The sequence below is a fragment of the Prionailurus bengalensis genome, chromosome E3 (assembly GCF_016509475.1).
Source record: "Prionailurus bengalensis isolate Pbe53 chromosome E3, Fcat_Pben_1.1_paternal_pri, whole genome shotgun sequence".
Lineage (NCBI taxonomy): Eukaryota > Metazoa > Chordata > Mammalia > Carnivora > Felidae > Prionailurus > Prionailurus bengalensis.
This window is the reverse complement of record NC_057357.1, coordinates 19206007-19277642: the sequence shown is the minus strand read 5'-3', so window position 1 is coordinate 19277642 and position 71636 is coordinate 19206007. Positions and strand designations below refer to the sequence as shown.

Below are 71636 nucleotides of genomic sequence, written 5' to 3'. Positions count from 1 at the left end.
TTCAGTCAGCTTACCAAGTAAACTGTTAGGACCACTTCCATCTGCATGAGTCGACACATCTCCAGACTCTCTAGTAAGTGCACCCACATCAAAGAATTTGACCCAACCTAGTGCTCTATTTTGCTCAACTTGGCCCAATATCCTTAGGATCCCCTTCCATACATATTCTCCAGGTGTTTGCTGATATGTCTTGGTCAAGTCTTGTCCTTTTACTGTGTAAGTTATTTCCTCCTAAGCTATAGTGTGCACCTAAATCCTCTGGACTCACTGAAATCTGACCCTTATTATGGGTCTAATGGCATCAAGAAGGGGTTGTGATGGTTTAAAAAAATTTTTTTTTAAGTTTAGTTTAAAAAAAAACTAAACTTATTTTGAGAGACACAGAGACAGCACAAGGTGGGAGAGGGAGAGAGAGAGAGAATCCCAGCAGGCTCCATGCTGCCAGTGCACAGCCTGACGTGGGGCTCGAACCCATGAAACCATGAGATCATGACCTGAGCCGAAGTCGGAGGCTCAACCAACTGAGCCACCCAGGCGCCCCGGGAAATAATCTTTGATAACATTTTTTTTCTTACATTTCTATGATTTTTTTTAATTTTATTTTTTAAAATTTACATCCAAATTAGCATAGAGTGCAACAATGATTTCAGGAGTAGACTCCTTAGTGCCCCTTCCCCGTTCAGCCCATCCCCCCCCCCACACCCCCTCCAGTAACCCTCTGTTTGTTCCCCATATTTAAGAGTCTCTTGGGGCGCCTGGGTGGCTCAGTCGGTTAAGCGGCCGACTTCGGCTCAGGTCATGATCTCGCGGTCCGTGAGTTCAAGCCCCGCGCCGGGCTCTGTGCTTACAGCTCAGAGCCTGGAGCCTGTTTCAGATTCTGTGTCTCCCTCTCTCTGACCCTCCCCCGTTCATGCTCTGTCTCTCTCTGTCTCAAAAATAAATAAACGTTAACAAAAATTAAAAAAAAAGAGTCTCTTATGTTTTGCCCCCCTCCCTGTTTTTATATGATTTTTGTTTCCCTTCCCTTGTGTTCATCTGTTCTGTGTCTTAAAGTCCTTATATGAGTGAAGTCATATGATATTTGTCTTTCTCTGACTAATTTCTCAAATTTTTTTTTTCAACGTTTATTTATTTTTGGGACAGAGAGAGACAGAGCATGAACGGGGGAGGGGCAGAGAGAGAGGGAGACACAGAATCGGAAACAGGCTCCAGGCTCTGAGCCATCAGCCCAGAGCCCGACGCGGGGCTCAAACTCACGGACCGCGAGATCGTGACCTGGCTGAAGTCGGACGCTTAACCGACTGTGCCACCCAGGCGCCCCTTTCTCTGACTAATTTCGCCCAGCATAATGCCCTCCAGTTCCATCCACGTAGTTGCAAATCGTGTGACTGTTTTAAGGATGAACATCTTCTTCCAAGGAATCTGTCCCAGGTGAGGTTATCATGGAGTTTTCAATAATCTCCCCAGATATTGGAAGGCAAGATACCTCTACTGGCAAGCACTCAGAAAACTGATTTTCAGCTTCATCATGGTTCAATAAGACGTTCCTATTCCAGGTTTCAGGATCCCATTTTTTAAATTTTTTTATTTTTATTAAAAATTTTTTAAATGTTTATTTTTGAGAGAGAGACAGAGCATAAGCAGGGGAGGGGAAGAGAGAGGGAGACATAGATCCGAAGTAGGCTCCAGGTTCTGAGCTGTCAGCAGAGTCCAACGTGGGGCTTGAACCCACAAACCGTGAGATCATGACCTGAGCAGAAGTCAGATGCTTAACCGACTGAGCCACCCAGGTACCCTAGGATCACATTCTTTCACAATCAGTGTCCAGAATTTCACATAAGAAACTTGTAAGACTGGGAATTTAACTGTTATTGTAATTCATTAAGTCACAGAATGCGTTTTAAAAAAAATTTTTTTAGGGGCGCCTGGGTGGCGCAGTCGGTTAAGCGTCCGACTTCAGCCAGGTCACGATCTCGCGGTCCGTGAGTTCGAGCCCCGCGTCAGGCTCTGGGCTGATGGCTCAGAGCCTGGAGCCTGTTTCTGATTCTGTGTCTCCCTCTCTCTCTCTGCCCCTCCCCCATTCATGCTCTGTCTCTCTCTGTCCCCAAAAAAAATAAACGTTGAAAAAAAAATTAAAAAAAATTTTTTTTTAATGTTTATTTACTTATTTTTGAGAGAGAGAGAGGGAGAGAGAGAGAAAATAAAATGAGCCCACAGATGGGGGAGGGGCAGAGAGAGAGAGACACATAGGCAGAATCCAAAGCAGGCTCCAGGCTCTGAGCTGTCAGCACAGAGCCTGACGCAGGGCTCAAACCCACGAACTGCAAGATCATGATCTGAGCCGAAGTCGGATGCGCAACCAACTGAGCCACCCAGCCACCCCACAGAATTCATTTTAAAGCCAGCTTAATTAATCCATAAGTAAAATACAACATATTGAACACATACCAAGTGAAAATTTTGATATATTTTGACATATTCATATACCTGTGAGACCATCACCACAGCAGAAATAGTGAACACATTCATTACTCCAAAAGTTTCCTCGTGACCCTTTGTAATCTCTCCCACCTGCCCCTCTCCACAACCCCCCATCCCCAAGAAACCACTGATCTGCTTTCTGTCACTACAGATTATTTGCGTTTTCTAGAATAGGAGTCGGCAAACATTTTCTGTAAAGGGCCAGTAGTAAATATTTTAGATGTGGACAACAGGCAAAAATGAAGATATTATATAGGTACTTGTATAGCAAGAGAGAAAAAAATTTTATTTGTGAGATTAAGAGAACAATAATTGAGTCCAACTTTTGTAATACAAATCTACTAATGAAAAGAAGTTTCTATAACATTTTATTTAATTGATGTTCAGACTTAGTGTTCCCTCTCATCAAAATCTATCACAAACATTTATCTGTTAAATCTGATTTGTAACACAATGTTAAAAAATGTCTTCCACACTGGGGCCCCTGGGTGGCTCCATTGGTTAAATGTCTGACTCTTGATCTTGGCTCAGGTCTTGATCTCAGGGTCGTGAGTTCAAGCCCTGGACTGGGCCGCATGATGGACGTGGAGATTAGATGTTGCCAAATACAGATGTCAATTCATAAGTATATGATTATACTTCATCATATTCATCATTTGAAAAACAATTATAGAATCCTATTAGAGTGTTCATCGGCTATTTGCTGTTTAGCATTTCACCACACTGGAGTTTGATCACTTCCAACTGAAGGTTAAGTGGAATTGCCTCAATCACACAAGTGGATTTTGAAATCTGGAAACTTGCTTTGTACTTGTTTTGAAGTCCTAAAAATGCTGCTGGAATTGTAGTTTGAGTTTGGAAAATAAAGCTACTACAAATGTATGTGGGCATGGAGATCTTTTTTACTTTTTACTTTTTACATCATGTGTATAAAGCAGCTTGACATTAGTTGTAATTCAAACAATATTATCAAAATTACTTCACAGCAATATAAGTTATGTATATAGGTGCTATTTTGCCTTATAATTTTAGGTCGAGTTCATTAAGAAACCTTGTCAAGTCTGCAACAAAAGCTAGTTACCAAGGCCATTCAGTGTTTGACAGTAATGGCTGGGAGTGGGTCTTCTCATTCAGAAACATTTCAATCTAAACCTTGAGTTCAGGGGCGCCTGGGTGGCTAAGTCAGTTAAGCACTAGATTTCGGCTCAGGTCAAGATCTCACAGTTCGTGGGTTTGAACCCTGTGTTGGAGTCTGTGAACTCCAGAACCTGGAGCCTGCTTGAGAGTCTGTGTCTCCCTCTCTCTCTGCCCCTCCCTGACTCGCACTCTGTCTCTCTGTCTCAAAAATAAATAAACATTACAAATAAGTTTTTTTAAACCCTGAGCTCAAAACACCCCAGTAGAACTTTGGTACTAAGACATCAAATTGCTATGTGGTAGGGTAAGTCAGAACATTCAGCTTCTACTTCTAACAAAAATTTATAATGGTTAAGTCCACAAGAACAAATGAAATTCATGTAGTAGATTCAAATAATTTCTGCAAAGTATCTACTGATGAATAATACAATTAATAATTACAGGCTTTAAACACCCTTCATTATCACAAGGTTTGTAAATTTGTTTGACGAAGACCTTTTCAACTCCACGTGTATTTTTATCAGCATTCGTGGTAACACATCTTAGCAGGTTCCACTTCAGTTTGTAATGAATTAGCGTTTCCTCAATTTCTTTAAAAATATGTTTACCTGTTATTCCACCCAGATTATTCATAGAAGCTAATCCTTGAATCACTTCCAACTCACCACTGATTCCTCAACTAAACAACACCAACTAAGTAGTATTGGTAACATCTACTAAGTCATTAAACGTCTGGAAGAACCACTTGAAATCGTTTGTCTTGTTGGTTTTTTTTTTAAACATTTTTAATGTTTATTTATTTTTGAGAGAGAGAGGCAGAGCCTGAGTGGGGAAGGGGCAGAGAGAGAGGGAGACACAGAATCCAAAGCAGTCTCCAGGCTCCGAGCTGTCGGCACAGAGCCCGATGTGGGACTCGAACTCATGGATCTGAGCTGAAGTCAGACACTTAACCGACCAAGCCACCCAGGAGCCCCTGTCTTGTTTTTTAATTGTTATTATGTTGCCTTCGATTTTCTAACTCTTTGAGCAACTCTTCTCACTTAATGGCTAATAGTCTCAAAACAAGTTTATTTTCTCTGGCTATTTTTCTTTGGCTATTTTTGTCATCAAATATGATTTAATGAATAAACTACTTGGAAACTGTGGTTGTAGTCTTCTGTATTTTTTATTTTTTATTTTTTATTTTAAATTCTGCTAAAAGCTACTTTAAGTTTTCTTTTGTTCCTCCTAACTATTGCTTCTCTGTGAGTTAGGAATATTATGACGAGTATGATGAGTACCTGATCTGAGAAGTCAATGTGCATTGTTCTTTTGGTTTGTTTTTTTTGTTTATTGTTTTTGTTTTGTTTTTGAGAGAGCGAGTGAGAGAGAGGAAGCACGCGTTTGCATGTAAGCAGGGGAAGAGCAGAGAGAGGGAATCTGAAGCAGGCTCCAAGCCCAGTGTGGAGCCCAAGGGAACGTGGGGCTCTATCTCACGACCGTCAGATCCTTGACCGAAGCTGAAATCGACAGTCAGCCACTTAACCGCCTGAGCCATCCCGGCATCCCAAGGTCAATGTGAATTGTGTTCTAGCACCCCTGCAGAGTCACTAAACCATAAACACAATGCGTTGCCACCTAATTCAGGAACAAAATAATCTATACTTGAGTGCCACCTTTTTTCTTATTTTGACTTGAACTGGTAATTTTTTGAAGAAAAATCACAGTATGGCACTGGAAACCCTTGTCACATTAAACTGTGCCACTGTGACTTGCAGCACCTCTAGGAGCAGCTGGAAGTGACAAGAGTGCCAGAACACTCTAGTCTCTTTCCCAATTATTTAATTAAACTATCGTAGCTCAACAGGAGCAATAGACAATAAATAAACTAATGTGTGTGTGTGTGTGTGTGTGTGTGTGTGTATTCTTATAAACTTGATAGACCCTGACATTTGAATTTCACGATTTTCACATGTCATTCTTATTTTGCTTTTTTCCAACCAGTTAAAACTGCACAAATCATTCTTAGTTCACAACCATACAAAAGCAGGCAGGAAGCTAGATTTGGCTTACAGTCTGTAGTTTGCCAACCCCTGATCTAAACACAAATGAATCGGGGCGCCTGGGTGGCTCAGTCGGCTGAGCGTCCGACTTCGGCTCAGGTCACAATCTCGCAGTTCGTGGGTTCGAGCCCCGTGTCGGGCTCTGTGCTGACAGCTCGGAGCCTGGAGCCTGCTTCCGATTCTGTGTCTCCCTCTCTCCCTGCCCCTCCCCTGCTTGCTCTCTGGCTCTCAAAAAGAAATAAACACTAAGAAAAAATAAGCAGTAACGAATCACAAATGTATATCTCAAGCTATAATCTGTACCTTGAACTTCATGCTTACATAGTCAAGTGTCCGCTTACATCCTCAGTATATCGTATATCTCAAAAAGAAGCCATTCAAACCCACCGTCCTAGTCATTCCCCCCCCCAAAAATTCATCATGAAAAATTCCAAAAATACAAAATGACCGAAAGGAATTTATAGCGAACATCTGAATACCCACAAACAAGGTTCTCTCATTAACATTTTACTATACTTGTGTTGGTATAAGACCCTAGTATAAGATACATACCTAAAATCAGAATGGCTGGGTCACACGGGATGTGTATGTTCACTTTGTAAGAAACTGCCAAACCGTATCTACTCACAGCTCCAGTTGTTCCACATTCTTGTTGATGCTTGATATGATCGGCCTTTAAATTTTAGTTATTCGAGGGGCGCCTGGGTGGCTCACTCGGTTACGTGTCCGACTTCACCTCAAGTCATGATCCTGCTGGTCCCCAGTTTGAGCCCCGCGTCGGGCTCTGTGCTGACGACTCAGAGCCTGGAGCCTGCTTCGGATTCTGTGTCTCTCTCTCTCTCTCTCTGCCCCTCCCCTGCTTGTGCTCTGCTCTCTCTGTCTCAAAAATAAATAAAACATAAAAAAAATAAAAAAAATTTTTTCAACATTTATTTATTTTTGGGACAGAGAGAGACAGAGCATGAACGGGGGAGGGGCAGAGAGAGAGAGAGTGAGACACAGAATCGGAAACAGGCTCCAGGCTCTGAGCCGTCAGCCCAGAGCCTGACGCGGGGCTCAAACTCCCGGACCGCGAAATCGTGACCTGGCTGAAGTCGGACGCTTAACTGACTGCGTCACCCAGGCGCCCCCCCCAAAAAATTTTTTTAATAAAATAAATTTGGGGTGCCTGGGTGGCTCAGTCAGCTAAGCGTCCAACTTTGGTGCAGGTCATGATCTCTTGGTCTGTGAGTTCGAGCCCCGCATTGGGCTCTGTGCTGACAGCTCAGAGCCTGGCGCCCGCTTTGGATTCTGTGTCTCCCTCTCTCTCTGCCCCTCCCCCGCTAGCCTCTGTCTTTCTCTCTTTCATAAAAATAAACATTAAACAAATTTTTTTTAAAGAATGTCTTTATAATTTTTTTCTTTCATGGATTGTCCTTTTGATGTTGAATCTAAGAAGTCTTTGCCTTAATTGAAAGTCACAAGGATTTTTTTCCTGTTTTTTTTTTTCCTTGGAAGTTTTATAGTTTTAGATTTTACATTAAAATCTATGATTTTGAGTTTTTATCTTATTATGTTTAAAAATTTTTTTTTAATTTCTTTTTTTAACGTTTATTTATTTTTGAGACAGAGAGAGACACAGCATGAATGGGGGAGGGGCAGAGAGAGAGGGAGACAGAATCAGAAGCAGGCTCCAGGCTCCGAGCCATCAGCCCAGAGCCTGACGCGGGGCTGGAACTCATGGACCGCGAGATCGTGACCCGGGCTGAAGTCGGACGCTTAACCGACTGAGCCACCCAGGCGCCCCAGTTTACAATTTTTTTAATGTTTATTTATTTTTGAGAGAGACAGAGACAGAATGCAAGTTGGTTAGGGGCAGAGAGGGAGACACAGAATCGGAAGCAGGCTCCAGGCTCTGACCTGTCAGCACAGAGCCCAATGTGGGGCTTGAACTCACCAGCCGTGAGATCATGACCCCAGCCGAAGTCGGTCGCGCAACCGACTGAGCCACCCAGGTGCCCCTTATCTTTTTTTTTTTTTAATGTTTATTTATTGTTGAGAGAGAAACAGAGTGTGAGCAGGGGAGGGACAGAGATAGATGGGGACACAGAAGCCGAATTGAGGTACTTTTTGTATATGGAATGAGATATGGATCAAAGTATTGGGGGGGGATACGGATAAATAATTAATCTAGCACCACTTGTTGAAAAGATACTCTTTCTCCATTGTATTACTTTAGTGCCTTTGTCAAAAGTCAGTTGTCCATATATGTGCGTGTTTATGTCTGCATTTCCTATGCTGTTTCACTGATCAATTTGTCTTTATGAGACTACACTGGTTTTGATTACTGTAGCTTTATAATAAGACTTGCGATTGTTATAGTGGTAGCCCTCTACTTTGTTCTTTTTTCAGAGTTGTTTTGACTATTCTCTAGGTCCTTTGCGTTTCCATATACATTTTAGAAATAGCTTGTTAATTTCTACCCCCCCCCCCCCCGCCAAAAAAAGTCTGTTGGGATTTAGTTTGAGATTGCATAGACCAGTTCCAGAAGAATTGTTGTCTTAACAATATTGAGTCTTCCAGTCAATGAACAAAGGAGGGCTCTCTCTTTGTCGAGATGGTTTATCTGTCATTTCTCTCAGACATACTTTGTAGTTTTCAGTGTTACACACCTTTCACATCTTTTGTTAAGTTTAGCCCTAAGCATTTCATTTTTGGTACTTTTGAAAATGTTTTTTTAAAAATGTCAACTGTTTGTTGCTACAATATAGACGTACAAGACGTACAAGCCACCTGGGTGGCTCGGTCGGTTAAGCATCCGACGTCGGCTCAGGTCACGATCTCATGGTTTGCAAGTTCGAGCCCCACATCAGGCTCTGTGCTGACAGCTCGGAGCCTGGAGCCTGCTTCGGATTCTGTGTCTCCCTCTCTCTGCCCTCCCTCCCTTGCTCACGCTCTCTCTCTCTCTCTCAAAAAGAAATAAACATTAAAAATTAAAAAAAAAGAAATACCACAGATTGTTTTACGTTGGTCTTGTGGTCTACAACCTTGCTACACTCACTTATTGGTTCTTGTAGCACTTTATGCAGATTTCATTGGCCCCTATACATAGATGATTGGGTCCTCTTTGAAAAAAAGAATTTAATTTCTTTCTGAGAGGGTAACTCTGGTCCTTGCTACTTCATCTTCGTTGGAAGCAGAAATCCTCCAGGCAATTTTTATTTTGGATTTTAAGCAAAATCAGCCCCGGGGCTAGAAGAACTATAGTCATTTTAGGGCCGTATGGAAGCTCTCTGGTTGCGAGACCGTGGCAGGGATCTGAGCGTGAAAGGACCTGAATTTGTCATTTTCCCTCCGTAAGCGGACAGTGCACTTTGAAGAACCCACTGCGCACTACATATCTCATAGTTATCATTACTGATGTGACCGTCCAGTCCAACAGCCACGTGGGCTCCCAAAATACATGCCTGAGTCACTCATCAAAGAAGCCACAGGTGACAGTTTGATTAATTGTGACACCACTGTACGCCATGGATTACTAATATCCTATCTCCCGTTTTATTTTTTTATTTTTTTAATTTATTTTTTTAACATTTATTTATTTTTGAGACAGAGAGAGACAGAGCATGAACGGGGAAGGGGCAGAGAGAGAGGGAGACACAGAATCGGAAGCAGGCTCCAGGCTCTGAGCCATCAGCCCAGAGCCTGACGCGGGACTCGAACTCCCGGACCGCAAGATCGTGACCTGAGCTGAAGTCGGACGCTCAACCGACTGAGCCCCCCAGGCGCCCCTCTCTTGGTACTAATTCTGTATCGGTCAGGATTCAGTCAGGAGGCAGAAACAGTAATTTGAACAGGGAAGTTTTAACACAACGGATGATGAGCTATTTACATGGCATTGCTGCTAAGTACAAATAAAAGAGAACTCTAAAAAGTTAGCATAGGGAGAGTACCCAAGAAAGTAACAAACTTAAAAAGGGGCTGCCCGGCGCAAAGCTGGGATGCAGACCTTATTGGAGAGATCTGACTGCAGGACGATGGTTGGTGAGGAGAAGTTTGCGGGTCCGTAGCCAGTCAGTGGAGGCTGGTGGCCGGGGAACTGTAAACAGGAAACCCATGCACCCAAGTGCCGGTGTGCTGAGGCTGTCAGGCAGGGAACCACCAAGTGGGATTGGCAAGCTGGAAGCTGAATGTCACCGGGTGTCCAGTGCGGCGCTGCCTGCCACGGTCAGCAGAGAAAAACAAACCAAAAAGACCAAACAAAACCCGTAGAAGAAACACGAAAAGCCCCTTCTTCCCACAGTGTTCCTCTACCGCCCTCTACTGGCAAGCCGAAATGTTTACCAGTTCCAATTCCAGAAGCAAGCAAAGCAACTAAGAGGCAATAAACTGGTAACTGGCATACTGTGCTTGATAGTCGTTGTACTTTTCACCAGTACGGACGTAGAGTTAAAAAAAAAAAAAAAAAAAAAAAGGACAGGGGCACCTGGGGGGCTCGTTCCGCTAAACATCAGACTTCCGCTCCGGTCACGATCTCACTGTTCGTGAGTTCGAGTCCCACGTCGGGCTCTGTGCTGACAGCTCAGAGCCTGGAGCCTGGATTCTGTGTCTCCCTCTCTCTCTCTCCCTCCCCAGCTGGCACTCTGTCTCTTTCTCTCTCAAAAATAAATAAACATTTAAAAAATGAAAAAAAGAAAGACCGTTTCACTTAAGAATGCTATTGGAGCAGCAAAAACTATCGATTTTATTAAATCTCCACCCTTGAATTTATATCTTTTTAATATTCTGCATGTCAAAATGAGGAGTTCAGATAAAGTACTTATGATGCGGAACAAACAATGGTTATCTCAAGGAAAGACACTTGTGAGATGGGGTTGTGAGTTGTGCTAGTCATTTTTTATGGAGTACTATGTTCACTCATTAGAATGAAGAACAAATTATTTTTATTCAGATTTGGGTATTGGCAGGTTTTATTTTATTTTATTTTATTTTATTTTATTTTATTTTATTTTATTCCAGTATAGTTAACATACAACGTTGTATTAGTTTCAGGTGCAAAATGTAGTGATTCAGCAGTTCTATATGTTACTCAGTGCTTATCACAGTAAGTGTGCTCTTAATCCCCTTTGCTTATTTCCTTCAAGCCCCAATCCACCTCCACTCTGGTAACCACCAGGTTGTTTCCTGTGTTTAAGAGTCTGCTTTTTGGTTCTCTCTTTTTTTTCTTCGTTCATTTGTTTTGTTTCTTAAATTCCACATATGAGTGAAATGATATGGTATTTATCTTTCTCTGACTGACTTATTTCACTTAGCATTATACTCTCTAGATCCATTCATGTTGTTACAAAAGATTTCGTTCTTTTTGTTTTTTTTTAAGATTTCATTCTTTTTTATGGCTGAGTAATATTCCGTTATATATGTATATGTATACACACACACACACATACATACACATACTGCATCTTCTTTATCCATTCATCTATTGATGGACACTTGGCTTGCTTCCATAATTTGGCTATTGTAAATAATGCTGCAATAAACACAGGGGTGCATATATCTTTTCGAATTAGTGTTTTTGTATTCTTTGGGTAAATGGCCAGTAGTGCAATTACTGGATCATAGGGTCATTTAATTTTTTAATTTTTTGAGGAAGGTCCTTAATGTTTTTCACAGTGGCTGCAACAGTTTGTATTCCCAGCCAATAGTGCAGGAGGGTTCCCTTTTTTTTCCCCCCACATCCTTGACAACATTTGTTGTTTCTTGCGTTTTTCATTTTAGCTGGTCTGACAGGTGTGAAGTGATATCTCATTGTGGTTTTAATTTGCATTTCCCTGATGATGAGTGATGTTGAGCATCTTTTCATGTGTCTGGTGGTCATCAGGATGTCTTTGGAGAAATGTCTGTTCATGTCTTCTGCCCATTTCTTAACTGGATTTTTTGCTTCTGGGGTGTTGAGTTCTACAGTTGTTATATATTTTGGATGTTAACCCCTTATCAGAGATATCACTGCAAATATCTTCTCCCACTCGGTAGGTTGTCTTTTTGTTTTGTTGATTGTTTCCTTTGCTGTGCAGAAGCTTTTTATTTTAATGAAGTCCCAACAGTTTATTTTGCTTTTATTTCCCTTGCCTGAGGAGACACGTTTGGAAAAATGTTGCTATGGCCGATGTCAGACAAATTATTGCCTGTGCTCTCTTCTAGGATTTTTATGGTTTCAGGTCTCACATTTATGTCTTCAATCCATTTTGAGTTTATTTTTCTGCATGCTGTAAGAAAGTGGTCCAGTTTTATTCTTTTGCATGTAGCTGTTCAGTTTTCCCAACACCACTAATTGAAGAGAACATCTCATTGCGTATTCTTGCCTCTTTGGCCATAGATTTATTGATCATGTAATCATGAGTTTATTTCTGGACTCTCTATCCTGTTTCATTGATCTATGTGTCTATTTTTTGCGCCAGTACCATGCTGTTTTGATTACTACAGCTTTGTAGGGCGTCTCAAAATCTGGGATTGGGGAACCTCCAGATTTGTTCTTTTTCGAGATTGTTTTTGCTATTCGGGGTATTTTGTGGTTCCGTACATATTTTAGGATTTGTTCTAGTTCTGTGAAAAATGCTGTTGGCAATGCGTTGCATTAAATCTGTAGATTGATTTGGGTAGTATGGACATTTTAACAATATCCGTTCTTCCGATCACTGAGCAAGGAATATCTTCCCATTTGTTTGTATTATCTTCAATTTGTTTCATCAGTGTTTCAGAGCTTTCAGAATACAGGTATTTCACTTCCTTGTTTATCCCTAGGTATCTTATTATTTTTGGTGCAATTGTGAATGGGATTGTTTTATTAATCTCTCTTTCCGGTACTTCATCATTAGTGTATAGAGATGTAATAGGTTTCTGTATATTGATTTTGTATCTTGTGTTACTGAGTTCATTGATCAGTTTTAGTAGTTTTTTAGTGGAGATTTTAGTGTTTTTTATATATAGTGTTATGTCATCTCTAGCAGACGTTTTACAAAAATGAATTAAGTAAGCCGGTCACGCCAAGAGAAAAAACTGACAATGTTTGTTGCCAGTGATAAAATTCTACCTTTTAAATGAAAATATATAATTTTTGAAAACTTACGCCTGTAATCAAGATCCTGACAGCTTCTCAATACATTAAGATTTTTTTCCCAATGAGATGGGTGGTAAAGACAGACCACTGGAATTTCATATAACAGAGTAGGATATATTCATTGATATGATTTCACATTCCACATTTAAAAAAATTTTTTTTCAACGTTTATTTATTTTTGGGACAGAGCATGAACGGGGAAGGGACAGAGAGAGAGGGAGACACAGAATCAGAAACAGGCTCCAGGCTCCGAGCCATCAGCCCAGAGCCCAACGCGAGGCTCGAACTCACGGACCGCGAGATCGTGACCTGGCTGAAGTCGGACGCTTAACCGACTGCGCCCCCCAGGCGCCCCCCACATTCCACATTTTTAACGAATCTTAAAACAACCCAACTCTGTCAACTTTTGGTGTAGTATCAAAAAAGTATATCCATAAGTATCTGAAAAATAGTCTTCCTTTTTCCAGCTATATATTTGCATGAGGCTGGATTTCTTTGTATATTTCAACCAAAACAATGCATCAAGCCACACTGAATGCAGAAGCAGTTATGAGAAGCCAACTTTCTTCCGGTCAGGTCAGACATGAAAGAGATTTACAAAAATGTAGAACAAACTTTCCTTCTCTGTAAATTTGGTTTTTTTCTTTTGGAAAACATTGTCTTTTCATTTAAGGCCACGGTATTTATGTTAATGTAGTTTGTTATTGGCATTTTTAAATGAGAGACTAACATTTAAATCTTCATTTTAATCTCCAGCGGGATGAACATCATGGCTACATGATAAACTACATAACCTGAAGTTTGTTCGGGTTCCTTAATAAGAGTATAAAGGTATCCTTGGAGCACTTGGCTGGCTCAGTCAGTAGAGCATCCAAGTCTTGATTTCAGGGTCGTGAGTTCAAGCCCCATGTTGAGCATGAAGCCTATATATATATATATATATATATATATATATATATATATATTTGTCCTGACACACACAAAAATTTGAGAACCACTGCTACAAGGAAAGTGTCTGGTGATCATTAAGTGTTCAATGAGTGGTGTATTCTCTGTACATTTGGCAATAAAGCAAAGGAAGGAAATGATGGAAGCTAGAGCTGGCATCAGAGCTGAAAGGATACTTGACAGTTTACAATCTTGACCGCTCATGTTTACAGACCACCGGAGAATGAGAAATTGTAAGTAAAGAAGTTATCGTGCAAACATCTCACCCAGACCGTCTTCTGTCTCCCTCCTTTCCATGTTCTTTATCTTCTGTGACCTCTTCGTTGGCCTTTTCATATCTTCTTTGACCTCTCTGCCATTTCACTGAACTGCTTTGCACTTTCTCTGAACTTTAACCATAGTAGCTGCTGCCGGGATGTCCTATGGCTGGGTGGACCACGTGACAGGTAAAAAGTCAGGCCCTTGATCTTAGGGCTGTAGAATCAGGCTTAGAGCAGCTCCAGGTCAAAGGTGTTTTCCAGGTCTGTGTGGGGAATCCAGTGCTGATCACCCTTGGCTGTTCCTTCCTACCCCACAGCCACCAGGCCTGAAGGCCCCCTACTGCATAGAAATCTTCAAAGTGTCAGAGAAGAGTGGTATTCTCCCTTGAAGATAGCTGGATTGGGAGGAGAGAGATGGTGGGGGTGGTGGGGAGATGGGGGCACAGCCAGAGGAATATGAAAAGGAAAGATGGATTATTATTACAAACATTCCCATCCATTTGTCTGGAACATCTTTCATCTCAGATGCAGACAACTCAGGAAGAGATAGGGTTATGTGGAAGTTGAGGGCAATGAAGAGAAAGACCTAAAAGCTTACTGCATTCTGAGTATCAATAGGGAAGTGTTGCCTTGAAAATAGAACCTGGGGGGACGCCTCATTACTACTGTTCTCCTCCTTCTCCAGAAATTAGGCCATAATGTGTAGGCCATATGGGACATGACAGTGTATCTGGAGTAACCAGACCAATGATGTTCCTTCTACTGAAGGGACACATATGCAGCACAGAGAGGCCCCCAAGGACTCATGAATGTAGCTTTGTAAGCTACAAAGCTGAATGGGAAGCTACAAAGCTGAATGGGAAGGAGGAAATAATGAGTCAGGAGAAAGAAGGAAAAAGAGACAGGTTGAAGAGGTGTGAAGAGCGAGAAAGGCTGAAAAATGAAAAGTAGAGAGTAAGAGATAGGGAGAAGAGACAGAATTGTGAAGAAGAGGGAGAAGGAGCCAGCACCAGTTACAATCAGTTCAGTATTCCGATTTCAAACCCTTCAGAGTAAAGAGAATATGCTATGAACAACCGCATGCCAACACGTGGGATAAGCTAGATGACATGGACAAATTCTTAGGAACACACAATCTACCAAAAATGAAGGAAGAGCAAATCTGAATGGACCTGCAGACAATGAGATTGAATCAGTAAGCAAAAACCTCCCAGCAAAGAAAAGCCCTGGGCCAGATGGCCTCGGTGGTGAATTCTGCCAAACATTTATAGAAGAACTAACACCAATCCTTCTCAAACTCACCTACTTGTCCTGGCTAGAAACTCGAGTTTTAATAGAAGGGGTAAGAGGAGATATCCGTGTTTTATCTAGGAGTTTACGGTTAATTTTCTGGGATTTTCTATGTAGACAATCATGTCGTCTGCAACCAAGATAGTTTGTTTCCTCCTTACCAATCTGCGCACCTTTCTTGTCTTGTCTTACTGCACTAGGAGTAAGAATGTTGAATACTAGTGGTGAGAAGGGACATCCTTGCCTTATTCCAAGTCTTAAAAAGGAAATCACCTACTTTATCACCATTGAGTATGCTGTTAGTTATAGATTTTGTTCTCCTGTATCCCTGATCTGCTGAGAATTTTTTTTTTAATCATGCGTAGGTGTTGGATTTTGTGGAATGCTTTTCCTGTAGCTATTGATAGAATCTTGTGATTTCTTCTTTATCCTGTTGATGTGATGGATTACATTAATTAATTTTTGAATGTTGACTCTGGCTTGAATCTCTGGAATAAATCCTCCTTGGTCATTATGTGTAAATTCTTTGTAAACACTGATGGATTCAATGTGCTAATATTTGGATGAGGATATCTGCATCCATGTTCATGGAGATATTAACCTACAGTTTTCCTTTCTCGTATTGTCTTTATCTGGTTTTGGTATTAGGATCTCCCTAGAGTTTGCGTATACAGTTGCAACTAATCTAGGTTCATTTAAAAAAAATGTTCATTTATTTTTGAGAGAGAGAAAGAGCGCAAGTGGAGGTGGGGCAGAGAAGAGAGAATCCCAAGCAGGCTCTAAGCTGTCAGCACAGAGCCAGATGAGGGGCTCGAACCCATGAACCGTGGGATCATGACCTGAGCTGAAGTCAGACACTTAACTGGCTGAGCCATCCAGGCGCCCCATCGGCTCATTTTTAAATATATTCCTTCATGGACAGTCAAATATCTTACAGTATTCCTCCCTTCCATCCCTTGTAACATGCAATTTCTGTAGCTGTCATCATCCAACACCTGATTGCTATTACCATTTAGAGCAAAAAGTTACTTATTAGATAAATTAAAAATAAGAAATATAAAGGTTTTATTTTACCTTCATGCATTGTTTCTCTAACACTCTTTTTTTTTTTTTAATGTAGATCTGAGTTTCTGACCTATATCATTTCCTTTTCTTTAAAACACTTCTTTTAACCTTTCTTGCAAACAGGTCTACTGGTTACAAAATTGTCTCAGTTTTTGTTTGAGGAAAATCTTTGTTTCCCCCTCATTTTTGAAGGATAATTTTACTGGATATAGAATTGTAGAGGTTTTATTTCTTTTGGTGCTTTAAATATTTTACTCCCCTCTCTTCTTGCTTACATGTTTGTGAAAAAAAAAAGGTCTCATGTAATATTTATTCTCGTTCCTCTATATGCAAGGTGTTTTATTTCCTCTGGCTTTCTGCAAGATTTTCTCTTTGTCTTTAGTTTTCTGCAGTTTGAATATGATACGTCTAGGTGTAGAATTTTTGAGACTTATCCTGGTGGTTGTGTTCTGAGCTTCCTGGATCTGTGGTTTGGTGTTTCATTAATTTTGGAAACTTCTCAGCCATTAATCAAATATTTCTTCTGCTCCTTTCTTTCTTCTCCTTCCGGTATTCCCATTATATGTATGTTACACCTTTTGGGATTGTCCCAGAGTTCTTGGATAGCCTATTTCTTTCTTTTTTTTTTTTTCCATTATTTTTTATGTTCACATTTGTTTGGGAGGCTTCTACTAACATATTGCTAATTTCACTGATTCTTTCCTCAGTTGTGTCCCGTTTACCAATGAGTCCATCAAAGACATTCTTCATTGCTGTTAAGTATTTTTGCTTTCTAGTATTTTGTCTTGATTCTTCCTTAGAATTTTAATCTTTCTGCTTATGTTACTGATCTTGGATGTTGTCTACCTTTCCCATTAGAGCTCCTAGCGTATTATAGTTATTTTAAAAACCTGGTCTAGGATCACCTGGGTGGCTCAGTCAGTTAAGCTTCTGACTTCAGTTCAGGTCATGATCTCACTGTTCATGAGTTCGAGCCCCACGTCTGGCTCTCTGCTTACAGCTCAGACCCTGGAGCCTGCTTCGGATTCTGTGTCTCCCTCTCTCTCTGCTCCTCCCTCACTTGAACTCTCTCTCTCTCAAAAATAAATAAACATTAAAAATTTTTTTAAATATAAATAAATGTTATTCAAGAATTTAAAATAATGTTTATTTTTGAGAGAAAGAGAGAGAGAGAGAGAGAGAGAGAGAGAGAGAGAGTGCTCGAGCGGGGGAGGAGCAGAGAGGGAGACACAGAATTCGAAGGAGGCTCCAGGCTCTGAGTTGTCAGCACAGAGCCTGACGTGGGGCTCAAACCCACAAACTGCGAGATCATGACCTGAGCTGAAGTCAGACGGTTAACCCACTGAGCCCCCCAGACTCCCTGAAACTCCGTCTTTGATAGAGTCTAGCCCGTATAGTTCTTTCAACTATAATCCTCTGTTATTGTATGGGAATCTTCTTGATGTGGTGGCAAGGAATGGGGGGGGGGAGGGGAAAGCAATCTATAATCCTGTGATTTGTAAATACCACAGTATTTTAGTGGATCTGTGCCCCTGGAATGTGATATTTACAAATGCTTCCCAGCTTTTTCCCCTTCTTAAATGAGACAGCATAGCTAGAGAGGGCTGGGGGTGGATGTGCCCCTTCCCCATACAGGTTAGGCTCTGATAAAGTAGCTTCCCTTGAGGACAGATAGAGAACAGAATGCCCTGGAACTAGTTATTTTTTCCCCTCCACGAGGATATTTTTCTCCAATCTTCATTATGAGAAAGTGGTGGGCTCCTGGAGGTAAAAGTCAATAGTGTGAGGGTCCCCTAAGACTGAGTCCCTGGGAGTTTTTAACCCTCATACTAGTCCCTCTTCATCCTCTACAGGCTCACAGATTGCAGCGTGTTTTCCTACCGGTTCCTGGTTCCAATTCCTTCTGCACCTGGTAAACAGGGATTCTCTGTATTGCCTGTCTTTTCAGTTTTCAGACTGTTGCTTTGCCTTGCGACTTCCATTCTCTGATGCATCTAAAAATGGTTCTTCGTTTTTTGTTTGTTCAACTTTCTTTTCTTTCTTTCTTTCTTTTTTTTTTTAGAGTAAGAGAGAGCCCAAGTGAGTGACAGGCAGAGAAAGAGAATCCCGAGAGAGAGAGAGAGAGAGAGAGAGAGAGAGAGAGAGAAGTGGGGCTCACCCAAAATGGGGCTTGTGTCTTACCCGAAGCTGGACTCGAACTCACGAACTGTGAGATCATGACTTCAGCCGAAGTCAGATGCTTAACGACTGAGCCACCCAGGTGCCCTGTTCAGCTTTTTTTGTTGTTCTTGTGAGATTGAAGTGATAATTCCAAGCTTTTTACATGTTGGAGTAGAATATAATCCTTTTTAAGTGCTGCTGGATTCTGTTTGCTAATATTTTTTGAGGATTTTTGCATCTATATCAATAAGGATATTGGTGTGTAGTTTTCTCGTGATTGTCTGTGTCTAGTTTTGGTATCAGGGTAATACTGGTCTCAGCATAAGTGAGAAAGTGTATTTCCCTTTTTAAACCATCTTAATCGTTTTTAATCAGTGTGCAGTTGGGGCACCTGGGTGGCTCAGTCAGTTAAGCGTCCGACTTTGGCTCAGGTCATGATCTCACGGTTGGTGGGTTCGAGCCCCACATCGGGCTCTGTGCTGACAGCTTAGAGCCTGGAGCCTGTTTCAGATTCTGTGTCTCCCTCTCTCCCTGCCCCTCCCCACTCGCGCTCTGTTTCCCTCTGTCTCAAAAATAAATAAACATTAAAAAAATTAATCAGGGGCGCCTGGGTGGCGCAGTCGGTTAAGCGTCCGACTTCAGCCAGGTCACGATCTCGCGGTTCGGGAGTTCGAGCCCCGCGTCAGGCTCTGGGCTGATGGCTCGGAGCCTGGAGCCTGTTTCCGATTCTGCGTCTCCCTCTGTCTCTGCCCCTCCCCTGTTCATGCTCTGTCTCTCTCTGTCCCAAAAATAAATAAACGTTGAAAAAAAAAAATTAATCGGTGTGCAACTATCACCACCATCCTCTCTAGAACTCTTTTCATGCTGCAAACTGAAACTCTGTACCCATTAAGCAATCAGTTCCCATTCTCCCCTTCCCTCCAGCCCCTGGCCACCACCTGTCTCTATGAATTTGAACATTCTAATACCTAATATAAGTGGAATCATATAGTGTATGTCTTTTTATGACTGCCTTATTTCACTTACTATAATAACCTCAAGGTTCAATTCATGTTGTAGCATCTGTCAGAATTTGCTTCCTTCTTCTGGCTGGATAATATTTCATTGAATATACAATATACATTGCTTATCTACTCATGCACCTCTAGGCACCTGGGTTGTTTACATTTTGCCTAATGTGAATAATGCTGCTATGAACATGGATGTACAAAGGTCTCGTTGAGAGCCTGCATTTCTGGGGGCATATACGTAGAAATGGAATTGCTAGATCATAAAGTAACTATGTCTAATTTTCTAAGGAACTGCCATACTGTTGTCCACAGTGGTGGAACCATGGTACATTCCCACTAGCAATGCCTGAGTGTTCCAATTTCTCCACATCCTTTCCAACACATTATTTTCTGGTTTTGTTTTATTTTTTACTATGTTTAAATGAGTTTTTTCTTTCTTTTTTAAAAAAGTGTTTATTTATTTATTTTGAGAGAGAGAGAGAGAGAGAGAGAGAACAGGGGTGGGGGGCAGAGAGAAAGGGAGAGACAGAATCCCAAGCAGCCTCTGTACTGTCAGTGCAGAACCCAACGCGGGGCTCATTCTCACGAACCGTGAGATCATGGCCTGAGCGAAAACCAAGAGTTGGATGCTCCACCAGACTGAGCCACCCAGGCAACCCGAGGAAATTGTTTTCTTAATTTCTTTTCTGAATTGTTCATTGTTAGTGTCTAGAGACACAACTGATTTTTTTTAATTAAAATTTTTAAATGTTTATTTATTTTTGAAGGAGAGAGAGGTAGAGTGTGAGCGGGGGTGGGGCAGAGAGAGAGGAAGACACAGAACCCAAAGCAGGCTCCAGGCTCTAAGCTTTCAGGACAGAGCCTGACGTGGGTCTTGAACTCACACGCTGTGAGATCATGACCTGAGCCAAAGTCAGACGCTTAACAGACTGAGCCACTCAGGAGCCCTGAGACACAACTGATTTTTGTGTGTTGAGTTTGTATCCTCCAACTTTGCTGAATTGGTTTATTATCTGTGTTTATTAGCTTAAACTCGTGTGTGTGTGTGTGTGTGTGTGTGTGTGTGTGATCTTTAGGGTTTTCCACATATAAGATCATGTCATCTGCAAATAGAGATAATTTTACTTCTTCAGTTTAGATACCTTTATTTTTCTTGACTAATTGCTCTGGCTAGAATTTTTTTTTTAATGTTTACTTATTATTATTTTTTTTAATTTTTTTTTCAACGTTTATTTATTTTTGGGACAGAGAGAGACAGAGCATGAACGGGGGAGGGGCAGAGAGAGAGGGAGACACAGAATCGGAAACAGGCTCCAGGCTCCGAGCCATCAGCCCAGAGCCCGACGCGGGGCTCGAACTCCCGGACCGCGAGATCGTGACCTGGCTGAAGTCGGACGCTCAACCGACTGAGCCACCCAGGCGCCCCAATGTTTACTTATTTTTGAGAGAGAAAGAGAAACAGCATGAGCTCTGTTCTCAATTGATGCACAGAAAGCATCTGAAAAAATTCAACACTCTTCCATGATAAAAATAGTTCCCAAACTAGGAATAAAAGGAAACTACTTTAATATAATAAAAGCCATATATGAAAAACCCACAGAGAACAACACAGTCAAGGGTGAAAGATGGAAAGCTTTTCTTCTACAGTCAGGGATAAAGCAAGGATGCCTGCTTATGCCACTTCTTTTTTTTTTTTTTTTTCAACGTTTATTTATTTTTGGGACAGAGAGAGACAGAGCATGAACGGGGAAGGGGCAGAGAGAGAGAGGGAGACACAGAATCGGAAACAGACTCCAGGCTCCGAGCCATCAGCCCAGAGCCTGACGCGGGGCTCGAACTCACGGACCGCGAGATCGTGACCTGGCTGAAGTCGGACGCTTAACCGACTGCGCCACCCAGGCACCCCAGTCTTGTGTTCTTTTAAAATTTAAAGACTATTTAGTCTGGTGTTTGTCAAGTTTTCATCCATTATTTCTTCAAATCATCTCTGTGCCTCTTTCCCTGGTCTGCTTATGAGGCTCTGACAACACATATGTTGGTCTGCTTGATCATGGCTGACCCACAGAACCCTGAGACTCTGTTCACTTCAATCTTTTTTCTTTCTGTCCCTTAGACTGGACAATTTCAAGTGTCCTGTCTTCAAGTTTGATGATTATGTTTCTGTTCAAATCTATGCTTGAATCCCTCTAGCGAATTTTTCATTTTAGGTATGTAATTTTCAGCTCCAGAATTTCTTTTTAGTTTCGTTTTAAACCTATCTTTTTATTGACATTTACATTTTGTTCGTACCTTTTTTTTTTTTTAACTTTCCCATGTCTCTCTTTGATTCTCTGAGCATCTTTAAGAAGCTGTTTTAAAGTCTTTGTCTAGTAGGTCTTCTATCTGGTCTTTCTCAGGGACAGTTTCTATTGGTTTCTTTTCCCCTATGAATGGGCCATACTTTTATTACTTTTTTTTAAACGTTTGTTTGTTTGTTTTTCAATGCTTATTTATCTTTGAGAGGGGGTGACAGAGAGACAGAGAGTGAGTGGTGGAGGGGCAGAGAGAGAGAGGAGGCACAGAATCCGATGCAGGCTCCAGGCTCCAAGCTGTCAACTACAAATCAGACTCTTCTTTCCTAGAGTTTGCTATTTTTGCTTTTTGCATCCCATAGGCTGTCTCTGCGCTGAAAATTAGACTGAATTGTAAACCTAAGGTCTCTTCAGGTCTTTTCTGAGTCTACACCTTTCTCTGGGCATGTGTGATGACTCTCTAATTTCCCTGTATATATGGTTGGTTTTGGATATCCTAGTCTTTAATGTCTGGCTCCCAAAAGAAGAAGAAGACAAAAATAAAAGGGAAGAAAGGGTACCTTTGCTTTGAAAGGTACCCCTACAACTCACTTCAGCCAGAGGGAGAGGGACTGGCAACAGTGATTGTGTGTGTGTGTGTGTGTGTGTGTACACGCATCAAAGGCTGCCTGCCTCTGGGTGTGCACCTCTATGATTAGAAGCAGCAATCAGTGACGAGAACACAGATACCCCTTTATTTGAAGGACAGGACTGCCCAACCTGGCTTCCACAAGCTGCGTGTGAGTTGTTCCAAGAACATGTGCACCATTGCCTGCAACAGGATTGGGGGTTGGGCAGCTGCTATCAAGGTAGGAGCTGAAATGGATTGAAATTAAATACTACCCAACACTTCCCCCTGGAATTGCAAGCCTTCGATAGACTCCAGTTCTAAAATAGTCACATCAGACAGACTCTGCCAGTACAACTGCTGTCTAGTGGGAAGACAGATTCCTGGTGTTTGCTATTCTGTTGTCTTCCTCCCTCTTTCAATTTTTGAAGAGCATGTGAAGGATTCATGTTAATTCTTTAATTTTTTTAAATGTTTATTTATTTTTGAGACAGAGAGAGACAGAGCATGAGCAGGGAAGGGGCAGAGAGAGAGGGAGACACAGAATCTGAAGCAGGCTCCAGGCTCTGAGCTGTCAGCACAGAGCCGGATGTAGGGTTCAAACCTGTCAACTGCGAGATCATGACCTGAGCCGAAGTCAGACACCCAAACGACTGGGCCACCCAGGCGCCCCTCATGTTAATTCTTTAAATGTTTGGTGGAATTCATAATGAAGTCATGTGGCCTGGGCTTTTCCTTGTGTTAAGTTTTTTAAAATTACTAATTCAATGTCTTTACTTGTTATAGATCTATTCAGATTTTGTATTTCTTCTTGACTTAGTTTCAGTAGTTTGTGTTCTAGGAATTTGTTCCTTTCATCTAGGTTACCTGATTTGTTGGTATACAGCTGTTTATAGTAGTCCCTTATAATCTTTTTATTTCTGTTCTTCTGGTAGTGATGTCTCTTCTTTTGTACTTGCTTTATAATTTGAGCCCTCTCTTTTTTTCTTGGTCAATCCATCTAAAGGTTTGTCAACTTTGTGGAATTTTCAAAGGATCAACGTTCAGTTTCACTCATTTTCTCTATTCTTGGTTTCATTTACTTCCGCTCGTCTTTCTTATTTTCTTCCTCTGCTTGCCTTCGGTCTATTTTTCTAGTTCTTTAAGGTAGAAGTTTAGATTATAGATGCAAGATCTTTCTTCTCTTTTAAAAAATATAGATGTTTACCACTATAAATTTCCCTCTAAAGACTGAGTAAGATGATTTCCCTAAGTTTTGGCATGTTGTATTTTTGCTTTCATTCACTTCAAAGTACTTTCCAATTTTCTTTGTGATTTTAAATTTGACCCATTGATAGTTTTAGGAGTGTATTGTTTAATTTCTACATACTTGTGAATTTCTCAAAATTCCTTCTGTTCTTAATCTCTGATCTAATTCCATTATAGTTGGAGAACATACTTTGTGTGATTTCAATCTTCTTAAATTTATTGAGATTTCTTTCATGGCTTACTCTATGTTCTTACATGGAGAATGATCTAAGAGTACTTAAGAAGGTTTATTCTGCTATTGTTGGATGGAGTGTTCTACAAATGCTTAGGTTCAGTTGGTTTATAGTGTTGTTCAAGTCCTCTATCTCCATGTTAATCTTCTCCCTAGTTATCACATACGTTGTTGAAAGTAGGGTATTGAAGTCTTCAACTATTATTGTTGAGCTGCCCATATCTCTCTTCAGTTCTATTAATTTTTGCTTCATGTATTTGACGGCTCTAACATTAGGTGCTTGTATGTTTTTTAACTGTTAGGTCTTCCTAATGGATGACCCTCTTATCATTATAAAAACACCCTTGTCTGTAGTAACAATTTTCCTTTTTTTTTTTTTGAATTTTTAATGTTTATTTGTTCTTGAGAGAGAGAGAGAGAGAGAGAGAGTGGGGGAGGGGCAAAAAGAGACGGAGACACAGAATCTGAAGCAGGCTCCAGGCTCTGAACTGTCAATACAGAGCCTGACATGGGGCTCGAACTCATGAACTGTGAGATCATGACCTAAGCCACAGTCGGATGCTTAAACGACTGAGGCACCCAGTCGCCTCCCAATTTTTTTCTTAAAGTGTATTTTGCCTGACGTTAGTAGAGTCAGTCACTCCAGCTTTGTTCTGCATTGCATATCTTCTTTTACTTTCAACCTGTTTGTGTCTTTGAATCTAAGTAGATCTCTCAAAAACAGGATACAGTTGGATCATCAGTATGTTTTCATTTTATTATTTGAATTTATTTTTTAATATATTTTGACTTATTTTCTTCCTTCCCTCCCTCCTTTTCTTTCATATATATATGTATATATGTGTGTGTGTGTAAATATACATATATATATATACACCTGTGTGTGTGTGTGTATATATATATATATATATATATATATATATTCATTTACATCCAAGTTAGTTAGCATATAGTGCAATAATGACTTCAGCAGTAGATTCCAGTGATTCATCCCCTATGGATAACACCCAGTGCTCCTCCCAACAAGTGTCTTCCTTAATGCTCCTTACCCATTTAGCCCATCTCCCCACCCACAGCCCCTCCAGCAACTCAGTTTATTCTCTGTATAAGTCTCTTATGTTTTGTCCCCCTCCTTGTTTTTATATTATTTCTGCTTCCCTTCCCTTATGTTCATCTTTTTTTGTATCTTAAAGTCCTCATATGAGTGAAGTCATATGATATTTGTCTTTCTCTGACTAATTTTGCTTAGCATAATACCCTCTAGTTCCATCCATGTAGTTGCAAATGGCAAGATTTCATTCTTTTTGATTGCTGAGTAATGCTCCATTGTATATATACCACATCTTCTTTATCCATTCATCCATTGATGGACATTTGGGCTCTTTCCATACTTTGGCTATTGTTGATAGCGCTGCTATAAACATCGGGATGCATGTGCCCCTTCGAAACAGCACACCTCTATCCCTTGGATAAATACCTAATAGTGCAATGGCTGGGTCATAGGGTAGTTCTAGTTTTAATTTTTTGAGGAACCTCCATACTGTTTCCCAGAGTGGCTGCACCAGCTTGCATTCCCACCAACAATGCAAAAGAGATCCTCTTTCTCCACATCCTCGCCAACATCTGTTGTTGCCTGAGTTGTTATTGTTAGCCATTCTGACAGGTGTGAGGTGGTATCTCATTGTGGTTTTGGTTTGTATTTCCCTGATGATGAGTGATGTTGAGCATTTTTTCATGTGTCTGTTAGCCATCTGGATGTCTTTGGAAAAGTGTCTATTCATGTCTTTTGCCCATTTCTTCAATAGATTGTTTCTTGGGTGTTGAGTTTCATAAGTTCTTTATAGATTTTGTATACTAACCCTTTATCTGATATGTCATTTGCAAATATATTCTCCCATTCTGTTGGTTGTCTTTTAGTTTTGCTGATTTGTTTCCTTCACTGTGCAGAAGCTCTTTATCTTGATGAGGTCCCAATAGTTCATTGTTGCTTTTGTTTCCCTTGCCTCTGGAGACACTTTGAATAAGAAGATGCTGAAGCCAAAGTCAAAGAGGTTTTTTGCCTGCTTCTCCTCTAGGATTTTGGTGGCTTCCTGTCTTACATTTAGGTCTTTCATCCATTTTGAGTTTATTTTTGTGTATAGTGTAAGAAAGTGGTCCAGGTTCATTTTTCTGCATGTCACTGTTCAGTTTTCCCAGCACCATTTGCTGAAGAGACTGTCTTTATTCCACTGGATATTCTCTCCTGCTTGGTCAAAGATTAGTTGGCCATACATTTGTGGGTCCATTTCTGGGTTCTCTATTCTGTTCCATTGACCCGAGTGTCTGTTTTTTTGCCTTCTTTCTTCCTCTTTTTTTTTTTTTCTTTTTCTTTCCTTTTTCTTTTTCTTTCATAGGCTCCATGCCCAACGTGGGGCTTGAACTAACGGCCCTGAGATCAAGAGTCACACACTCTACTGGCTGGCCTGGCTAGGCACCCCTACCAGTATGTTGTTAAAGCTTCTCAGGGGATTCTGTTTTTAGAGTGTGGAGAATGTGAGGCCTTGCTGGTGGGGAAGACTGAGAAGGGCTGTGAGGGAAGAATGGATTGGTTAAAGCAGAAGCTGCTGTCATATGGCCTTTTGCTGCTTTTAGAAGAGTGGGCCTTGGACTCTGTGAGAGAATACCACCTCCTGGAAAAATAAAGATGGCCTGCAGGATGAAAACAGAAACTAGCTCAAGGATTTCTCAAAGGCAACAAAATATGCCCTTTTATGCCCTCAAACTTGAGGGGAATTGGCGCCTGGTGGTTGGATCTGAAGGCATCCAGAGTCCCAAAGAGGGGATCATCTGGATTGTCCTGGAAATCCGTTTCTCACATATTGACTGCAGGTATGTTCTCTAGAGCACAGAGGTGGCCCTTGCTTCCCCTGGTCTCTTGAGCATAAAGTCCTTGTTCATATGTGTCCAGAGGGCCCAGATCAGGGACTAACACAGAGACAGTGCACAGTCCATATTTAAATGAATTACATTCACTGAATTTCTCCCCAGTGCCTTCCTTCCACAAAGACCTACATGAAAGCCTCGATAAATTGTGGTTGAATGCTTGACAGTAACTACATGATGGCAGCAGAATTCACAAACCAAGAGCCCCAGAACCAAACTAGCCAACGAATGTTTTGTTTGTCCTACAAAATTTATTCATCAGCAAAATGCTTTATAAAAATCCAACATATTGCGATCAGAAGATGTCACAATAAAATCTAGATTTCTGCTTCCCTTGAAAAAACCAGCTCTGGCAACACCAGACCTATGTTGAGGGGCTGACTCCCGAGACAGGGCATACACTCTCCAGTTTGTCACATTCTCCGTCAACACATCAGTTGCCCTTTCTCATTTATCTTGTTCTGTTGCATTACTTCCTCATGAATGGTCCCAGTGGGCACTGAGTTGTGATCCCTAGACCAGGATAAAGGAATGTCTCTCCCCTGACTCCACTAAGGCACTGATTGGGAAGTGAAACACCAATCCCAAAGGTGGTTACCTCAGGTCTCAAGGAAACAAGGTTTCTTATATGTGACTCAGAGCAGAAATTCCAGTAGCCAGGTCAGAACTCTCCCTAGAAAGACCCAGTGACTCCTCTCTAGAGGTCAACAAGACTCATGTGTGTACCTCTTGCTGATCCACGCCACCTGCTGGCCTGGGGACCTGGAGTACGGGGGCTCAGCAGACCTGGAGGGAGGGGTTCTATCTCTCCCTCAAAGGGAGTGTAGTTCAGATGCCACACACTCCAGAAAACCTTCCTTGGTCAAATGTCTCTCATTACCCAGGCCACACTTTCATCGGTTCATCAAAAACTCAGACCTTGCCATGACATGATAATGAAGTGCAGAGGCCAGTCCTGGGTCTCAGCCCATCTGGCTCCCTCTCTAGGTCCCTGGGGAACCCTGGGCAAGTCACGTGACTTTGAGCCTTGGTTTCCCCTTTAAAAAATGGCTTTTGGGGTGCCTGAGTGGCTCAGTGGGTTGAGCATCTGACTTTGGCTCAGGTCATGATCTCGTGGTTCATGAGTTCAAGCCCCCATTGGGCTCGTTGCTGTCAGCGCAGAGCCTGTTTCAGATCCTCTGTCCCCCTCTCTCTCGGCCCCTGCCCCATTCACTCTCTCTCTCAACAATAAACATTAAAAAAATGGGTTTTGGTGAGGATAAAAAGAGATAATGCTAAAAATTAGATAATATAAGGTGGAAACAGCCCAAATGTTTATCAGTGAATAAATGGATAAATGAGTTCTGGAATATTTGTAATAAATGGAATATTATTCAGCCACAAAAAGGAATGCAGTTCTGGCACACGCAATGTGGATGAACCTCCAAAATATGTGAAGCAAAAGAAGCCAGTCACAAAGGGATATGAAGGATCCAGAAGAGATAAATCCATAAAGACAGAATAAGGACAGACTGCAGGGTTGGGGGGGGAGGGTAGGAAATATGGTGAGAAACTGCTTAACGGATAAGGGACTTTACTTTGGTGCGATGGCAGCATTTAAAAACTAGATACAGATTCACATTGTGAATATACTAAACGCCACTGAATTCCTTGCTTTAAATGGCTACTTGATGTTTTTCATCTCAATTTCTTGTAAAGTAAAAAAAAAAAAAAAAAAAAAAAAATTGATCAGTTTAATGGAACATTTTGAACACGAAGTTTTTGTTCCTGCATGTTGAAAAGTATTCTCTTCATCTGAGAGATGAGGAAAGTGAGATCTGAGAAGGGCAGGTTGGTTCCCGCCTCTGCGACAAGGTCTCTGCCTTCTCCCCGCTTACTTAGGCTGTGAACCCATGGCACAGAGCCACCTGGTCACTGTTGGGTTACACTGCGCCTCTGGCTGAGACTTTGCACCTGTAGGGGCTCTACAAGCGTTTATGAATGTGAATGGCCAGTTGCAATAGCCACGTAATTGCCTCCTTCCCATGAGGGCCTCTATCTCAGCACTGGATGCTCCTGAAGGTGTGAAATACCACTGTCCCTGCCAACGCTTCACTCTTAGACTGGACTCACGCAAGGTATGCCATCTCATTTATATTACACAGCGATCCCAATAGACAGGTATGATTCTTGTACAGATGAAGAAGCTGAGGCTTAAGAGGGGAAGTGATTTGGGGTGCCTGGATGGCTCAGTCGGTTGAGTTTCGGCTCAGGTCATGGATCTTACGGTTCATGGGATCAAGCCCCGCACTGGGCTCTGCGCTGACAGTACAGAGCCTGCTTGAGATTCTCTCTCTCCCTCTCTCTCCGCCCCTCCCCTGCTCTTTCTCTTTCTCAAAATAAACTTAAAAAAAAAGAGAGAAAGTGATTTGCCCAAGGGCAGTATCTTATAAGGGAAGGAGTTGGAATTTGAACCCAGATGACTTAAGTCCTGTCCTTTGGCTACTATGCCCTCTTACCTCCCCAAACAGAGGATTAGTTAGAATTTTAAAAAATAGGGGGGGGGGCACCTGGGTGGCTCAGTTGGTTGAGCGTCTGACCTTGGCTCAGGTCATGATCTCGTGGTTTGTGAGTTTGAGCCCCACATCTGGCTCACTGCTGTCAGGGCAGAGCCCACTTCCGATCCTGTCCCCCTCTCTGCCCCTCCCCCACTCGCTTGTGCTCTCTCTCAAAAAAAAGTTCATATTATGTCCACGAAGAACAAAACACTAAAGCAATACAAAGTGAACACACACACACACACACACACACACACACTCACTCTCTATATTCTATATATATGGAAAGAGAATTATTCCAATTTGGTAATAAACTAATACACACACCAGAAAAAAGACACCAAAATGTTAACGGTGCTTATAACCTCTGGGTAGTAGAATATGTATGCAAGTTACAAGCGATTTGTCTCCATACTTTCTAGTATTTTCCATGTTTCCTACAATAAGCAAGAGTGACTTGAAGGTCAGGGGAAAAAATGTTTTCCACTCAACTATCACTCAGGATGCATGTGTAGGTTAGTGGGGGGTCTTCCATACCTGCAGACTGCATGCCCTTCCTAAACACCCTCCATACCTCTGGCAGCCCCAGAGCCTGGACTGAACTCCAGCAGGGGTGTGACATTTGTCCTCCAAACTCTTAGCTTTTAACTGGCCACAGCCTTTTCCCTCTGCCTGACCTAGTCTTTGGAGCAAAGGTTTGGACTTCCTATTCCAAATATGGTGGCCATTTTTTCTCAGGCTCCAGAATTCGTTTCTGAGGCTAAGATGTGGCAAGGCCAGGCCTAGGAAACTTCGTGTTTGTTTTCTGGGGGTTGGCAACCCATGTTCAGGAATTGTGGCAGTGTCCAGGAGAGGCATCCAGAACGGGCAACATGAAGAGAGCTTCTTGGGACTGAGTTTCTTTCCTACACTAAAGAGGAGAGGTCATGGAGAGAACACTGGTGGGAGTCAGGGAGGCAAAATACCTCGGGAAAATCACTTTCTCTTGCTGTGTTTTCGTGTCCTCATCTGGCAGATGTGGGAAGACGACCACAACATCCTGAAAGTCCCTTCAATTTCTAACATCATGTTTCTTTTGCATTAGCTGTGTGACCTCAAGCAGTTAAAACTTCCTGATGTTCATGACAACGTAACATAACATTTCATACTTAAATGGCTTTTTATAAACCGTACTATCACAGCTCTTGTTAATTTTTTTTAATATTTATTTTTGAGAGGTTGGGGAGGGGCAGAGAGAAGGAAACAGAATCCTAAGCAGGCTCCACAACGTCAGCGAAAAGCGCAACCTGGGGCTCGAACCCACGAACCGCGAGATCATGACCTGAGCCCAAGTCCAATACTCAACCGACTGAGCCACCCTGGTGCTCTGTTATCATAGTTCTTGTTAAATCTTACAGTGTGCCGGTGATGTTGCCGTGGTACTGAAGAAAGTGAAGCTCAGAGAGGTTGGGAGAAATCTGCCCCAGATCACACGTGCAGAAGTGGTAGAAGGGGAACCCAAGCCAGGATCTGGCCCTGCCACACCTCTGCCCTTCCCATCCACAGGGTTGTCACAAGTCCAGGAAAGGCAAACAAGGCATGGAGAGTATTACACATGGGTGTCTTCAATGTTTTAAATCTCTTGAGACCTCTGTCCATAGGGTAGCTATATGTTTAGCTTTGTAAGAAAGTGTCAGACTGCTTTCCAGACTGGCTACGCCATTTTACATTCCTGCCAACAACATATGAGAGTTCCAGTTCCTCCACATCCTTTCCAGCGCTTAGGATATCAATCTGTTTAATTTCAGACATTCTAATAGGTGTGTAGTGTGGCATCTTGTGGTTTTTTCATTTCCCTAAAACTAATGATACTGAGTCTCCTTCTAATGTGCTTATTGGCGATTAATATAGTATCGTCTTTGGTGGTCTGTTCAAATCTTTTACCCATTTTTTTCTTTCTATAATTTATTTTTTAAAATTTACATCCAAGTTAGTTAGCACATGGCGCAACAATGATTTCAGGAGTAGATTCCTTAATCCCCTTACCCATTTATCCCATCCCCCCCTCCTACACCGCCTCCAGCAATCCTGTTTGTTCTCTATATTAAGAGTCTCTTATGTTTTGTCCCTCTGTTTTTATATTACTTTTGCTTCCCTACCCATTTATTTTTAAGTTGGCTTCACGAACAGCGCGGAGTCCAACACAGTGCTTGAACTCATGACCCTGAGATCAAGACCTGAACCAAGACTGCGGCGCCTAGGTGGCTCAGTCAGTTGAGCGTCGACTTCAGCTTGGGTCATGATCTCACGGCTCATGGGTTCGAGCCCCGCTCTCAGGCTCTGTGCCAACAGCTCAGACCCTGGAGCCTGCTTTGGATTCTGTGTCTCCCTCTCTGCCCCTCCCCTGCTCACACTCTTCTCCCTCAAAAACAAATAAAGATTAAAAAAAAAAAAAGACCTGAACTGAGATCAAGAGTTAGATCTTTAACTGACTGAGGTACCCAGGCACCCCTCTCTTTTATCCATTTTAAAATTGGGCTGTTTTCTTATAGAGTTTTTAAACTCTATATATTCTGGATACAAGTCTTTTTTCAGACATGTGATTTGCAAATGTCTCCCAGTCTGTAGCTTGTCTTCTCATTCTCTCTTAACGGTGACTTTTAAAGAACAGAATTTCTCAATTTTGATCAGATCCAATTTACCTTTTTTTTCGCTCTTTTATGAATTATGCTTTTGGTGTTATATCTAATAAATATTTGCTTAATTAACTCATGGCCACAAAGATTTCCTTCAGGATTCTAATAGTTTTATTTTTAAAAATTTTGTTTTTTAAAATATTTATTTTGGGGAGAGCACAAGCGGGGGAGGGGCCGAAAGGAGGGGACAGAGGACCTGAAGTGGGCTCTGAGCTGATAGGCTGACAGCAGCAAGTCTGATGTGGGCTCAAATTCACGAACTGTGAGATCATGACGTGAACTGAAGTTGGATGCTCAATCGACTGAGACATCCACGTGCCCCTCTTCCATAGTTTTATAAGTTTTTTTTTTATAGTTAGGTCTCTGTTCATTTTCTATTTTACTGTGGTATAATACACATAAGACGAAATTTACCATTAAAAAATACTTTTTTTAAAGTTCACAGCAAAGTTGTGCAGAAAAAAGGGATATCCCATATATCCCCCTTGTTCCCACTTACATACGGCCTCCCTCATTATCAATGTCTCCCACCAGAATGGTGTATTTGTTATACCTGATGAACCTACATTGATACATCATCACCCAAGGTCCACAATTTACACTGGGGTTCACTCTAGTTATACATTCTATGGGTTTGGACAAAAATTTAATGGCATGTATCCATTATAGTATCATGTAGTAATTTCACTGCCCTAAAAATACCTTTGTGCACCACCTGTGCATCCCTCCTCCCTAATCCTTGGCAACCACGGATTTTTTCACCGTCTCCATAGTTTTGCCTTTTACAAAATGTCAAACAGTTGGGATCAAACAACATGCAGCCTTTTCAGACTGGCCTCTTCCACTTAGGAAAATGCATTTAAGTTTCCTCCAGGTCTTTTCTTAATTTTATTTTAGAGAAAGAGGGAGAGAAAGTGGGGGAGAGGGGGAAGAGAGAGATAGAGAGACAGAGAGGGAGAGACAGAGAGACACAGAACCCTAATCAGGCTTCACACCCAGTGCAGAGCCCAAAAAGGGGCTTGATTCCACGACTCTGGGGTCATGACCCGAGCCGAAGAAATTAAGAGTCAGACACTCAATGGACTGAGCCACCCAGGGCACCCCTCGTCCATGTCTTTCCATGGCTTGGTGATTTTAGCACTGAATACTACTCCAGGGTCTGGATATACCAGTCTATTTATCCATTCACCTTACAAAGGACATGGTGGTTTCCAAGTTTTGGCAGTTACAAATAAAGTTACTATAAACATCCAAGTTTATAGTTTTTGTGTAGATGTAAATTTGTGCAAGTTTTTGTGTAGATGTAAATTTTCAACTCTTTCAGGTAAATACCAAGGAGTATGACTGCTGGCTGGCATGGTAAGAGTATGTTTAGTTTTGTGAGAAACCGCCCAAGTGTCTCTCAAAGTGGTTGTACTATTTTGCATTCCCACCATCAATGAGTAAGATTTCCTGTTGGTCTACACCCTTGCCAGCATTTGGTGGTGTCTGTTCCGGGTTTTGGTAATTCAAACCGGTGCATAGTGGTAATTTTTAACCATTTTTACATGCACAACTCAGTGGTATTTAAGTACGCCCACAATGTTGCAGAACCATTACAATCTACTTCCCAAACTTCTTTACCTAAAACTGAAACTGTGTAACCACGAGAAATGACTTTCCATTTCCCTGTGCCCCAGCCTCTGGTAATCTCCATTCCACTTTCTGCCTCTGTGAACTTGCCCACTCCAGATGCCTCACAGAAGTAGAATCATTCAATGTATACGCTTCCTTTGTCTGGCTCATTTACCGTGTTCTATCCATGTTGTAGAATGTATTAGAACCTTATTCCTTTTTAAGGCTGACCAGTATTGCATTTCATGTATACATCAGTTTGTCTATCCAGTTCTCTGCTGATGGACACTTGGGTTGCTTCCATCTTTTGGCTCTTGTGAACAAGGCTGCAATGAACACTGGTGTACAGGTTATCAGCTTAAGTCCCTATTTTCTTTCTATTATTGAAGTGTAGTTGACATACAATGCTATGTTAGTTTCAGATGTACAACACAGTGATTCCACAACTCAACAGTTATGCTGTACTCACACGCGTAGCTACATCTGTCACCATACAACACTCTTACAACACCACTGACTACATTCTCCACGTGGTACCTTCTGTCCTGTGTTAAGTTCCTGTTTTCAGTTCTTCTGGGCATGTAACAGATGGAACCGATGGGTAACATGCTAATTCTGTTTAGCTTTTGGGGGAACCACCAAGTTATCCACAGCAGCCACACCATTTTACACTCCTACCAGCAATGTACAAGGATTTCAATCTCCCCACATCCTCATCAACATTTATTTTCTATTTCATAATAGCTGTGCCAATGGGTGTTAAGTGGTACCTCACTGTGGTTTCGATGTGCACTACCTTAATGGTTAATGTTTCGTGTGCCTGTTGGTCATTTGGATATCTTTGGGAAAATATCTTCAAGTTCCTTTGACCATTTTAAAATCAAGTTTTGTTGTTGGGTTTTAGTTCTTCATAAATTCTAGGTATTAACTCTTAACCAAGCAGAATTTGCAAATATTTTCTCCCACTCTGTGGACTGCCTTTCATCCTGATAGTGTCCGATGATGCATGAACAATTTGTACTACGTAATTTGGCTGAATGTCTGTTCTAGTAGCTCTCGTATGGAGTCTTTGGGTTTTTCTATATACAGGATCATGTCTGTGAATAGAGATTTTATTTCTTTCTGCCTTTCAAGACTGGATGCTTTTTATTTCTTTTTCTTGTCCAACTACTTTGGCTCAAACTTTTAGTACTATGTTGAAAGAGAACTTCCTTGTCTTTTTCCTGATCTTGGGGGGGGGGGTACTTTGTTTTTCATCACTAAGCACATTAGCCGTCAGGTTTTCACAAATGCTCTTATCAATATCAAGTAAGTTCCTTTTGTTCCTACTTTTCCAGTATTTTATCATGAGAGGGCACTTGGTTTTGTCAAATGCCTTTTCTGCATCAATTGAGCTGACAAATTTTTCCTTTGTTCTATTAATGTGGTATATTACACGTTTTTTAAAACTTAATGTTTATTTTTGAGAGAGAGAGAGAGAGAGAGAGAGCATGCGTGCGCTCACACGAGTGGGGGAAGGGCAGAAAGCGGGAGACACAGAATCCTAAGCAGGCCCAGGCTCTGAGTTGTCAGCACAGAGCCTGATGCGGGGCCTCAAACCCACAAACCGTGAGATCATAACCTGAGCCGAAGTTGTACGCTCAATAGACTGAGCCACCCAGGCCCCTCTACACAGATTTCCTTATGTTCAATCACCCTTCTTGCATTTCTGCAATAAATGCATTTGGTCATGGTGCAGAATCCTTGTAATAAGCTGTTGGATTTCATTTGCTTGTATTTTACCGATGATATATGAAGATCTACCTTTTCGTTCACTGAAAGTTTGTTTCATGCAATAATGTTACAGTAGGTGCTTTACAGGTTTTGTTATCGGTTGGCATCTGTCAATAGCCTTTTCCCTTGAAAACTGGTCATATGATGAATAATTCTAGATTGCATCCAGAACATTTTTTATTATGTTGTGAGACTAGATTCTGTTAAAATCCCCTCATGAATTTTTAGCAGGCAATTGAATCTCAGTCAGAAAGGCAGGGTTCTTTCGCAGTTTTAACTGCTGGTGCCACTACTACAGATGACAGGGGCACCTTTAGGCCAAAACAGGAAGAGAAGAATAAAACGGGGGTACCTGGGTGGCTCAGTCGGTTAAGCATCTTACTTCAGCTCAGGTCATGATCTCGCGATTTGTGAGTTTGAGCCCCTCATCAGGTTCTGTGCTGACAGCTCAGAGCCTGGAGCCTCCTTCGAATTCTGTGTCTCCCTCTCTCTCTGCCCCTCTGCCGTTCACACTCTCTCCCTCTCTCTCAAAAATGAATAAACGTTAAAAAAAAACAAAAAAGAAGAAGAAGAAAATGGGACCACTGTCCCCTTTTCCTGGGTCCTCTACCTTAGAAGTTTTAGCTACCAGAGCCAAACTGCTACAGCCTTGCAACTTTTATTTGTGCTTGTGGGAAGGCCAGAGGAAGGAAAAAAGAAAAAAGAAATGGGATTTTATGTTTTCTAGTCACAGGTTGCCTTTTCCTGGTTCTGTGGCCACAGCTAAGATGGGTCCCTTTGGGGTTTCTGTAGCCTGAGCTCAGAGGCAAAAGCCACGAAAAAGGGAAAACACCAGGAAATTCACCTCTGTATGCACTACTTAAGTTTTGACTCTCCTCCCCGATCCGTCTGCTTTTATCTTTTAGAGTCCTTAAGTAACTCTTTTTGTATTTTTTCCCCATTTTTAGTTGTAATCAGTGGGAGATTGGGTCTAGCGGGTTTAGCTCTTGACTAGCATCAGAAGCTGGGAAGCAAACTTTGGAGAACTCAGGAGCCTGTGCTTTCACACAATTTCACAAGTCTATACTGTTGTTTTCCATCTAACTCTGCTCAAATTGATGTTGGGGGGAACAGTGGAGAATGCATGAATTTCATCTCACTTTTACCACGACAGCAATCTCCAGCTCCATGTGCTTAAGTTCATATACAAAGTTAGTTTTGTGAATCTATGAAACTGGGTTTAATATTCAAAAATGGCTTCATTTTTACTCTATCCAGATTTGAACATGTTTTTGAGATGATTTTTTCAAGTTTAACACAGAAATTTTCTATCCTCTAAATCTGTTCAAACTCCTTGGAAGTTAGTTTTGAAAACTCCTGAATCTGATCTTGTTTTCCTAAAAGACTATTGTTAATGGCGTGATTTGTACAATTAAGTGACCTTGAGAGATCAATTTTGTGAACTTTTGAATCTGAGCTCATTTATACAATAATTACTAGACTTCAGATATTAATTACTGGTCAAACTCCTGTTGGGAAGTTACTTCAGAGTCTGTTTTCCAAACACTATCTTTTTTCAATTAAATGTATTTAAACATGGCTGGGAAGATACTTTCAAGATTTTGTGCCTCTGAGGCTTTTTTTTTTTTTTTTTTTTTACAAAAACTGCTGTATTTCATCTGAAGTGCTCAAATTCAATTAGGTTTCTTTTGAAAATTATTTATAAATCTTGGAGGCCTGGGTGGCTCAGTTGGTTGAGCGTCTGACTTGGGTTCAGGTCATGATCTCACGGTCCGTGGGTTCAAGCCCCACACTGGGCTCTGTGCTGACACCTCAGAGCCTGGAGCCTGCTTCGGATTCTGTGTCTCCGTCTCTCTGCCCCTCCCCCACTCACGATCCCATGATCTCTCTCTCTCTCTCTCTCTCAAAAATAAACATTGAAAATAATTTTTTTTGGAAATTCTTTGTAAATATGAAATGTTCTGTTTTGCTTACAAAAAGCTACTGTTTCAGGTATTTTTAAAAAAACACTTTGAAAATTTTCTTTTGAGAAAAACTTGTGGATTTGAGTTTTTCACAGAAACTGAAGGGTGTGCTTTGGGAGAGGTCATTTCTTTTTCTTCTCTCCAAATGCCAGAGCTGAGGTAAAACAATGCGCAACATTTTATAGGCCTCAGTCAGTCATGCTCTGTCATACAATTCTAGGGGGCACCAATCACTTTGTATCTAGGGCAGTGATTGGGGCAAACGCAGTCTGTGGATTCTTTTTGTACAACCAGCCAAGGATGGATTTTAAATTCTAAAGAGTTGCTAAAAAGCAGCAAGGCTGTATGTGACTGGTCATATGTGGCTTGCAAAGCTGAAATCATCAAGCCCTGGATAGAAAAGGCTTTGACAACAACGTTTGATGGTTACCACTCATAGACTAGAAGATGAAAGGTACCCCTTGGAACCAAGCATGTAATGAATGGCTCCTCCACCTTTTGCTAAGGAATGCTAAAGCGACCACATTCAGCACAAGGCAGCATAGCCCAGAGATGCATAGGCTCTTCAGCCTTTCCGTTGCCTCTCCTCCCTGGTTCCACCTCTGGGGCCACTCCTCTCTCTGGCTTCCCTTTCATCTATCACTCCTATCCTGATAGTTCAGTCTTTAGCCCTACCCTCTATGCTGCGCATTCCAGAAACATAATTAGCACTAAGTACAATGGTTAAAAGCCAGGCTCACGCAATCAGGTTACCTTGTGGTGCATCTGTTTCCCTCACTTCCTAGTTATGGGATCTCACTTAACCTGTTTTGGCCCTGTTTCCCCCTCTATAAAATGGAAAGAACAGAATTATTCTAAAAGGACTAAACGAAATGAGGCACGTAAAACACCAGCACAGAAGCAGTCAATAATGTTGTCTCTGACAAATGTTACCCACGGCCCACACTTCTGATAAGCATTTACAAAGCACTCACTTCCGTATCTCTTCTCCTTCTGCAATAGACTGATAATTATCCCCCAGTGTCCACTTTCTCCTTTTAGTAATAGAACCCCTCTCCCCAAGTAATAGAACCCTCCCAGGTTGGAATGAGCCCACAACCATTCAGCCATAGGGATTTTAGTTTTCCACACAGGGACAGAATAAGAATGTGAGACTTAAGTTCTAGCCAAAGGGATGAGTGCAATATCCAGGCCCACTACTCCGTCTTCTCCCCTCTGCTGGTTTGAACAAAGATGTGGGGCTGGCGTTGCAATATGACAGTGGGACTCTGGGTCCCTAGATAATCTTGTGGAACACAGCTGCTTAACCCTCTGTGCATGGGAAGTAAACTACTCTGTTTGAATCACTGTTTTGGAATCCCTTTGTTACAGCAGCTTAGCTCACAGTCTAATTAATATGCAATCCAACCTCTTAATATCCAACTGCTTTATGTTCCAAATGTGTCTCAAACACAACATTTTAACATCTAACCACATTCAGTCCACTTTACATACCCTGCTGTTTGTATACCCCTGAACACAAAGAATTCCCTAAGTACTTCTTGTTAATGGCCTTTTTAGATCTATTTATTCCCAGCCAGGAGGACCTTTCATTCCTGACCCCTACGACTCCCACTCTCAGCAGGTCACAGAAACCCCAGCTTGTTCCGTACTTCCCTCCTCGGCCCCTCCCTCAGCTCAGATCCCAAACACTCTGGCTACAGACGCTTTTTACTTTTTGATTGGCTCTCTGGTCTCCAATTCCAGTCTATAATGCTGCTCCATTACCTTCTTAAGAGCGGGTCCATTCATGTATTTTGTTTCCAAAAGTCCAAAGCATTCAGTCCCCACCAGGTGGAGTCCCATCCTATCTCCTGCACATATCCATGCACGCTTTATGCCAACCACACTGTTCCTGTGCTCCTCCCAATTCTTTGCACTTGCTCCTTCTCCTTTCCCTCCATCAGTGCTTCTCAAATGTGGGGGTGGAGCACTAAACAGAATTTTCAGATTTCCTGTGGACCGATACTTTTGAAAACCCAACACAAATAAATTAGAAAAACCATCACCTATTAAGATGTCACAGAGGTGGCATGTTTCTCCGTGCGGACTCTTAATTACGATCCCTGTCTCATCGCAGACAGGTTAACTGCGGACCCACACTGGTCCCAAGACCATACTTCATACAGGTCTACACTAACTCTCCCTTTTCCCTGCCTGGGGAACCACCACCCAACCCCCACCAAGGTCCAACCATCACTACATCCTATTCGGCACACCCACTGCCTTTCATACCCCCGTTAGAACTTATCACATGGGCACCTGGGTGGCTCGGTTGGTTAAGCCTCTGACTTCGGCTCAGGTCATGGTCTCGCGGTTCGTGGGTTCAAGCCCCGTGTTGGGCTCTGTGCTGACAGCTCAGAGCCTGGAGCCTGCTTCCGATTCTGTGTCTCCCTCTCTCTGCCCCTCCTGCTCGTGCTCTGTCTCTCTCGCTCTCAAAAATAAACAAACGTTAAAAAAAAAAAGGAACTTTTCACACGTTATTACCACTTTCTGTCAAACGTCAAAGAGCAGCAAGCTCTGAAGTCAGCGACATGCACAAGTCACCTCTGCGTCCTGAGCCTCGTGCCTATTATGTGGCGGAAGGCGCAGAAATACAATTAGCAAATGAACATGTCCAACCCACCTCTGTGGCGACATGCAGACAACAGGAACCGTAACAACTCGAAACAGAACTTTAATAAGTCAGAGTGTGGTCGAGGACTTCGGGGTTGAATGGGTGAGGCCACAGGAACAGAGGAAGTGATCAGTAGGCTGTCTGAGACTGCTGCTGGCGGTAGCCACCCCGGCGCATGTAGCCCTCGTTTTTGCGGTAGCCGTCCTTCTGGTCTGCAGGACGGGGGAGGAGGTGAATGACAGTGAAGAGGCAGGAAGGGGGCCAGCACCCTGGGAGAGCAGAGAAACAGAACCACTTACCTCGGAAGTAGCCACCGTAGGTCCCCTGCTTGTGGTCAAACACCCGCTCATTATTTTCCACCAGGCTGCCCAGCTTCTCGGCCAGCTGCAGAGCCAGGTTCTGTTGGGCGGTGGGCTCGGTGCGGTGCATCACCACGGTCTGCGTCGGCTGGTCCAGGGAGGCCTGATGGGAGGGAGAGAGAGAACGGACACGACACAGGTCTCCAAGCTGACTGGAGATCTCCACTCCGAACTCCCCATGACTCCACCTGCCTGCCCATTTATCACCCTGGCCCTTACCATCAACTCCTCGTTAATGATCATCTTGCTGATGATGGAGTGCACGGTGGGCAGGTCCAGTTCAAACATGTCAGACAGGGTCTCCATGCTGTAGAGAAGCAAGGCAGGAAGCAGGGAGCAATTAGGAGCTTTGACAACGAAGCTGGGCCCCCTGTACCTCCTCGGGGCCCATCCTACCTGATGGAGTCATAGACACTGCTGTAGGTGAAGAGGTAGGTCCGCAGTGACTCTTCCTGGATCTTCCTGTGGGGAGAAGGGAGAAAGGGGGACCATCTCCACTGAAGGGAGACCAACCAGTCTTGTCTTCCCCACCCACCATGGCCTTCCTTTCCGCTCACCTAACCAGCATGGTTCGGACTTTGTCAGCCTCGGGGAAAAGGTCCCACACTTTGCCATTCATCTTTTCATTGATGATGAAACTGTGGCAGGTCTTCCAGTCGCCCATCTTCATAGCTTTGGAGGCAGCCACCACATGTTCCCTCATTGACTCAGGGGGACCTGAAAGGTTGGGAATGAGGCAGGGCTTAGGGAAGCTTGGCAACATAGCTCCCGCCTTGGGCACTATTCGAGGAGGAACACTGGACAAGAGAGCAAACAACCAGACTGGGACTCTCCCAGCTCCCCATTAAATAGCCGTGTGATGGCAGAAATCACTTAACATCAGAATACGTTTATTTGGACTAAATCAGTTTATGACAGCGTCAGGACTGGTGAGCGCCTTGAAAATGTTGGCAAATTGTTGCGCCTATCCTCATGTACATCCTCCCAGGGAAAGGTCCCCAGCTTTCATCAGGTTCTTAGGAGGTTTCTTGACCTAAAACAATTTCTAATATCTCAGCTGGAAAAACAGTTACCAAACTTCATTCCTTCTTATACTACCCTCATGATTTTGAACAGATCTGTATATCACACCGTTCAGCTAATTTTTCCTTAAAGACAAGCCAGGAAGAGAAAACGTGGCAAACAAGAGTCACAGGAATTTCGAGTTGACAGGCAAGTGCAAAAACTCTTAAGACTGGAAATGGATGGTAAGTATGAAGAAACATGAACATGGCAGAACCTGGGACAGACAGCAAGCTCAAAGGTAAAACAGATCAGCCCCAAAGAGAAATGTATGAATAAGGCTAAGAGAACACACTTCTGGTCAGCTTCTACTCTGTGACTTTTAAAAGAGGCAAAGTTAGAGGTTCAAAGAGTATTTCTCTACAAAACGAACAGTAGTGCAGAGCGGAGACAGAAACCGCCTTTTGGTTTTAGACAGTAATAGAGAGGCAGGGACTGTAGTGAACCAGAGAGCCGTAAGTGATGCTGGAAACAGACTTTCACTATAAATTTTCCAATTAAAAGAAAACAAAGTTTCACTACACAAGGCAGACAAAATTTGTAAAAGGGGCACCAGCAGTTAACACAACCAGTAGAGGACAGAACTGAGGGGCTGTGGCTGTGGACAGTAAGCTTGGTCCCTCACCAAGTCTTCAGGCACCAACCCCACCAGAAGGGCACCATTCCTTTCCCAGTGAAATCACAACCCATTCAACCCCTGGACTGATCGATCAGACCTTCAAGTGATCAAAGGAGCCAATGTTAGATTTTCAAATGCCAAAGGTCTAGTTGGTTGGTAGAAAATAACATGCACAAAAGGAAAAATGGGAAAAAAAGATAGATCAGAGAGACACATATCAGCTGTGTTAACCTTGGGTAAGTGACTTAACCCCCGTGCCTCAAGAAAAAACAAGTTAATAATGGTACCCATATCACACGATTATTACTAACGACAATTAAATGTATTACTTATAAAACAGTATCGTTATTTGGAAAATACTTAAAACAGTGCCAGGCAGAAAAAAGGTACTATGTAAGTTTGTGTTAAATAAAAAATATCATTGGAGTCAGGTCATGGAGAGTTTAACTTAGTTAAGGAGGCTGGACTTTATTCCATAGACAATGAAGAACTCTGGAAGGTACTGGGGGTGTATAACATCATAAATTTGGTAAAAAGATAATGCTGAGGGGGTGCTTGGGTGGCTCAGGTGGTTAAGAGTCCAACTCTTGACCTCAGCTCAGGTCTTGATCTGAGGGTCATGAATTCAAGCCCCACACTGGCCCCACGCTGGGCGTGGAGCCTACTTAAAAAAAAAAAAAAAAAAAAGATAATGCTGGGAAACATCAACTAAAGAGAAGAATGACAGGAAATAAGGAGCTTAATCTGTAAGCTAAGACACCATATCCCACAGCAAGAGACTGCAGAGACTATTGAGTAAAAGGAACACTTCTAGGTTACACGTGAAGAGATCATTCCATCAGACAGAATCATCTCGGGTGAAAGTTATTCCCTTTAGCTTCTCGTAATCCTCTGAATAAAGGGGAAGCGAGGGCCCGATGAGGGCAGTCTGCGGCAATGCAGAGCCCCACACTCACCCAGCAAGGGCTGCCGCTCGCCCACGCGCAGCTGGTGATGGAACTGCTTGCTGATCATGCGCCGGCGAGCATCACTCTCGTGGGCAGCCATGTAAGGGATCTCCAGGAGCATGGCAGACACCAGATACACGCACTCCAGCAGCTCCAGGTTGATGTGCAGGTGGAAGGGCACCTGCCGGCGCCGCTCCACCTTCTCCTGCTCCTGGTTGCGCTCCTGCAGGCTGCGCAGCAGCAGACCCTGGCCCAGAAGCTCCTTGGCCCGGCCGCTTGACTGAATGTCCAGCAGGGCGTTGTGAGCGTCCTTGGTCAGGCCTTGGCGGAAAGCACATATGCCCAGCTGCACCATGGTGCGGTTGTACAGGATCTGGGGACAAAGGGCAATGCACTCAGAAGCGACAACCATGAGGCAAGCTGTTCATCTGTTCAAGAGATCTACATTGAGCACCCACTGGTGCCGGGCACCGGGCTGTGGGCCGGGACAGGGAGCAAAACACGCGAGTCGCTATCCTTCCACGGAGCTTATGTTCTAGGGATAAGGGTATGGAGGACAAAATAACCACAGGATGCAGACAGTGACTCATGCCAAGGAGAAAAATTAAACAGAAGAGAGAGTTAAGAAGGGAGTCTGGGTGGTGGCAGTGCTGGTAGGAACTCACAATTTTTCCATAGGATAACCAGGGAAGGCCTCATTTTGAAGGTAAAGTTTAAATAGAAACCTGATAGAAAAAGTCATGCAGATATCTAGGAGAAGAGTATTCTAGAAAAAAAGGAAAAGTCAATGCAAAGGCTTTATGGAAGAACTGTGCCAGGTGCACTCAAGGAACAAGGAGTGTGATTCAGCCCGAGCCAGTAAAGATGTGAGCATAAATTGGATAGGCGAGCACAACGCCTATGGCCCTGGAAGCCACGTTAAGGATGTTGAGATCGGAAACCATGGGAAGGTTCTGAGAAAACAAGTGGTATAATCTGACTTAACGAGGTTAACCCTGGCTGCTGTAGGGAAGGGAAGTAAGAGCAGAAGCAGACACCAGGAAGATGACAGTGGCTCAGGCCAGAGGGGAGCGATGGAAGTAAGGAGTGGTCAGGTATGGACTCTGAACAGGAACGGCTGGGGAATGAGACGTGGCACATGAGAGAAAAATAAGAATTAGCGACTCCGAGGCTTCTGGCCTAGGCAACTGAAAATATGGACTTGCCACTAATTAAGACGGGAAGATTTCAGGTGGTGCAGATTTTTGGGGGTGGGGGCAGATAAACTCTTTATTATAACAACAGAAATATACAGGTCAGTATCAGTCATGAACACAGATACAAAGAGCCTGAAAAAATATTAGCAAACAAAATGCAGCAATAGATGAATGACATAATATATCATGATCAATGGGGATGTATCTCTGGAATGAAAAGCTGATACAAAAATCTAAAACCATGGTTACTCACCCTATGAACACAATAAAGGAGAAATCATTGCATCATTTCAGCAGATGCAGAAAAAGCTCTGGACAAAATTCAACATCTATTTAGGACAAAAATTCTTGGGTCAGCTAGAATCAGAAAAGAACTTCCTCAATCTGAGAAAATGTACCTACAAAAATGCTACTGCTAACATCACACTCAGTGGTAAAATGCTGACTGCTCCCCTAAGGCTGGGGGCAAGACAAGGTGCTTGCTCTCAGTACTTCTACTCAGCACTAAGTACTGGAAATTTGAGTTACCACACCATGGCAAGAAATAAAAAAGGAAAGTCCTAAAGACTGACATAGTAATAAAACTGTCTACATGTACATGACATGAGTGCTTTAGCAGAAAATCTTAAGGATGATCTATTGAATGCTAAACCAAGTAAGTGAATTTAGCCCAACAGATGCATTCAAGGCCAAAATACAAAAATGAATCGTTTTTTTTATATACAAGTAGTTAATTAGCAATTAGAAACTGAGATAAAAAAACAAGTCCATTTACACAGCACTGAAACTCGTAACATTCAGGAATAGTTTCTTAGAAGATGTGTAATGCATCGACAGTGAAATCCACAGAACACTGCAGAAACAAATAAAACAAAAAGATAAAGTGTTTAGATCCAAAGGTTCAATGTTGTTAAGATGTCAGTCCTCTCAAAATTCATTTACAGATTCCATAAAATTCCAGCAGGCATTTTTGTGGAAATTGACAAGAGAATTTGAAGATTTATGTAGAAATGCAAAGGTCACAGAATCCTCAAAGCATCTTAAAAAAGAACAAAGTGGGAAGACTCCTACTACCTGACTTGGGAGACTTACTCTACGGGCAGAGGAATCAAGACAGTGTGGGACTGGCCTAAGGACAGAGATGAATGAAGGAAACAAAACAAAAATATATTAACTAACTTCATACCATATATCAAAATCATAGATCTAAACGTGAAAGCTAAGACTTTTAAGAACTTTAAAAAAAAAAAAAAAAAGTATCTTCATGAACTGCAAAGATTTCATTAGATAGGATCCCGAAAGTAGTAAGCATTAAAAAAACGCTGATAAATTAGACTACACCACAAGACATGGTGTTAAAAATGAACAGGCAGACCACAGACAGGAACAAAATATTTGGAAAACATTTATATGACAAAGGACTGGTATCCAATAATAAAAAAATGGAACAATCCAATCTTCAAAATGGAGGATAGGGGAGGGGTGACCAGACATTTCACAAAAGAAGAGACATAAAGAGGGGCACCAGGGTGGCTCAGTCGGTTAAGCGTCCGACTTTGGCTCAGGTCATGATCTCATGGTTTGAACGGACTCCTGCTTTGGGTTCTGTGCTGTCAGAGCAGAGCCTACTTTGGATCCTCTGTCTCCCTCTCTCTCTGTCCCCAACCCCTTCTTGCATGCGCACGTGCACACTCTCTCTCAAACATAAACAAAAGTTAAAAAAAAAAAAAAAGACAAAGAACCAATAAACATGAAAAAGTACTCAACTTCAGGTTATGAGGGAGATACAATTCAGTGCCATAATGAGATACTACCACATAACGACCAACGTGGCTTATATTAAGACTGAAAATGCCAAATATCGTCAAGGACTATAATATTCACACATTACGGCAGGAGTGTAAAGTGGCGTCGGCACTTTTGGGTTTCTAATGACTGGACACACATCTAAACTAGAACCCAGCAATTCTACTCTTAACCATTTACCCAGGAGAAAACATACAACCACACAAAGGCTTCTAAATGCTCATAACAGCTTCTTTATAATAGCCCCATACTGGAAACAGACAAGGCATCTACCGAGAAGAAAACACATCAAGAACTTGTGATAAATTCATACGCTGGAATAAAAGAGAACAAATGGCGCTGTTTAAAAACCGCCACCCCTCGGGTTCACCATGGATTCACCACGTCAATACTGCTTCACTGTTTCAAATACGCACTTACAGGATCTGCACCTAGATGAAACCGCACTCCTGTGTGAAAACGTCCCCCACTCCTGCCACACGCGTAGAGATCCTAACACATCACCCTGCACCTGGGTCCCGTCTTTCCTCAGTTTAACAACTCGCTACCGTTCTCCTCCTATTAAAATAAGAGCTCTCCTAATGCTCTGAACCAGACACGCAGTAGGGATGAAAAATGTTAGCTGAACCCAAAGCTCCACCCCAGAGGACTCCAGTGGTGTCAGAACAGGAAACAATATGCTAATGTGCAGGGGGATCAGAGAATGCTGGCATCTGGGAAGGACCAAGCGCCCGCTCACGTCTTCACCAGCCAGAGAGGTGACTAACCTGGCCGAGCCATTCTGCCTCCAGACGGGGGCCTGGCCTGGTCTTCCCTTTGCCACCGGGGCCAGAACGCCTCTTTCCCATCCTACCTGTACTGGCGGGTCCGCATGCTGAATGTTGTCCTGCAGGTGGCTCATGAGCATGAGGTCGCGGGCCTGGTACCAGCGGGAGTGCAGAGCGTGGTGGTAGATATGGCAGAGGATGGCGCACGTGCGGATACGGTCTGTGCGGTCCTTGGCATAGATGTACTTGCACAGCCTCTCCATCAGCACAGCGGAGTCCTCGCCCTCGTTTTCTGCCTGGTCTTGCTCAGACTGGGGGGAGGGGTGGGATGTCGTTGAAAGAAAAGTACCGTAGAGACAATGGCTCAGGCCTCCGCGATCAAAGGTGAGACGCCGTGCAGCCTCCGTCTAGTCCCTCCAAGTCTCCCTCCCTGCTCCACCCCAGAGAATTCCCAGGGAACAGATCTGCCAGGAAGTCCTGACAGGCACTTCCCTCCCGCTGTGACTTGGCTGCTAAGACTCACCTTCGAGGAGCCCTCAGGGGGGGTAAGCTGCCGCTGATGGGCCTTGTAGTCAAACTTGTAGTAGGTGTGGAGGATGCGCCTCAGATAGATGCGACAGATCTCCTCAGTGGTGCCCTTCTCCTCCAGGTAGCGCTGCACGCGCTCAATGATGGCACACACCTGCGCCTCGTCCTTCAGGTGCTCCACGTACTCTGGAAAGGAGGGCGTCCCTCATCTCAGCCAGGCACCCGCCTTTCCTAATCGTGTGTCCCCGACCAACCCAGTTAGCTCTATGTGGTTTCTGCGCCCATCAGCAAAGTCTCCTCACGGTGCCCTGAAAACACCATCCCCTCCCTGGACACACCGAAGTCGCTTTCCATTCCCGTCGGGTGTGCTCTTCCGATGAACCTCTCCCCATGCCGACGGCCCCTGCTTTCTGTCGCCTTCTCCAGCCATGATCTAGAACTGTCTCATTTATTTACTTACTGAAATGGCTTTCTCCTTTCTCCAGCACCAAAACGTAAGCTCCATGCGCCTGAAAGGCCTCCGGCTGACTTGTTCATCACTACACGCCTGACCCAGGGGACATGTGGGCACGCTACAATTTCACGGAGTAAGTGTCGTGCATTTCCCCCAACCCAAATGCCTCTGGATCCAAGCTAAGCAAAGTGAACTGAGGCAAGACCCCAAGGATTTTCGAAGTGTAGTCCCCAGACAGCAGCATCACCTGGGAACATGTAAGAAATGCAAAATTTGGAGCCCCTTCCCCAGATCTACTGAATCAGAAGTGATGGGGGTGGGGCCTAGCATCTTCCCAGGTCGTGTGTGTGAATGCTGGGCTAAGTAAGGGCTGGCTCCCCAGGCACTCTGCTAATATAATCCTTTGTTTATTCCCTACATCTTTCCTCTAACTGATGCCCACGCTTGCCCAGGCTCACCTTGGGAGTGAGGATCAGTATTTTGCATTATTTTGGTAAATTCTTCATCCATTCGTTCCACCAGGGTTAGGATACAGCCACGGACACGCAGTGGCTGAAAAGGAGGTAGGGGAGGAGCAAATAAATTAGCCCAGATCTCAGTGCCAGACTTCAACCCTCCTGTCTCCACTGAGCCTTCCCAAGGAAAAAACATACACCTCCAATCAGCCTCCAATTTCTCTCTTTACCTGGTCAACATTGTGCAGGTTCTCACTCTCTTCCAGAATGTTCTCTCCAACAAAGATGTTGGGGTTTGCAAACAGGATGTCCATGAGCTCATTGATGCAGTCTAGGCACTTCTGCCACATCTCAGGCTGCAAGAGATCAGACGGCAGTCAGAGGTGGGAAGGTGGAAGAAACGGAGGCCTCCCAAGAGCTCCTTCACCAGGAATCCACGGGGCCTTCAACTACCAAGACTGCTTCCACAGCCCTCGAGTTTTAAGACACTAGGCACCCCACACCCCCAACCCACCAGCTCAGCTCTGTGATGGTTCTTCATTGCCCTCACCTTCATGTACGTGGCCAGGTTTGGGTTGTAGTCATAGAGAGAGGCGATGATATTGAACTTGATCTTGACTATGACACCCTCTCCCAGGTTGTTTTCAGATGCAATCTGAACGAGCAGCTGTAGCAGCTCAATCTGGGCTGCGCTGGAGGGGAGCACAGGTGGGTGAGGCATCGGAGACAAATCAAAACCCTCCTCCTGTCACGCAATGTGCCCTCTGCCAACAAGCAAGGCAGTGTCATTCCCACTAACCCCCTAACCTCACCACCCGCGTCCTTGCTTCTCCTTTATAAATTCCAAACAGAAGCAGCAATAACACTAACAATCCGCCATCCTCTTTAGGCACCAAATAACTAAAGAGAGCATCATTTCCGTTTTACAGATGAGCAAACAATCCCAAAAGGTTAAGTGACTGGTTTAAGATCAAAGAGAGAGTCAATAGCAGAAAATGGACCGGTAAGTTCCACGTATACCATTCCTTCAACTATAGCCACATATAGATCTTCCCAAAACAGCACTATTTCCCCACTAATCTCTACCTGTGTCTTAAAGAAAAAGAGCATTCCCAGTCCAGGCCCGTGAATCTTACCGATCAGTTCCCTTCTTGCCTCGTGCCTGTAGGATCTCATTCAGTTTCTTGATGACAACAGCATGGGTGATCTCAGTTCCCTTGGCAAACATTTTTGGTTTCTCCTAGGCAACACATGTCCCATCATTCTCGCCCTAACTTTTCTCCCAAGCCCTGAGTGGGGCGGGGAGACAGCTGTATGCTCTACCAAACCATTTCCCAATTCATCTTGATACTACCGTCCTCACCTTAACAAGGGGCACACCCCCCCGGACCCTTTCCCACTCTCCGCCGTCATTGTCCTCCTCCTCCTCATCCAGGCGCTTAGATTTCCTATCGTGCTTCTTCTTGGCTTTGTCCTCTCGTTTCTTCTCGGCCGCCTTCTTGTCCTCCTCGGTGGTAGGGGCCCTGCCAGGAGACATGGGAGAAGGTGAAAGATCAGTCCCAGTCCACCTCTGAGGCTGCTTCTTCCCATGAACTTCCCCTTTCCCTCCATCCAGCCCTGGGTTCAAGTTACAATCTGTGAGAATGAGCCTGAGTTAACCGTAACCATAACCAAAGCAAGGACTATCAAGCTTGTGAACTTGACAGGCCACTTACCAAGGTCTGTCACCATATCCCACCCACTAAGAAACTCTTATGGCGGAAACAGTGTGGCCTGGTCTAATGAGGTAGAGGTACCACTCAGCCATGGGAGACACAAAAGCAGCCTGCCATGTTGTCCCATAGCTAACCTCTCAGGTTTTCCAGAAAAACCTATATTGATAAGCTATGTAGCTGTCTTTTAATACTAGTTGCTCTATCCAGACTGATCTTTTCACCAGCCACCAACTAATCAGTTTGAACTTAGTGTAAAAAAAACTGCTGTTCCTAGACTGTCTGCTCCCTGCTTATGACAATTAACCTAAGTTCTGAATTTAAAAAACAATAGTGTAAGACAAGAAAATTCTCCCACAAAAGTGAAAAAGATCAGTGGCTACCCCAAAGTGGTCTTAAGCCACTTGGTGTCTGAAACCATCTCCAGGCTTTTTTTTTTTTAAATTTTTTTTTAATGTTTATTTATTTTTGAGACAAAGAGAGACAGAGCATGAATGGGGGAGGGGCAGAGAGAGAGGGAGACACAGAATCGGAAGCAGGCTCCAGGCTCTGAGCCATCAGCCCAGAGCCTGACGCGGGGCTCGAACTCACGAGCTGCGAGATCGTGACCCGAGCCGAAGTCGGACGCTCAACCGACTGAGCCACCCAGGCACCCCACCATCTCCAGGCTTTAATACTTATCTAATGAAATACAAACCCCAAATCAGAGAAAAGTTATCACAAACTTTACATAGATACTAACAAAAAAATCTTTCCAGTCTCAAAAGATAGTCAAATTATCGACAGAGAGGGCACACAAGCAGGGGAGAGGAGCAGAAGGAGAGAGAGAATCTTAAGCAGGCTCCACGCCAATACGGGGCTTGATCCTACAACCCTAGGATCGTGACCTGTGCTGAAATTAACAGTCGTATTTTCAACCAACTGAGCCATCCAGGCACCCCATCAACTGCCATTTAGATATCTAAAAATAAATTTTGGGGCACCTGGGTGGCTTAGTCGATTGAGTGTCCAACTTCGGCTCAGGTCATGATCTCGAGGTTCATGAGTTTCATCTCTGTATCAGGCTTGCTGGTGTCAGTGCAGAGCCTGCTTGGGATCCTCTGTTCCCCTCTCTCTGCCCCTCCCCCACTTGCCCTCTCTCAAAAATAAACATTAAAAAAATTAATAAAAAATAAAAATAAATTTCATTTGAATTGTTTAAAAGGTCTGAATATATTTTAGAAATAGTTTATATACTTGCCAGCTGGAAAAACTTTTCCCCTTGCCAAAGGATGTATGCCAGAACTCTTAACAACAGTTTGTTCGTTTTCTCTCCATACTACTGCCATACTAATGATAAAAGCTCACTTTATAGGTAAAATACTTTGCAAACATGCAAAGTATGTTCATTAAACTGAAATCTCTTGGTCATATCAACTCTAAAGCTCTGAGAAGATCAAAAAACCTAATGCTATTTAAAAACCAATGCAGCTTAAACTTCCGAAGACCTTCATCTTTCTCAGCCTAAAGTTTTACTCCTAACCCTGAGGGTGTTGGGATTTATACTTCAAAAACACAACGAACTCTTACCCTATGAAAAAAAATTTCTTTTTTAAGATTTTATTTTTAAGTAATCTCTATACCCAACATGGGGCTCGAACTCACAACCCTGAGGTCAACAGTGGCACACTCCGATTGAGCCAACCAGGCACCCCTTCTCACCTTACGAAATTCTAACTGAAAGACTAAAACTTGGTTTGACCTCTCTACTATGACAGATAACACTAGTATATTCACATGTTGTTAGAAATTACCAGAAAACTAATGCTTATACTCTCAGTTATACATCCAACAGAGACAAGCTACTGTTGCAAAAGAGCGTCACCAAATACACTTCTACTTAAACACATGGCCAAGAGACTAAAGATGTGTTTGTTTGTTTTAACGTTTATTATTTTTGAGAGAGAGAGAGACAGGATCTGAAGCAGACTCTGTCCTGAGAGCAGAAAGCCTGATGAGGGGCTTGAACTCACAAACCACGAGATCACGACCTGAGCCAAAGTCCGACACTTAACTGACTGAGCCACCCAGGTGCCCCAAAACTAAAGATATGTTAATCTTTTTTGCCTTTTTTCTCCGCTGCTAACCTTTTGACAATTAAGTATTATCTAAATTTCAAAAAAATCTTGATAGCTCACTGTTGGAAGGTCATCAAAAGGATAAGACTGCCAGTTAACCCTTGAGCTGGACACAGGCAACAGGAGGCTCCTTACCCTCTCCCCTGTCCTTGCAACGTACATTCTGCCCACCATTCCCACTTTGGGGGCCGTTTCCAGAATGCAACCTTGTGAGTGATATGTTAAGACCATCTGGACTGTATATGTGACACTATCACGTTAAGACCTCTATCTATACTTTTTTATGATTCAGGTGGGCAGGTGCGGAGATAACAGTAGTCTCGTAGCCTCCCAAGAGAAGTCTTGTATATGAGTCCCTTTGCTTATTAAACCTGCCACATACCAACCTGGAATCACCTGCCTCTTTCCTTGGTCTTTCCCTGTCCTCCATGTACAGAGACTGGTTTCAGATTTCACCCTCAGAACTCCCAAGGTTGTTGTGAACCAATACATCTAACATGGCAGGTAGTCAATAAATATTTGTGGAATGAATGGAAAAAAAAAAAAGTCTAACTTGGCAATTTATCAGAAGGGATTTAAGACATTAGATTTCATTAGTCTGTACTTAAGAATTCCTACCCCAATTATAAATTCAGAAACATTACTGTATAATCTGTCATTTACCTCTAATGTGGTCCATACAGCAAATTAAATACACATTTTAGCCCCAACCTCATATTAATTTCCTTAGCTAAGAATTAATTAACCCTAAATAAATACCATAATAAAGTCAAGACTATAATAAAAACGTGCAATGAATAACATCTTATTGTACCTGGACAAATACTCTGAAAAATAAATCAATTAAGAGAAAAGTGAGGGCACCTGGTTGGCTCAGTTGGTTGAGCGCCCAACTTTGACTCAGGTCATGATCGCTCAGGTCATGATCTCACAGTTTGTGGGTTTGAGACCCACATCAGGCTCTGTGCTGACAGCTCAGAGCCTGGAGCCTGCTTTGGATTCTGTGTCTCTGTCTGTGATTCTGTCTCTCTGCCCCTCCCCCACTCGTGCTCAGTCTGTCTCTCAAAAAGAAAGAAAGAAAGAAAGAAAGAAAGAAAGAAAGAAAGAAAGAGAAAGAAAGAAGAAAGAAAGAAAGAAAGAAAGAAAGAAAGAAAGAAAGAAAGAAAAAGAAAGGAAGAAAGAAAGAAAGAAAGAAAGAAAGAAAGAAAGAAAGAAAGAAAGGAAGGAAGGAAAAAGCCACTTGTGGGGCGCCTGGGTGATTCAGTCGGTTCAGCGTCCAACTCTTGATTTTAGCTCAGGTCATGATCCCAGGATTAAGCGATCGAGTCCTGCATCCAGCCCCATGCTAAGCATGGAGCCTGCTTGGGATTCATTCTTTCTCTCTCTCTCCCCACCCCTTCCCCGTCTCACGTGCTCTCAGAAAATAAATAATAGAAAAAGAAAAGAAGCCACATGAGGAAAAAAGAAAAAAAAAGATATTTGATTTTAAAAGTTCACTATACTGGGGGACACCTGGATGGCTCAGTTGGTTAAACATCTGACTCTTGGTATCAGCTCAGGTCATGACCTTGTGGTCGTAAGATCAAGACCCGCATGGGCTCCACACTAAGTGTGGAGTCTGCTTGGGATTCTCTCTCTCCCCCTGCCCCACTCACACATGCAAGAGTGTACATGCTCTCTTAAAATAAATATTAAAAAGAAAAAGTTCACTAAACTGGGGTGCCTGGGTAGCTCAGTCCATTAAGCGTCATTTTGGCTCAGGTCATGATCTCATGACTCATGGCTTTGAGCCCCATGTCAGGCTTGGTGCTGAAAGTGCAGAGTCTGCTTGAATTCTCTCTCTCTCCGCCCCCCCCCCCCCCCGCTCTCTCAAACTTAAAAAAAAAAAAAATTCAGAGCTGCTTCTTTATAAAACATAGACTCTTGTGTTTCTTATAATATCTTTGATTGTCCTCATATTTTCTGCCCAAAGCCACTATCTAATATCCAGGTGCCTTAATGTCGCTAGACATTAAGAGACAACGTCTCATGAAGAAGAGACAAACTCTTGAGATTAAACCCATTCCTTTATATGCTTGTTTTAATCAGAGAAACGAAAGCTGACGGGTAACTGGGTGGCTCAGTTGGTTAAGCGTCCAACTCCTGATTTCGGCTCAGGTGAGGATCTCTCAGTTGTGACACAGAGCCCCAAGTGAGCTGGAGCACTGAGCATGAAGCCTGCTCTCCCTTTCTCTCTGTCCCTCCCCCTCTTTCACACACTCATGTTCTTTCTTTCAAAATAAATAAATTTAAGACATTGAAAAAAAAAACAAAGCTGAGAGATTCTGAGGAAAAGGGTATATAGACTGGCTTACTATGGAGATGGTGAAAAAGGATCCTGCAAACATTATGGAAAAACTATCATGCTTCTAGAAAACCCATTAACAACTAACACTAATGCTGGTTGGCTTAGTTAATGAGAAAATACATGCAATCAGAATTCACTGTTCCATATCATCTGTGGTTTTTGTCTTTCTCCTTGTTCCTTTTTCTTATTTAGATCTTTTTCTTTTTCTTGGTTGGAAGTCAATCTTAAAAACTGGTCTTGTGTGGGGTGCCTGGGTGGCTCAGTTGGTTGAGTGTCCGACTTTGGCTTAGGTCACGATCTCAGTTTGTGGGTTCGAGCCCTGCATCGGGCTCTGTGCTGACAGCTCAGAGTCTGGAGCCTGTTTTGGATTCTGTGTGTCTCTCTCTCTCTGCCCCTCCTATGCTCGTGCTCTCTCTCTCTCTCAAAATTAAAAATAAACATTAAAAATGGAAAAAAAACTTTTTTAATTGGTCTTGTGATACAAGTAAAACAATGTCTCTGGATTATGCTTTGACATTATGAAGTCAAACTCAATGTCAAAGACCTCTGAGGATCCTATAGTTAACCCGACCTCTGTCAACTGGAATTTTAACTAAATCTAATTTTAGGTGTTTTTTGGGCTAGGTATACAAAATAAAATTTCATGTTTAAAAAAATATGCATCAAGGGTAATCTCCAAAAGGATAGGATGTAACTCCCAAGCCAGTAGAGAAACAAACTGAGAAGAAAAAGACAATCTAGAAATGGGTTAAAAAGTAGGAAAAAAGTGAGAAGTAAAAGAATGAATTTAATCTCAAAATAATTATTCTGAGTGAAAGAAGCCAAATCCCTCCCCATCAAGTAACATACTGTGATTCCATTTATGTAAAAGTCTAGAAAACGCGAACTTTTCTAGGGATAGAAAGCAAATCAGTGGTTGCCCAGGGAAAGGGAGGGGGGCTGGTTGCCAGAAAGATGACGGCATGATTGGGGTTTTGGAATGTTCAGCCCCACCATGACCACTAAGATGGGAAGAAGGGCTGGAGAGACTGACATCAATGACTTAATCCATCATGCTAAGGTAATGAAACCTCCACCAAAATCCCTAAATGATGAAGTCTAGAAAGCTCCCTGGTTGGTGAATGTATCAAGGTACCAGGAACGAGGGGCACCCAGAGGGAACGGGAGCTCTGTGCCTGCTCTCCCATACTCTGCCCTACGCATCTCTTCCAACCGGCTGTTCCTGAGTTGTCCCCTCTGAAATAAATGGGCAATAGCAGGTAAAGTGCTTTCCCAAGTTCTTTGGGCTGTTCTAGCAAATTCTCAACTGAGGAGGGGGTTGTGGAAACTGAATTTACAGCTGGTTGGTCAGAAGTCCAGGAGCCAAACTTGGACTTGTCACTGGTGTCTGAGATGGGGGCAGTCTTGTGGGGTCTGCAGTTAACTCTGGGTAGTTTCAGAACCGAACTGCATGTTGACCACCACGCTGGTGTCCGGACAGTTGGAGAAAGTGGAAGGTGTGAAGAAAAAAAACCCCACATGTATGGTGTCAGAAGTGTTGTGCGTAAACGCGTATCAGACACACATGCTCACTGGACTTGACCGGTCAAGGGGAGCACAGAATAAAAAATGCTTCCAAGACTAGCCTGTGCCTGGTCCTCTATAGTGTCGGGGAACTCACTACCTCCTAAAGCAACACAACCCTAACTTCTGAATGCAGAGCAAATCCCAAGAACAGCAACAGTTCCTATAAGAAAGCAACACTGTTACCAGTGAGCTCCACACTGGACCCCTGCCAGGTGCACAGGGGCAGCTCTTCACCTTGACCTCAGAGGAATGAACAGAAGCCTATGGAGGTTCAGTGACGTAGCAAAGTTGACAGCTACCACAGGACTAAGGGCTGGAACCAGAATCCAAACCAGACTCCTTCCCCATTCCAAGACGGTCCCGGCCAAGTTCAGGAAGACTTGCTGCGGTCTCTGTTTTACACACTACGACGTTCTCAGGGAGAGGGGTCAGAGTGGCAGTGCCGTGTGCTGGCCCCGGGCTCAGCCACTTCCCTATGTCATCGTTCTGAGGCAGGGTCAAGTAACCCTCATTTTAGATGAGAGAAACAGGAAAGGTTAAGGAGCTTGTCTAGTATCGCAGACATGGCTAGTTGGTGCCAGAAAGAGATTCACACTCAGTCCACACGCGGGGAGTCATGTCCCGGTTAAATATTTGCCTCCCGGGCTTTCAAATCCCATCGTCAATCTCGTGAGACACATTAGCTTTGTGCCCTTAGCCACCCAACACACTTGATCCCGAGGTCCCCCCGCTGGCCTGAACAACCCGCAAGGATTCCGTGGAAAAAGCAACAGCCTTCAAGATGACGCCAGGCTTTCACACCCTCCCCACTGTCGCCTGAAGCACCACTACTTTTCTTACTTCTTAAGGAATCTTGAGGCCAGCACGGTCTGTTTTCCTTCTTCCTCTTCTGAGTCTGAATCAGAAGATGTGGAACCCGTGTCCCAATCTTCATCATCCTCTGAATCTTCCGAGTCCTCATCTTCATCCTTACAGAAACAAGAGAATCGGCAGGAAGAAGATGAGGAGGCCGACTGGCCGACCCGCTCTGCCAGCTGACACACGTTCCAGAGTCTCTCAGGAGCAGAACATGAGTGGTCATTTGTGAATCGGCATTATTAGGAGCTGGACTGGACCACCAAGGCCCAGAGCGAAGGGCTGGCTTGCTCCAGGGACACACAGCTCCCCAGGGGCAGAGCTGGGCCCCGAATCTATTCTGTTCTCTCTGTCCCAGGTCGCTCAGCACTCTAATCCAAGGGGAAGCCTGTTCCCAAACCGGACTCTACTAACCCCACCCCTCCCAGCCCTAGGGTTCTGGGAGTCTTCTCCCCAAAACCCCAAGAACGGTCCACAGGAGGCAAATCACCCTTCGTAGTCTCACCCTGGCTCTTACCTCCATTTTTTTGAGGAACTTGCGACTGTCTCCAGAAGGGGCTTCTGGTTTCTTCTTTAGGAAAGCTGCAGCGCTGACTCCATCCTCATCCTCATCCTCATCCGAAGAGGCTGGTGGCAGAGGGGCGAGGAGAGAGCCGGATGGTCAAGAGCAAAGCTGAGGGCAGCGAAGAAGCCAGGCCGAGGGAAGCCCTAGCTCTGGGCCTCTAACCGCCTGCAATAAGGGGGTCCCCTCTCACCTTCTGAATCCTCCTCATTCTTCTCAGCATCTTCATCTGCAGACTGTTCAGGGTTCTTGACAAAGGGAAACGAGAGGATAATTCACGAGGCCTGCCAAGCACCACCCCGGCCTACCCCCTCACCCCAGAGAGTCGTGACCTGATTCCTTCTCTAGTCACACCTTCCGTTTGCAAACGTTTATGTCTCACTCGTGGAGTCACCGTCCCCACAGGGCAGAAGGTCTGCCTCCAGCACCCCTACCTGCTTATAATTTGTAATATGGGACTCAAAATCTCGGTTGTATTTTCGGATCTTCTGACGCAGGGTGCTCAGGGCCTTGGCGTTGTTCTTGTTCATCTTCTTCTTCCCTTCCTTATCTTCCCACAGCTAAAGGAAAGAAGAGGGCAGAAAGGGGGAAGAGGGGGCTATGACTAAGCGGTATCTTCTTAAACTCCAGGCTTCAGCACACCACTATGAGTTTTACTATCTGTACACCGTCTGTACTGCTTACCAACCATATTTGTTATTTTTTAAAAACAGATCCTTTGTGTATTACCACCAAAAGAAGAGAAACCACAAATAAACAACATAAAAACAAATACGATTAAGATACTTGGCCGAAAAAGGTCCCTCTCCTTGCTTCATCCCCCCGTTTCTTATGTTCCAGGAAGTACCGTACACACAGCAAACAACCAAGAGGCGACAGGATCCCTGGAAGTGGGTTAGGAGCAGGTCCTAGGACCACGATACCCTCTGGATCCACCCTTACCCACAGGAATCACACCTCATTAAGATAGTCCTCCAGGTCAGCCAGGATGCGGATGTAGAACCGGGGGACACCCTCCTTGTCCACGATGCTCTTAGCCTTCCCATATGCTTTCCCCAGGAGCTCAAACTCTTCCAGGCACTTGGTAACATCCCGGATCTTCATGGCATTACGGATGGTTCGGATGAGGTTGGTCAGCTCCTCAAACCTAGATCGGGAGCCCAAAATCACACTGGACATGCCCACCAACACCAGAAAAGCCACCACTGCTGCAGAGACTCCCCAGCACCCGGCCTCCCCCTGGCCTCACCTTTTGTCCTTGGCACTTCGGACAACTCTCTTGGTATCTTCCTCATCCTCACTGAGCAACAATGGCCTGTTTGAAACAACAGAGATCACTAACTTCCCTTCCTGGCTCCAGTCTTTTCAAGTGATCTCCAGTTCCCTTCTCAGACAGGACAGAAAAAATGGAATTATTCAAGCCATCATACCACACTCATCCTTGACTCTTCCTCTTCAAAACTTGATCATATAAAACTCCGTTATTGAAGCCTACTTCAAGAATGCCCTTTTGTCACTGTTGCACCTACAAAAATGACCATCCCCATCCTCTCAAAAATAAAGGTGCTTGGGGCGCCTGGGTGGCGCAGTCGGTTAAGCATCCAACTTCAGCCAGGTCACGATCTCACGGTCCGGGAGTTCGAGCCCCGCGTCAGGCTCTGGGCTGATGGCTCAGAGCGTGGAGCCTGTTTCCGATTCTGTGTCTCCCTCTCTCTCTGCCCCTCCCCCGTTCATGCTCTGTCTCTCTCTGTCCCCGAAATAAATAAACGTTGAAAAAAAAAATTAAAAAAAAAAATAAAAGAAAAAAAAATAAAGGTGCTTATTCACAGGGTCAGAAAACTTATTACATGAAGACACAACTAACTAAGCATACACACACACACACACAAAAGGTACCACAACTAGAATGAAAGGAAATGGCTTTAAGAAGGTGGTATTTGAATTAGATCACAGAAAGCAATGTTTCCCAGAGTGTGAGAGGCCAACGGCAAGGTTAAAGTCCTAATGGCTTTAACATCTCCATTACCAGCGCTTTTCTTTAATAAGACCACAGACAGCATTCAGCTGGCAACACACTTCCATTCTTTTCCTTCCATTTTATTAACCTTTCCAATTATTTTCTATGTTAGAAGTCATATTGGTTTTTCCGATTGCGGCAATAATATAAAATCGCATGCAGGTAGGCACACATGGGTACGTGTATGTGTTTTCAAACCGCACAGGGATATAAAAATCGTGAAGGTGACACGTGGGAAGGAAGTTGGAGAAACAACGTTCCACTGTTGCAAAAGATGCAAAGAATTTTAATTCGCAGAGATAGGGAAAGGGTATTTAAGAGAACACCCCCCCCCCGAAAAAAAAGGAAAACAATAGATCTTTAAATAGATGTTTATGAACCAGCCCACAACGCCAGGTGGCTGGGCTTCAGAGCCACATCAAGCAGCTCTGAAATACCAAACGAGCATTCTGGATTTCTTTTTGAGAACAGCGTTTTTTTAGCGGTCAGAATAACTACGACTTTTGTTGGAGTCCCATGCCGAGCAGAGGAGAGGTGGTACAGAGGCTGTGGACATATAAGCCAGTTAGGAAGCTGATGCAACAGACCCAGCCAGTGGGAAACCTCTGACTCTATCCTTTGTACCCGGTGGGTGGTACACAATTCACAGCACCCCGAAGCATGAAGGCTGTCCCGCCAACACTACTGCTCTGGTTCCTCGAACTCTCGAGAACTCGCTCTCGCTCCCACCTCCCCTCCCCACCTCTCCCACATACGCGGCCGTGCGGAGCCTGCCGAACGCCGCACGCCCCGACTGGTCACCCCCGCGCAGTCCCCCCACTCACTGTTTGCCGTAGTTGCCCCCGACGGGTTTGGTGACGAGCTCCTCCCCTGACAGGGAGGACTCGGACTCGCTGTCCGAACCGGTGGTGAAAAACCGCGACATGGCGACGGGCTGAGAGGCTGCGGCGGGCGCAGCGGGACCTGTGGGGAAAGCCGGAGTCACAGGCCACAAGAAAGGACTGGGGTCGTCACCTCTCGACCCCCACTTCTCACTGTCCCCGCAAGTACCCCGACCCGCGACCCCTCCTCAAAGCACAAGGCCCAAGAAAAACACACCGTCGCAACTCGGGAGTCACACTGCGCAGTCGGCACAGCGGAAACGGAAAGAGAGGGAAGGCGGGACGCTACGTCACTTCCAGGAGATGCTGCTGAACTACACCGGCGACTACAATTCCCAGTGGTCTTCGCGCCACTCAGGGGCGGAGACCGGCCTGACGTCCCCTTGGCAGGCAAGGCGGTTCCTCGAGAGTCTCACAGCGTACTGCGCGATGTCGTCACGTTTTGTTACTCAGATACATCCTCACCCACCTCCTGCGGAGTCAGAATTTCAGGGCCGGGAGTTTACTTTTTTAAAGTGCCCACGTAATACTGATGAGCCGCTAGGTTTTAGAGCTAGGCTTACAGCAAACTTCGAATCAGACTTTGGATTCAAATCCTAGCTCCACCGTTTTGTGTGAATTTAGGCAAATTTCCTGATCTCTCTGTTTCCTTCTCCCCAAACTGTAAAATGACAATGATAGCACCTACCTCATGGGGTTGCATGAGAGTTAAATGGCTTCGTATATGTGAAGCATTTAGGGCAGTGCCTTGTACAAAATAAGCATGTAATAATTAGCTAGTATTCACTCATTATAACACAAATACGTATTTATCAAGCATTTATCATGAGCCAGCAGTGTTCAGTGAACAAGACAGAAATGGTCCCTAACTTCCCAAGAAACTCAGTCTAGTGGAGTGGCATAAATTAACAAGTAAACATAATTTCAGATAGTAATAAGCACCATAAAGATATTAAAGTAGCCGGTTAGGTGGGAAAGTTGTTTTGGATAGGAAGGTCAGGGCCTCTTTGAAGAGGTGACGTTTGAGTTGAGATCCAAATGACAAAAAGAAGGAAGCCATGCAGAAGGTCTTTCAGGGAAAGAGCATTTCTAACTCTTCTTCTAGGAAAGAGACACAGCAAGTGCAAACGTCCTGAGGCCAGGTTCTGGGAGTAAAGAGAATGCCAGTGTGCTATCGGCAAAGTGATCAGGCATTAATAGTTTAGATATGGACCATACCAGATCATTCAGGTCCTTCTAGTCCTGTGGATTTAAACCCGGGTGGATTGAAGAAACCATCATCAGGGGTTTTACCACCACAGGCACTGTCTTCCATTTTTTTTTTATTATTTTTTTTTTTTAATTTTTTTTTTCAACGTTTATTTATTTTTGGGACAGAGAGAGACAGAGCATGAACGGGGGAGGGGCAGAGAGAGAGGGAGACACAGAATCGGAAACAGGCTCCAGGCTCTGAGCCATCAGCTCAGAGCCTGACGCGGGGCTCGAACTCACGGACCGCGAGATCGTGACCTGGCTGAAGTCGGACGCTTAACCGACTGCGCCACCGAGGCGCCCCAACACTGTCTTCCATTTTTAAAGGTAGTTTCATTCATTCAGTATTTGCTGCATGTCTGGGCCCGTGTTTAGCATTGAAAGCACAGTGCTCCTCTGAAAAAAGTGGGAATCAGCAGCAGACTGAAGGGAAAGAAGGAGGCCACTTTGGGTAGGGAAAAGAGTATGAAAATCCCAGAAACAGGAAAGCTCGGGCACATTTAGCGACTGGTATACTGGGATTAGAATGTGGCAGGGCCTCTCTGCACATCTTGGCCAGTCATCTCTGTTCTTCCCATCTCCCTCTCTCTCTCTCTCTCTCTTTTCCTCTCTCCTTCCTTCTCTCCCCGCAGGTCCATTTGATTCCGACATCAACTTCATCACCTCCCAGAACAGAAAAAGAATGCATTGAAATTGCCAAGGGAGCCCAAGGTAAAGGGTGAAGGAGGTTGGGTGAGATAAAGATCAATGTCAGTGAGGATGAAGAAATGCAAATTAACACTAAAGGAAAGCTGCTGATTTTAGCGTGGCTTCCTGTTACTCCCCAGACCCTGATAATTTGCAAAAAAATAATCTCATACTGAATTTTTTTTAAACCAATCTTTTACTAAGTGATTATGAAAAATTTCAATTTAACAGGAAAGGGTTTTTTTAGTAAACTTTTTTTTTGAAGTGTAACATAGGTTCAGATGAGTGACAGATACAGCTGATGAATTTTCGTAAAGTGAGCAGACTTATAGAGCCAGCACTCACATCAAAACCAGAACATGACCAGAGCCCCCCCACCCCACCTCTAAAGTCTGTTCTTCCATTTGCCTCCAGTTACTACCCAGCAGGGTAGTAGATTCTATTAAATTTTATTAATAAAATTTATTTTTTATTTTTAAATTAAAAAATTTTAATGTTTTTGTTTATTTTTGAGACAGAGAAAGACAGAGCATGAGCAAGGGAGGGGCAGAGAGAGAGGGAGACACAGAATCTGAAGCAGGCTCCAGGCTCTGAGCTGTCAGCGTAGAGCCCAACGCGGGGCTCGAACCCACGGACTGCAAGATCATGACCTGAACCGAAGTCGGACGCTTAACCGACTGAGCCACCCAGGCGCCCCAATAAAATTTATTTTATTAATTTATTTTATTGAATTTATTTATTCACCACTTATTTTATTATTTATTATTAATAAATTACTAATATGATCCATTATTTATTAATCATTTATTTTATGAAATTTTATTTTTTATTATAAAATATTTCAAACATAGAGACAAGAATAAAGAGTACTCTAGTGAACATCTATGGACCCACAACCCATCCAGGGTTGTCACAACTTAATATGCCACATTGGATGCAGCTTTTGTTTTTTTTTTTTTTTAAATAAAAACACACTCAGGAGCTCCTAGGTAAATAGAAGTCTTAATGAATAAGATTCACATCCACAAATACCTTTAAGGCGCTTAGTGTGTGTCAAACCCTTTCACATGGACGGTCTTTCTCTTAATAATATGTGTGCATGATTACAGAATGTAATTACGTTAATTAATTCACACAACATAAATGATACAGGGGCACCTGGGTGGCTCGGTCGGTTAAGCATCCGACTCTGATCTCAGCCCAGGTCTTGATCTCACGGTTGGGTGTGAGTTCAAGCCCCATGTTGGACTCGGTGCTGAGCGTGAAGGCTACTTTAAAACAAATGTAAATGACACAGGAGACTATAGAGGAAGAAGAAATCTCTTTCCCACCACTGACGCTCAGCTTCTCTCCCCAGAGGCAAGCACAATTATCAGTTTACAGTGTTCCTCGTCCACATTTTCTTTGTCTGTATATAGCTAAGATACCTGAAAGAATGCAGATAGATATATGTGTGTATGGGTATGTATATGGGTTATATCAATAAGGATGTGTAGATAGCAAGATTTCTGATAGATCTTATCAATATAATCCTTATAATATGCATACACACACATATCTGTATCTTTTTATGTACGAATATTTATACAGAGAGGTATATCAGTAGAGAGATGGAAGAGATATAGCCCCTCCTTTTTTCTTACACAAATCATTAGCACATTTTTGTGCTTTTCTGTATCTTATTTCATTATTCGTATATTTTGCAGCTCTTTGTAAAATTTTTTCTGTGTTACTGGAGAGTGTGATGCTAAGTGAGAGGAGCCATACAGAGAAAGACAGATACCGTATGTGTTCACTCTTATGTGGATCCTGAGAAACTTAACAGGAACCCGTGGGGGAGGGGAAGGGAAAAAAAAAAAAAAAAGAGGTTAGAGTGGGAGAGAGCCAAAGCATAAGAGACTCTTAAAAACTGAGAACAGGGGCGCCTGGGTGGCGCAGTCGGTTAAGCGTCCGACTTCAGCCAGGTCACGATCTCGCGGTCCGTGAGTTCGAGCCCCGCGTCGGGCTCTGGGCTGATGGCTCAGAGCCTGGAGCCTGTTTCCGATTCTGTGTCTCCCTCTCTCTCTGCCCCTCCCCCGTTCATGCTCTGTCTCTCTCTGTCCCAAAAATAAATAAAAAACGTTGAAAAAAAGATTAAAAAACTGAGAACAAACAGGGTTGATGAGGGGTGGGAGGGGGGGAGGGTAGGTGATGGGCATTGAAGAGGGCATCGTTTGGGATGAGCACTGGGTGTTGTATGGAAACCAATTTGACAATAAATTTCATATATTAAAAAAAATTTTTAATAAATAAATAAAAATAAATAAATAAATAAATAAATAAATAAAATTTTTTCCACGTTTATTTATTTTTGAGAGAGAGAGACAGAGACAGAGAGCGAGTAGGGGAGGGGCAGAGAGAGAGGGAGACACAGAATCTGAAGTAGGCTCCAGGCTCTGAGCTGTCAGCATGGAGCCTGACACGGGGCTCGAACTCACAGACTGTGAGATCATGACCTGAGCCGAAGTCGGACGCCCAACCGACTGAACCACCCAGATGCCCCCACAACAACCCTTTAGAGAAGCGGATGGTGACGCCTAGGCAGGAGGCCAAGTGACTTGCCCAAGATCATGGCTAGCCTGTATTCCAACCCAAAGATTCCTTCACGGCCTTCAGAACTGTTGAGAGCTTTCTGTTTTAGAGCAAGATCCTTACAATTTGTGAGTTAAAAAAAAACAAACAAAACTTGGTCTTCTCAATAGGATGGATGGGAATGAGGTCAGCAGAGTAAAGAAAACCTGAGAATTTCTTCCTTTAAGGGCACAGTGAGGCCTCGTAACTGGAGCCAAGCGTAACATGGGCGTTTTTAATAGGTGAATTTTGTCAATGCCTAGATTTTGATGGGCTCCTTGATGGTGGCAGAGCAGGAAGCACACCCTGGCAGAGCTTTGATCAGTCTGGTGCGTACAGTTCATGTGGGCATCACACACCCCTCGGCAGATTGCTTCTCTCTGAAGGCCTGTAATAATGCAACCGGCAAGCCGAAAGGTGTTAGTCATCACTGGCATTTGAACAGCAATTTCAAACGCACAGAGGCATTTGAAACTCGTGACAAACTTGTAGGTAGGCAGGAAAAGCAGTTACTACTAACCTCATTCTACAGATGAGAAAACCAAGACTCTGGAAATGCAGGTGATGGCTCAGCTAGTGACAGATCCTCTAATTCGGAGGCCACAGAAGACTCTTCTGGATACATTGTTTTTCTTTGTAATGTTGAGCAAAGCGGGATACATTATTTTCCTTTTAATTTTATTTTTTCAAATTCACATCCAAGTTAGCATCTAGTGCAGCAATGATTTCAGGAGTAGATTCCTTAATGCCCCTTACCCATTTAGGCCATCCCCCCCGTCCCACAACCCCTCCAGGAACCCTCAGTTTGTTCCCCATATTTGTGAGTCTCTTCTGTTTTGTCCTCCTCCTTGTTTTTATATGATTTTTGCTTCCCTTCCCTTATGTTCATCTGTTCTGTGTCTTAAAGTCCTCATATGAGTGAAGTCATATGATATTTGTCTTTCTCTGACTAGCTAATTTCACTTAGCATAATACCCTTTAGTTCCATTCCACATAGCTGCAAATGTCAAGATTTCATTCTTTTGGATTGCCGAGCAATACTCCATTGTATATATATACCACATCTTCTTCATCCATTCATCCATCAACAGACATTTGGGCTCTTTCCATACTTGGGCTATTATTGATAGTGCTGCTATAAACATGGGGGTGCATGTGTCCCTTTGAAACAGGACACCTGTATCCCTTGGATAAATGCCTAGTAGTGCAATTGCTGAGTGGTGGGGTAGTTCTATTTAATTTTTTGAGGAGCCTCCATACTGTTTTCCAGAGTGGCTGCACCACTTTGCATTCCCACCAGCAATGCAAAAGAGATCCTCTGTCTCCGCATCCTCGCCAACATCTGTTGTTGCCTGCGTTGTTAGTGTGAGCCATTATGACAGATGTGAGGTGGTATCTCATTGTGGTTTTGATTTGTATTTCCCTGATGATGAGTGATGGTGAGCATTTTTTTACGTGTCGGTTGGTCATCTGGATGTCTTCTCTGGAGAAGTGTCTATTCATGTCTTTTGCCCATTTCTTCACCGGATTATTTGTTTTTGGGTGTTGAGTTTGATAAGTTCTTTATAGATTTTGGATACTAACCCTTTTTCTGATACGTCATTTGCAAACGTCGTCTCCCATTCTGTTAGTTCCCTTTTAGTTTTGCTGATTGTTTCCTTCGCTGTACAGAAGCTTTTTATTTTGATGAGGTCCCAGTAGTTCATTTTTGCTTTTGTTTCCTTTGCCTCCGGAGACGTGTTGAGTGACAAGTTGCTGCGGCCAAGATCAAAGAGGTTTTTGCCTGCTTTCTCCTCGAGGATTTGGATGGCTTCCTGTCTTACATTTAGGTCTTTCATCCGTTTTGAGTTTATTTTTGTGTCTGGTGTAAGAAAGGGGTCCAGGTTCATTCTTCCGCATGTCGCCGTCCAGTTTTCCCAGCACCACTTGCTGAAGAGACTGTCTTTATTCCATTGGATGTTCTTTCCTGCTTTGTCAAAGATTAGTTGGCCATACATTTGTGGGTCCATTTCTGGGTTCTCTATACTGTTCCATTGAACTGAGTGTCCGTTCTTGTGCCTGTACCATACTGTCTTGATGATCACAGCTTTGTAATACAGCTTGAAGGCCGGGATTGTGATGCCTCCTGCTTTGGTTTTCTTTTCCAAGATTGCTTTGGCTATTCAGGGTCTTTTCTAGTTCCTTACAAATTTTAGGATTGTTTGTTCTGGATCTGTGAAGAATGCTGGTGATATTCTGATAGCGATTGCATTGAATCTGTAGATTGCTTTGGGTAGTATTGACATTTTAACAATTTTTATTCTTCCTATCCAGGAGCTTGGAATCTTTTTCCATTTTTTTGTGTCTTCTTCAATTTCTTTCTATATCTTTTAGTGTATAGATTTTTCACCTCTTTTGTTAGATTTATTCCTAGGTATTTTATGGTGTTTGGTGCAATTGCAAATGGGATTGATTTCTTGATTTCTCTTTCTGTTGCTTCATTGTTGGTAAAGTGAGATACATTATAATTGTAAGAGGGGAGCAGACTGAGAGGAGACAGGACTGAGCATGGCGATGGGGGGGGGAGGGTTGCCTTAAGACTGCTCTCTGGGACTGAATCCTAGGTACCACGCTCTCTCTCACTCCCTCCAGCCGTGGAGGCCTCAGTTCTGGTGGATCCGGTGCCCCATTTTTAAAACAAATATCTTAAAAAAAATTTTTTGTTTTGGTAATGTTTTATTTATTTTTGAGAGAGAGAGATAGATACGGAGCACACATGGGGGAGGGTCAGAAAGAGAGGGAGGGAGACACAGAATCTGAAGCAGGCTCCAGGCTCTGAGCTGTCAGCACAGAACCCTACGTGGGCTTGAATCCACACAGTTAAGACCGTGACCTGGGCTGAAGTCAGACACTTAGCCGACTAAGCCATCCAGGCGCCCCTTAAGACAATTATCTTGAGACACTATGAAATTCATGGACACCGTAAACTTCTGACACATACAATTTTTTTTTTTTACTTTGTGTATGTTTTATTTTCCCAAATAGCTCCTGAACTCCTTGAAGACAGGAATAATATCTTTTTCAAAAAAATGTTTTTAACATTTATTTATTACTGAGAGACAGACAGAGAGAGACACAGAGCATGAGCATGGGAGAGGCAGAGACACAGAATCCGAAGCAGGCTCCAGGCTCTGAGCTGTCAGCACAGAACCTGACATGGGGCTTGAACTCACAAACCGTGAGATCATGACCTGAGTTGAAGTCGGACGCTTAACCGACTGAGCCACCCGGGGGTCCCTCTTTTTTTTTTTTTTTTTTTTTTTTAATTGAGACAGAGGGCTCAAGTGAGCAAGGGCGGAGAGAGACTCCCACAAGGGGCAGGGGACAGAGAGAAAGACAGACAGAGAGGGAAGAGTGGCACACCCAAAGTGGGGCTCACGTTCACCAGAAGCAGGGCTCGTGCTTACCCAATGCGAGACTTGATGTGAGACTCCATGCGAGACTCAAACTCACAAACGGCAAGATCATGACCTGAGCCAAAGTCAGATACTTAACTGACTGAGCCACCGAGGCACCCAGGGCTATAGTATCTTTAATACATTTTAGTATCTCTTGCAATGCATTTCTTTTTTCTTTTTTCTCATTTTCAAAAATATTTTTTTACTTTTAAGAGAGAGAGAGAGAGAGCACACACAAGTCAGGGAGGGGCAGAGAGAGAGGGAGACACGGAATCCAAAGCAGGCTCTAGGCTCCAAACTGTCAGCACAGAGCCCGATGCGGGGCCCGAACCCATGAACCATGAGATCATGATCTGAGCCAAAGTCGGATGCTTAGCCCGCTGAGTCACCCAGGTGCTCCTCCCTCAATGCATTTCATGTAGTATGTGCTCAATAATGTGTCCTTCTTACGATTACTATTGAAAGGCAAGGCAACATACATACAAGTAAGTGCACCAACTTGTTAGTTTCACTTCTACCATCGTGTTAGTCTTTCCTGTCCTTGAGCCTCATATACATAGAATTATAATGTATGTCCTTTTTTGTCTGGCCTCTTTCAGAAGTGAGTGAATCTGTGAGATTCATCCATGTTGTTACATACTGGTTGTTGCTCTCCAATTGTGTAACTAGGCCATAACGTATTAATTCTCCTGTTGGTTTGGGTTGTTCCCACTCTGGGGCTATTATGAGCAAAGCTTTTATCAACATTTTTATACAACTCTTTTTGTGGACATTAATACGTACCTTCTTTGGTGAGATAGCCCATAGCTGAACCATAGAGTAAATGTATACTCAGCTTGAGTAAATACTGCTACACTTGAACTGTATTTATAAAGGAGAAAAAGACAAATAAACTCTACTTGAAATATGTGCTTAAGGGGTACCTGGGTGGCTCAGTTGGCTCAGGTCATGATCTCTCGGTTCGTGGGTTTGAGGCCCGCGTCAGGCTCTGTGCTGACAGCTCAGAGCCTGGAGCCTGCTTTGGATTCTGTGTCTCCCTCTCTCTCATTCACTCTGTCTCTCTCTTTCTCAAAATAAATAAACATTTTAAAAAGTTTAAATATGTACTTAAGGGGTGCCCGGGTGGTTCGGTCATTGAAGGGTCCAATCTCTGATTTTGGCTCAGGTCATGATCTTGTGGTTCATGGGTTCAAGCCCCAAAAGAGCTCTGTACTGACAGCTTGGAGCCTGCTTGGGATTCTCTGTCTCCCTCTTTCTCTGTCCCTCCCCCGCTCACACACCCCTCTCTTTCTCTCTCTCATTCAAAAATAAATAAATAAACATTAAAAGAAAAAGAAGGAAGTACTTAAATATGCAAATGTTAAGGTGTGATTTCCCTAGAAGATATAAGGAAAGAGTTAGAGATTTACACCTACTTGCAATGACATAGTTTGGATTTATGAGAAGACAATTATAATATGAACAAATGTTGAACTTTTTTCTTTATATTTGATAATTTGAAAGAGGTATGTGTATATATACTCAGCCTTTTTTTTTTCAATATATGAAATTTATTGTCAAATTGGTTTCCATACATATACTCAGGCTTTTGACATATATTTAGAATCACAGTGAACGAGGCAGCTACGGTGCAGCCTTATAGGTTTTACTATAAGGGATGCCTTCAAGTGAGGGGATTTTCCAAATATAGTGAGCAGCTCTTGGGAGAGATCCAAAGAAAACAAAACACAGTCTTCCTGCAATGTAAATAATAGTTGAATTCCTGGAAAATTTGGTGCAGATTAACAGCAAGCAAGATATATCTTAAAAAATTTTTTTAAATGTTTATCTTTGACAGAGAGAGACAGAGAGAGAGCGTGAGCGGGGGAGGGACGGTGAGAGAGGGAGACACAGAATCTGAAGCAGGCTCCAGGCTCCAAGCTGTCAGCACAGAGCCCAACGCAGGGCTTGAACTCATGGACAGTGAGATCGTGACCTGAGCCGAAGTCAGACGCTCAACTGACTGAGCCACCCAGGCGGCCAATCAAGCAAGATATATCTTGAGTTTACATGTAAAATGAAGTTAGATTTTTGGCACGTATTGTTAGATGTCTAGCAGGGACACTGACAGGCCACTTGGGTATAGGAAAATTATTCTTCATGCAGGACGATATTACACATAGCAGGATGGCTTGGCCCTCACCCTGTAAGGGCCCTGCCTTCATTCACAGTGAGATTCAAAACCCCCACAAACTTCCAAAATGACGACAGGGGGCAGTATCGCCCCAGTGAGAACCACTGTCCAAGCAAGACCTCTTTTGTCCAATATGGTCAACAACAGCCATCTGTGGCTTGTTCTATATTAAATGAAATTAGAAGTCCAGTTTTTCAGTCATACTAGCTACATTTCAAGTGCTTAAAAACACACGTAGCAAAAACTTCCCACAGAGAAAAGCCCAGATCCACATGGTTTCACTGGTTAATTCTGCAACTACTTAAAGAATTAATAGTAGTTCTTCACAAACTCTTCCAAAAAACAGAAAAAAGAATACTTCCCAACTCATTAAATGAAGTCAGCGTCACCCTGATACCAAAAACTAGGAAAAAATGACATAAGAAAATTAGAGACTAATACCTCTTATAAATAGAGACACAAAATCCTCAACAAAACACTAGAAAATCTAATATACAAACTGTGACCGAGTGAGATTTATTAGGAATACGAAGTTGTGAGGGGGGTGCCTGGGTGGCTCAGTCAACTGGGCGAATGACTTCAGCTCAGATCCCGCAATGTGTGGGTTCGAGCCCCAGGACAGCTCTGTGCTAACAGCTTAGAGCCTGGAGCCTGTTTTAGATTCTGTGTCTACCTCTCTCTCTGCCCCTCCCCATCTCATGCTCTCTCTCAGAAACAAATAAACATTAAAATATTTTTTAAAAAGGAATACAAATTTGGGTTAACATATGAAAATGAATTAGTGTAGGTGCACCTGGGTGGCTCAGTCAGTTAAACATCTGACTCTTGATTTTGGCTCAGGTCACGATCTCACAATTCTTAGCTTCAAGCCCCTCATCGGGCTCTGCGCTGAAAGTATGGAGCCTGCTTGTGACTCTGTCTCTCTCTGCTCCTCCCCTACTCACTCTCTTTCTCTCTCTCAAAATAAATAAATACACATTAAAGAAAAAATGAATCCATGTAATACACCATATCAATAAAAGACAAAAACCACACGATCATCTCAATAGATGTGAAAAAAAGAGCATCTGACAAGATGCAAAACATCTTCATGATAGAAACACTTTACAAAGTAGGAACAGAAGGGAACTTCCTCAATATGATATATAGGACATCTACAAAAAATCCACAGCTAACATCATACTTAATGATGAAAGATTGAAAGCTTTCCCCCTAAAATC

At 43.3% G+C, this 71636-nt stretch overlaps 1 protein-coding gene and 1 non-coding gene across 3 annotated transcripts; one reads left to right on the top strand and one right to left on the bottom strand.

Annotated features, from left to right (window-relative positions):
- Positions 1-35897: 35897 nt before the first annotated feature.
- On the bottom strand, positions 35898-60588 carry LOC122471507 (eukaryotic translation initiation factor 3 subunit C). 2 transcript variants are annotated; one of them, XM_043560171.1, is made up of 21 exons: positions 60476-60588; positions 60202-60340; positions 58610-58675; positions 58318-58507; positions 57795-57920; positions 57554-57608; positions 57316-57425; positions 56784-56911; positions 49565-49724; positions 49338-49441; positions 48752-48893; positions 48432-48557; positions 48205-48298; positions 47288-47478; positions 46851-47075; positions 43005-43368; positions 40925-41084; positions 40764-40829; positions 40587-40674; positions 40308-40470; positions 40053-40220 (listed from the first exon to the last, which is right to left on the bottom strand). In XM_043560171.1, the coding sequence occupies exons 2-21, from the start codon at positions 60300-60302 to the stop codon at positions 40138-40140; spliced, it is 2742 nt and encodes a 913-aa protein (XP_043416106.1). In that variant the 5' UTR covers positions 60303-60340; positions 60476-60588; the 3' UTR covers positions 40053-40137. The 2 variants fall into 2 exon arrangements, with proteins under 2 accessions (XP_043416108.1, XP_043416106.1); XM_043560173.1 differs by lacking the exons at positions 40053-40220; positions 40308-40470; positions 40587-40674; positions 40764-40829 and adding an exon at positions 35898-35910 and having other exon boundaries at positions 40899-41084.
- On the top strand, positions 37103-37187 carry TRNAP-UGG. Its single transcript has one exon. It is a non-coding gene; the product is annotated as a tRNA-Pro (tRNA).
- Positions 60589-71636: the final 11048 nt, after the last annotated feature.

Coding starts and splice junctions, on each gene's coding strand:
- LOC122471507 (XM_043560171.1), bottom strand. CDS start 60,302: ATGTCGCGGTTTTTCACCACCGGTTCGGACAGCGAGTCCGAGTCCTCC. Junction 43,369..46,850: donor ATGCGGACCCGCCAGTACAG/GTAGGATGGGAA, acceptor CTTTGTCCCCAG/ATCCTGTACAACCGCACCAT. Junction 40,675..40,763: donor AGTGTCTATGACTCCATCAG/GTAGGATGGGCC, acceptor GCTTCTCTACAG/CATGGAGACCCTGTCTGACA.